Source organism: Sinocyclocheilus rhinocerous, unplaced genomic scaffold, assembly GCF_001515625.1.
Source record: "Sinocyclocheilus rhinocerous isolate Xijiao unplaced genomic scaffold, SAMN03320098_v1.1 scaffold214, whole genome shotgun sequence".
NCBI classification, from domain to species: Eukaryota; Metazoa; Chordata; class Actinopteri; order Cypriniformes; family Cyprinidae; genus Sinocyclocheilus; species Sinocyclocheilus rhinocerous.
Window position 1 is genome coordinate 31,188 of NW_015657514.1, and position 65,748 is coordinate 96,935.

Consider the following 65,748-nt stretch of genomic DNA (forward strand, 5'->3'; position numbering starts at 1 on the left):
CGCCATTTCAGACTGGGCAGCTCTGTTCACTTGAAGGAATTTCAGAGGCTGCTGGGACTCATGGCGTCTGCTTCAGCGGTATGTCATCTGGGCTTACTACACATGCACCCGCTGCAGTTATGGCTGAAATCTTGAGTCCCTTGGACGGCGTGAACTTTGGGCCATTTGTGCATCGCGGTCTCCCGCGACTGCATCGAAGCTCTGAGGCCATGGCGCAACCCAGATCTCTTCAGCCGGGGAGTTCCCCTGGGCTTGGTGACATCGTGCGTCGTGGTCACGACGGACGCATCGACTCGCGGATGGGGAGCAGTGTGCAAGGGCATGCCGGCTTCGGGGCTGTGGTCAGAACCTCAGAGCCGGTAGCACATAAACCGCTTATCATGGCTGCTTATACGAGCCAAGGTTTGGAATGCCCTTTGCACATTAGGGCCCACTCAACAAGGGCTATCGCCTCCTCCTGGTCGTGGTCAAGATGTAAGTCTATTCAAGATATATGCTTTGGAGCCGGCTGGTCTTCTCAGAATACCTTTGCCAGGTTTTACAAGCTGGACGTTCAGTCTTTAGCCTCCCAAGTGCTGTCGGTGAGTGACTGATTCACGTTCATGCTACCTCTATTCGTGTGTGTTATGCTGCCTTGCACAGTATTACTCTGCACGGCACTCTATGCTATTGTTGTTGTTGTCTGCCCTGTACTCAGTGCAGCTTCCTGTTATTCATGTCTGATTCACTTTGTGCTACCATTATCATGTTATGTGTTATGCTGCTTAAACACAGTTATCTCTGTGCAGCCCTTCCAGAACTGTTGTTTCTTCTGCCCTGTTCTCAGCGCAGCGTACGTTATTACTGACCAGATATGCAAATTGTATACCTGGGTTTTAGAGGCTCATTGACTTATCTCCACCTATCAGCTGCGAGCTCGCCTACAAGCGTCGCTATTGGTTATAGGAATTGTGTGTGTGTGTTCTATCTTCGCTGAGTATGTGACTTGTACAGGCTGCTCGTAGCCTCTCTCACGGCGGGATTGAATATTGTTCCCATAACGGAGAAATGTCTCCGTGATGTCTCGTGAAAGCTCGAGAGGGAACGTCTTCAATTACTATCGTAACCTCGGTTCCCTGAGAGCGGGAACGGTTCCCTCTTGAGCTTGTCAGTATTTGCATGCGATTTGCATACGTCCCGACAATTGGCCAGTCATTTGGACTGGCGTGAGCCAATAGGACTTCTGAAAGGTTGGAAGTGAAGGAGTTCCCATAACGGAGAAATGTGTCCGTGATGCCTCGTTCCCGCTCTCAGGGAACCGAGGTTACGATAGTAACCGGAGACGTTTCTTTTTGCCAGTCTATTCATATGACACATCTTTCCCATAGACTTTATCAAAACTACATCCCATGAAACACATTTCCATGTTTATTTCGCCTCAATAATATCTGACAAATTAGGTCATTTATGTGTTTTTAGATTTATTGCATAGAATTTTGGCAGTATTTAATTGTTTTTGTTTGCTTGTTTTAATTCTCTGTATGACTGACTGTGGTTACTTGTCTCTGTAGGTTTGAGTCAGCATTTGTTGAGTGGAGCAGTCCTCTCTCTAACTCCTCTCTCTGGGCAGAGTATCACATCAGCTACATCAACAGCTTTAGTGCCCTGAAGTAAGTCATTTACACAACACAATGCCCAAAAGTCATTTTCATTTAAACTTTTTTGGGAGGAGCAGAAATAATATATAGCCAGCTGCATTCTAGTTCCTTTATTTAATGAGCACCCATTTAGAAAGATTTTGTGTTTCCAAAGCCAGGAGGTCTTTAATAGAAGGAGAAAAGCTACATGGTAACATTCACATTTATATTGATGGAAGCATTTTCATTTGATATTCTAATCTTTTCATAATCATAATCATTCAGTTTAGGTGCCAGCTGTTTTTGAGCGAGTCGTTTTAAATACCATGAATAAAAAAACTAACATAACAATCAGTCACGTGATTTCTGGGAATATGTGCTACACACAGTAGAGGCAATAAGGCAGTTGGCAGGGGAAGTCCCTGACAGCGGGGAATGCCTGAAGGATGGAAACCATTGGATGTGTGTCTCCAAAACTTAAACCAAAGACCCTGGGAAATTCTAACTAAACATGAGGGGTATATGAAAAAAAATCATAAAATTAAGATGTTTTAGATGTGAATGCATTATTGATTATTTCTTAAATATTACAAAGCAGAAAACGCTGCATTACAGTACAGTTTTATTATGACAAATTCATCCTATTGTCTGCTTTGTTGTTAGGCAACCTGAAACCCTTAAGCTTATTAGCTGTAATCCAATCCATTTGCCAAATGTGAATCACTACCAAAGGTTTGGGGTCACTAAGATTATTTGTTAAGATTTTTAAATGAAATTAATACTTGTATTCCGGATCATAGTTTACACAGAAAACCCGCACAACTGTTTTCAACGCTGATAATAATAAGAAATGTTTTGTATGCATCAAGTCAGCATATTAGAATAATTTCTGAAGGATCATATGATACTGAAGACTGGAGTAATGATGCTGAAAATTCAACTTTGCCATCACAGGAAGAAATTATATTTTAAAATATATTAAAATATAAAGAAGTTATAATGAATTTTATTAATATTCAACAATATTACTGTTTTTTGATCAAGTAAATGCAGCTTTGGTGAGCATAGGAGACTTTTTTCAAAAAATCTCACAATCCCCAAAGTGTATAATGGTAGTGTTACACTATAGTGCATACACTAACAAATAATTATATCCAGGTGAATGCATTTGTATGTGTTTCATGTTAGAGAACTAAATGATTTTACTAGACTATTACAATACTATTGTGATTTCTGGGAGCATAAATCAATGTAACATTACTTAGATTACTTACAGAAAACATGTCAGTATACAGTCCTTTCAAGAATTCATCTTTGTATATAAAGATTAAGCAAAAAATATATGCAAACAAATATTGTTATTATACTTTTTATTTTACAACTGTACTGTACATAAAGTGGACATAAAGAGCAAAATACACACCGCAAACAGAAAAAAAAACACATTTTATAAACTATTTAGTTAAATTTTGTTTTTTCCTCCAGAGAGCACATGGAGAGCTATAAAGACACCTGCCCAATTCAGCTGGAGTTGGTTCAAAAAGAAATAGATAGACTGACCACCAGTTTGAGTCAAGCTGTGATGGAGAACTTCAAAACAGATGTCAAGGTGTGAGCTTCTGAAATGCACACTTTTCTCATTGTTAAACAATGGCAGTAGTTTAAGAGTCACACCAGACTCTGTGTCATGCAGATTATAACAGGCAAACAACGTTTATGTAGTATTTATTTTAATACAAAGCAATACTACATATCTGCAGGATTCCAGAAGTAAATAAATCACTGAATCACTAATAAATAATGTCTGTGAATATGCGACTGGAATTTAATAATTAACTGAATGTATACGTTTTATAGTGGAGTGAGTGAATATTAAGTATTAAATAGCTTCTGTTTGTAGCCCTTCCTCAGGAGACAGATGACAGGGAAATGGTTTTCATTTGATGAAGACTTTTTACAGCTGATCCACAGAACTAAGACTCTTTCTGAACAGAGCAAGTACATGACCCCAAAACATAAGCAGGTGAGAGTGCAAACAGTTGGTTGCATTAATATTCTCTAATGTAACCACTCTGCTACAGCTTGAGAGTGCCATAATTTTTTCTCTATTTCCAACGTTTATGTCTCTTTAGGCTTTTGTGAATGAAGCTCACTTTTTTGTGGTGAAAGAATATGTATCTCAGCTGATGAAGAATAACTACTCATGCAAAAACAGGAAGAATGAGACAGCTGCCAGTAAGATCACAAATCAGTGGGAGGAACTGAAGGAGATCTTCCAAGATATGGTACAGTCTCCATAATGCCACTCTGTACAGCTGTGCTTTTCATCAAAACATCCTAACATGTTCCTTACGTATCATTTTTTGTAGAACTCCTCCTTAGATTGGCTCCATCCAGTCGGGAACCAGCTGAGCAATATCATTGGGTGCAAAAAAAGTGATGTAAAAAGTAACCTACAGCCATTAGTTGAGAACTATCCAGATATCAGGTGAGAGTCATATTACTGGCTGTAGATTTACCATGTCTGTTAATGTAACATTGCTCATTTTACTTTAATTCAACCAATGTTTTACTCATTTCAGGAAGGGTCATCTCTCAGCTGTGCTGTACTTCCGAGGAATTATAAGAGGCAGGGAAAAGCATACTATACTACAGCAGCTGGCAGAGCTGAAACAGAGAACAGGGAATACTGGGAATAGAGAGCAGGCTTTCTTTAGTGAGATTCAAGCAGCGGTTAACACAGACTGCCTGGCTGGTACACCCTTCTCCTGTCTGTCCTTCATTGGACCGGACAGCTAATGCACTTCATTTTATTTGAAGTGGAAATAATCATTGCACTGTTTGAAAGCGACCATATGTCTAATGTATGAGCAATAAGGAATGTTTTTATTACTCTATGAATCCTTCATAGTTTTGAAACATTGTTGCCTTTTTTGGGGGAAATTGTTGAGGTAAAGAAGGGGCTAAAATGTTTTTAGTGTGTTGTGATCATATGTATGCCATTTGTTAATGTTAACTCATTAGTAAATAATGATACAATACCACTAGGCCTTAAAAAATGTGATATTTCTAGATGCCACATCCTAGTCAAGAAGCTTTCTCAAAAATGCATGCCAGTTTCAGGAATCTTCTACAAACTACTATAAGCTCACATTCAATGTTAAATTGATGTCTTTCTGATTGTCTTCACTCAGAAATTGCTTATTACTGCTGTAAGTAGTAAATAAGTAAAATATGTTGTAAATGTTGTGAACCCTATCAAAACATCTTCTCTACACCACCAGTAGTCTCTATAAACAACAAACAGCAGTGCACTTCCCAATATCTACATGCATTATTATTCTAAATTACTGATCAGTTTAGTATTTTTTCCTAAACATGTCTCTCTGTTTTTAACAATTATTATTTGAAAACGTTCATTTGGTTTTAAATTAATTTTCTGGATTTCAAACTTGGACTGTTTTTTTTTTTGGTTTTTTTGACCCTCTAGCGGTTGAAGCGTAAAACTTCATGCTACTTGCGGAGGAAGATTGTTGTTGTAATTATGTGAGTTGTGCTTCAGCTCCGCTCTAGTCTGCGCGGATGAATCTGATGGCTTGAGGCGCACCGCTGTGGCCATGCTTACAGGTGATAATCACTTTATTAGTGGATGGTCACTGACAACATCAAAGCTTCCCACATTCCAGTAAATAAATAAATACTTCTATTTTTTAAAGAAATATCAATATCTGAAACATATATTTAGTAGGAAAGCAGCTTATATACTTTTTGTTTTAAAAAGCAATGCTGACATTATTGCTATTCATATCAGGTAAGGTAAAACGGTGAACACTATTAAATGGCTAGTAGGCTAATTATAATATATGCAAATAGACTGATGAAGGTTATCTGGTTTAACTAGCCATTGTTAATAATAAAAACGTTGTTTTGTAAACCAGGTTTGTGTTTTATTAAGAGTACTGTCATTTTCCCTTTTGCTTGCAAACTCTTTCAGTTCAAGGTCTATGTGTTGCGGCTTCAAGCTAGTAGCAGCATAGTAGCCTGACCTTCTTTTCTTTATTAGCAGTTACGATGTTAATGTTGGTTAAAGGGTGAGTAGAATAATGTCACCTGGTTGTACCCAGTTTTTGAAAATGCTTATTATTGCATTCATGGAGCCAACATTTAGACACAGTTTACAGTTTAACATAATCTCCTAATTTGCCCAAAGCTTCATGGGTTGTAGGAAGGTGGACAGCGTTATCACTGTTCCAAAACCTTTGCCATATGGGTCCACAGAAGTTAATGTGAATCAGTTCACTTTAATTCCGAAGTCAGAAACTTTCCATCATATGTTTAGTCAAGTGTTATCTACTTCCTCCTCACTTCCTCTTTTCATTATTAATGATTTTCGCTGGTTAAGCATAACTTCATTTTTTAGCATGATGTCGGCTCAGGGCTGGCAAACTGAAGGTTGTTTATCAGATCCTCACAAGCCATGAGCTAAAGCCATCTTGCTTTTGTATCATCCTCCAGTTTAGAAGTAACTTATCCAAATGGAGGATTTTTGATGATAAAGCATCATGTAGCTTTTGATTTATATGTTTATTTTGTAATAAAACAACTTCACACCCCATCTGTGGTAGATTGAAAGCAGTTAGGGCATGATAATAATTTAGTTTTATCATCTTTTCAGCTGTTTACCCACAGTCTCATAAACATTATGAATATAATCTCTGCACTCCTAAAATAAACAGACCCAATAAGAGAGAGAAAAAATGGTCTGATGCCACATTGGTGAACCCATAAACAACTTAAAGAAGAAAAAAACAGACACTAATATTTTGATCTGAATGACCAAAAATGACTTGAGCAACTTTTTAACTCCATAGAGCCATAAAGTGACCCAAGAACATAACACAACATACAATAATACGTGACATCATTCTGCTATGCTGAAACAACAGAAATAACCAGATGATGAAATACATAAAAACACCAAGCGGTCATTGTGTGGCTGGTTAGCATGGTTCCCCCTGCTGGCAGATGTGGTAACTACACACTCTGAATATACAAAACATCTGCCTTAAAAAAGCAGCCATGTATTCTGATGAATCAGTCTGTAAAAACCATAAATGCGTCCACATTGTGGGTGTTTTCCCATATGGTTTGTAGGAATCATGCATGCCTTTGAGAAAAGGACAATTTTTGTGGTTAAATCTTTATTTCCTTATTTCACTTTCTCATACATTTCCTTGAATGTATTATATTTTTAAAATACAACACTATATAAAGACAAGTGTCAACTATATTATAATAAAGGGTTCTGAGAAAGTGTATGTCAGATTTGAGGAAGTTGTCACATGCATTTAATAAGTTTATACATTAATTAATTACAATTCTATGTTGGCCTAAACAATGTTTTCATATTTTTACTTATTCAGCCTTTTTCTTGAATCATTTTATGTTCCATGTTTTGTTTTTTTTAACTTAAATTTCATGTTTTTTTACTTATATTTGCATTTTGCTGAAGTTCTGTTTAATGGCAGATTCCTATTGTGACAACATGCCCCCCAGTCTTTCCATGGCTTACAGAAAAAAGGGCAAATGAAAGTGAAATATTTTACCTGGCTCAGGTGAAATGAGCAGGATGGTTGATAAAGGCTTCACAGTGTTTGAAGACACACACTGAATATATTTCAGGTAAGAGCTTCACTACCCTGCTTTCTACTTTATTTCTTTAATTAAATTCAGTGCGTAATAATGGAGACATTTGAATGGAAAACCCTAAATTAGGCCATTAGTGGATCATGATATTCATTTCAGCAATTACAGGTGAGATGATTTTGTGATACTCTTTTAAGGACTTTTACGTTTTATTACGCCTATTTCTTTTTCAGTTGTAAAATATGTGTATGATTTATTTTAACATAAAATTAACAAACATGTTGTGTAGATATATACAATAGCTTGCATATCTTGCATCATCTCTATAAATTTCTAAACGTTTGTGGAAAGAACTTCTGCTTTCAAAATTACTGGTTGTGTTTTGTTGGGTTATTGATTTCACAATATTTTCTTATAGTTTTAAGTTTCAAAATGAGCACTGAACAAAATGCACTTGAACAAAATCAGGCATTATAATGTACGCCTACATAAAAAAAAAATACTGTTCAAACATTATCTCAGTCCTCCGCAAGTCTTATGTGATGGGTGCTGCAGTTTTGTTTACTAAGAAAATGTAAACATTATTATTATTAAACAAATGAAAGCATTTTTTGAATACTGTTGTAATGCATAATATAATGAATCATTTTGTATTGTATGTTAACATAACAGATGATGATGTAACAGCATTTGAGTTGGCAACAGCTGAAGATGACAAATCACAAATAGTATTTTTATGGCTGTAGTTATAATTTTAGAAATTCAGGTTATGATTACTCCGAAACTATTTTTGTAGTAGGACGATAACAAGAAATCTCTCCAGAGATGAAGAGGGGAGATCAAAGAGCTCTTCCTCTGGAGGAGGATGTCCTAGATCCTGTAGTCACTTACAGGCAGAAGAACAGAGATCAGAGTTTACCCAGAAGCAGGTGACCAATACAAGTGACCAACACAATCCATACAGACGCACTGCATTCACCCAAACACCGCAGGGACCTGATCTTCCTTCCTGTCTTTGCAACCCACTGCCTTTTTTCAGGATGGCTGACTCATGACTCAGTACTGACTAAAGCAGGGTTTTCCTGTAATCCACTGATGTTTTCCTGGAATACTTCTAATGCTGAAAGACTGGATCTGTGCTGATTATCCAATGCTATCTCACAACCAGGTTTGGCCTGGATCTATTAAGTGTTTTGAAACAGATTATCTAATCTTTCAAGTTTTTTTTTTTTTTTTTGTAAATTGCTTGGAAATGCTTTTAAAACCTTTCCCAGATTCACTGGCATCAATAATCGTTCTTCTAAGGGGATTAAAAAGATAGACATGCTACACAAGAATTGATGTCAATAGTTATATTTAAAATAGGAACAAAGTGGGATTTCTCTTAATTACACCACTTTTATTTACAGGCCCAGCTTTCTTCTGTCCGAAAATGAAATTGCAAACACTTTCATGCAACACACAGACTCATTGGAAATACCCTACGTTTCTGCAAAACCTGAAATGTGACCCTGGACCACAAACCCAGTCATAAGGGTCACTTTTTTTGAAATTGAGATTTATGCAACATCTAAACGCTGAATAAATAAGCTTTCCATTGATGTATGGTTTGTTAGGATAGGACAATATTTGGCTGAGATGCAACTATGTGAAAATCTGGAATCTGAGGGTGCAAAAAAATTGCCTTTAAAGTTGTCCAAATGAAGTTCTTAACAATGCATATTACTAATCAAAAATTAAGTTTTGATATATTTAAGATAGTAAATTTACAAAATATCTTCATGGAACATAATCTTTACTTAATACCCTAATGATTTTTGGCATAAAAGAAAAATCGATAATGTTGACCCATGCAGTGTATTGTTGGCTATTGCTACAAATATACCCCAGCAACTTAAGACTGGTTTTGTGGTCCAGGGTCACAAATACGTTGCTCCGGGTATTTTGCTGCACTTTCAGGTGAAATTTCCACAAGAGGCACTATAAGCGATATAATCTGTCGAGAGAAAAACAAAGTGGCTGTCTTTGCAAAATGATATAGCCTTGCTTGTATCACCTTTCACGTCAGAGTGAAATGTCCAGTGACTGGTGAAATAGCACGTTCATTTTTTCTCACAGACGGGACTGTGGCAAGGTTTTTTTTAATACGTTCGCTGTTGTACGTATTGTGGCACTAAAAGGTTAATGCTTTATCACGTTTGAAATGAACGTACCACCTACATTAAACCCTACCCTAAACCTAACGGATAGTGTGAGCAAATGCAAACATGAGTTAAAAACTTATTTGCTAAAGCAACCATGCATTTCAGCATGCTTCTACGAGGCTTTGAGCTCTTTTAATGAGTGTTATGACTTGTGTTACCAGGTGAGCTGCCGAGCAAGTTTACAAGGCTGCATCAGGAAAGCCATACGTATGGAGCTGGTTATATGATGCAAATATCAAAATGCATTCATTTACAAATAATAAGGAACCATGTGAAAATAAGTATTTGTTTATTGCTAATTTGCTTTTATCATAATTTTAGGGAAAAGGACATTGTTTCAGTTGGAAACTGCGTATGATTTTGCAACTGAAAGAAACAGAGGATCATTTCTTTATTTATTTGCTTGTGATAATTAGATGCAATAGAAACAGCAGAGAAATGACAAGAAATCTTTGTGTCTGAAGCAGGACGTCGGAAGGGAGAGGGATTGACGAAGGCCACGAGCCAGATTAGAACTTGCATTGTTCCGGATGAGCATCAAGGCTCAACGAGTTGGAGCACGTGCACTTGAAACATGACGTTTCTGGTTAGGGTTCTGGTTAGAAAGCAGACATCAAACTGAATTTTTTTTGGAGTTGAAAAATGAGGATATGTGGAAAGAAAGGAGAAAACCAGAGAGTGAGGGACTCTACAGCTCTCACATTAATATAGACTGCTGGACGGAGAGATCAATGAACCCCTCGTTTCAATGGAAAAGGAAAGTCCCTTTATTTCCTTTCTTATATGGCTTTGGCCTCTAATGTGTCTACCAAATAAGTCCATAAATGTAGTACAGTTCAGTGTTGTTCTATTTTCATCAAACACTTAAATCAGTTTCTCTTTCTGTCCCTAACATTCCGTGAAGAGGTTTCATAGACATTTAAAAGCAAAACAAGTGTTTAGAAACCTCATTCAAACTTCAGTTGTCCTTGCTAAAATCTGACAGCATGGTTAATGAATCAAGTGGCCTTTAAATGAAAGGACAAACCAAGACACCAAACCAAAACCTACCCAGCAGAAGTTATCGAGGAATCTTTCATTTTTAACTTCCTCTTCTTCACAGTTTTTGACTATGCTCTGTAGCTTATCACTCAAATGAACATAAAACACCAGCCATGGAGTCACACCATATTTATATTCGTGCTATTTTCATTATACGTGAGTTTGGAGTAAGTCAAATAATTCAGTCGTCTCACGTGCATACAGAAAAATAAGCAGCTCACAGATTACAGTATTTACAGTGATACGATCTGATAATAGCAGACAGAGATCAAAGGGCATGCTTGTTAATTACGGGCAAAACAGTACACATTATTTAAATGGACTAAATGCTGTGATGCATTTTAATGTTATTTAACTTAAAGTTTAATTGGGGAATGTCTCTACATAGACACTAAAACATAAAAAGCATATGATTTAAAGGAATAAGATACTGTAAGGACTACAGGGAAAGCCCATCTAGGTCACAAGAGAGGAATCTAAATGTCAACTCATCATTAAAAGCTAAACACAGCCAGCGCAACAGTTGTTCATATGATTTAAATGGGTTGGTCTTCAAAGAAAACTACTTTATCTCAGGAAACTTTAATTACATGTGAGTGCATTAAAATGGTTTAAAATAGCACGAACAAATACAAACATAAAAAGATCAACAAAATGTTTTTTTTTACAAATATGGACAAAAGTACTGCAATACTGCATACTTTTCTTTCCCCGGTGTTACAAAGTCAATTTTAAGGAATTCTGCCAACATACTAGATATCACCCTCCATCTGTTTTCCCTTCAGTAAGATGTGTGATGTGATGTTGTTCAGGCCTTCTTTAACAACACAGACCCAGAGAGCACATGCACTTATTTTTGTGGGAGTATAAAAAAAATGAAGAAGAAGAAGAGGAATAGTGATGATGTGATTATTTCAGTTCAGAGGTAACAGCTTCACTGTGTAAGAGTGCATGCTGGGCAACAGATCTAACTAGTATTGACAAAAAGCATTTGCATGTATCATAAACATTTAAAAAAATAAAAAATAAACAAGCTGAAAAGTGCAGTTTCTACAGCACTGGCATAACTAAACCAAAGTTTCAAACGTTCAAACAGATTTCCTGAACAATCTCTCTGTCACTGGTCAGTGGCCTTTTCCTCCTGAGGGGACAGTAATTTATGTAAAAGTAAGGATTTACTTGACAAAAACAATTTTTTTTGAGGTAAGAGGGTAAAACTTGTTATTTCAGTTAATGGTAAATGACAGAACTGGTTTCATCTGAATCAACAGGTTTTTATTAATTTTATATACAAAATCCACAGTTTGTTAGCTAGTTTCTTTATGCATTAATCACTATATGCATGGCAAAAATAAATAAATAAATAAACACTTTTTATGTATTTATATATTTGTTTCCAATCTCTTTTGAATGAAAATATGTCCTACATGTTTAACATTTTTTATTAAAATGTTTCAGATTAAATGGGGGCGATTGGGTTGGTGGTGTTGGGGGATGGCATAACAATTTTGAACAGCTAAATTTGATTGACTCAAATTTATGCAAAAATTTAAAATGATCATAAATATTCAAAAATATATATATTCATGAGTCTGTCACCAGCATTCTGTGTATTGGCATTAATTTGCACAGTTTAGGAATAAGCTGTAGATGTCTACTTCATGTCTACTTCGATATAATCATAATTTATTAGCACTGGAATGTTATATCACAATACTTGAGACAGTCCAATACAGTCCAAAAAAAAAAAAAAAACACACACACAGACATTATGCTTAAGTTGATGTCTTGTGAAAGTTATTTTTTCCAGGCAGTTGCACAACCATCAGGTTTTAAATCATAATGATATAGTATTTTTTCCACCCATGTGGAAAAAGAGTGTGTTTTGAACTGTTCTTAAATTAAATAGCAGAATATCCATAGATTATCTTTTCCATAGAGTGAAAGGGAATGATGCCAACAAACTCCACATCCACTTTCACTTTACAATTCACATATATTGGGGGTGAATAAATAATAATAAAAAAAATGAATGACCAAATGTTGTACTTCTGAGTATTTGTGTACATAGCAACAGCTAAAGTAAGTAACACTAATGTGAGATGTGTCAAATTGACAGCTCTCACAAGACTGCTTCACATGCCTGAATTAAAATGTTGTGGCTTTACTAAATTTTGAGAAATCATGTTCCTTGTTTTGCTTCCCTTTTTCTTCATAAGCGAAGATGTGAAATACGCAATGTATGAAAAAAACCCCCAAATGCATTATATATTTCTAAAATGTATACACTACCTATTATTAACTGAAGTCTTTATAATATTTCATAAAAACTCAACATAAAGTTAAAGGCATGACTTTTTGTCATGAGTCATAATTAGTGCTTTTTGTATGCTCATCAATATCTGATTCAAAACATGACAGAAGTTCTGCAAAAATGAATGTGAATTGTCAGTGTGTAGCAGGAACCACAAACACATTGCAAGTTCACTCGTGGCCAGAGTCATTAAGTGTAGTCTGATTCAACAAACACTAGTATACAAAAAAAGACAAAAGTGTTGTGCGAGAGGCCATCTGGTGCTCAAAAGAAACTATGGGTGCTCCAGAAGGGGAGTAAAGTGCAAACAACTAAAGGTATTGCAAAAGTGTATCATCCCAAACAGGCCTTCTGGCAACCTGATGAAGGCCTGTTTGGGCTGATACGCATTTGAGTTTCTTAATATGTAGCTCTGCAAATAAATGTTTTTAAAATACTAAAATTGATGCGAGTGCCTGAATGTGGAATCTTGCCTCTTCTGTAGAACAGAACAATTAAAGTCATGAACACTAGAATACATTGTGTGCCTGTAACTATAACATCGTGTGCATAAAACTAAAGCTATTAAAAACATGTTTGTTAACTGAAATAAAGCTCAAATTAAATCTACATATCAGAAGAAAAACTCAAGCTAAGTGAAAATTAGAAACTGATTAAAAAACTGAAACAGGTTTGAGGTAAAGCACAACATTAATAACTATAAATAAAAATGGATATAAAAAGACATTTTAAAAAAGAAAAAGCACATGAACTAAAATTAAAATGATAAGTGAAAATATAAAAATAAATTCAAAAATATTAATAAAAACCTAAAAATGATATAAATAATACTAAAATAACACTGGTGTGTAGATCAGCTGGCATATTTTGTTTGTTCTTTTGCTTGCATGCATAGGCCAGGAAGCTGAAAAAAAAAAGGTAAAAGGGAATTTCAGCTCTTACCACTGACTTTGCATAGCACATGTTGAGGCTATAACACCTGTAAGCAAGACATGTGTTTGCGTATTTTTAACTCGATCTTCATCTCTGCGGTTAGCGCAGCTTGTTACTCAGTCGCTTATAAGCTGGGGCCTTTTTCCACTCTTTATTGAGTTACAATACCTATTTTCTGCAAGTAATCGTTGATTAAAATCATTATATCAGCAACTTTCATTATCCATTTTTCTTGTCTGAAGACTTGCATCTTGGACAGACCTATAAACTTGCTACCTTATCTTAGACCAGCTCCATCCTGTAAGACACCAGCTGAGGAAAGTTACTGAATGTAAAAACACTAAATCATAAGATATAACCGTTAGTATCTGCTTGAGGTCCAGACCTAAAGAAACGTCATTACAATTTTAATAGTTTTGAAGAACATATATTTATGTACATACCTACTTATATACCCAAGCTTAACATCTCCTTTAAGAATAAGCCATTTTTAAGTTCTCTGAAACACATTCAGGACAATCTGTTGTAATCAGAAATGATTGCAGAAAAGTTCATGCAATGCATAAAAGCTGTTTCTCTATCATACAAAAAGGTTTTGCAACACCCATATAATGTCTGATGCACGTGAGAATGAAACTTTTAGAAACACTCATAGTATTAGCACAAAAGCATCAGTAATGGACAGGTATTTGGACTTTTGTCAGAAAATAGCATAATCCTCCTGGTCAGTATCACTGCACTCACCCCAGTCCTCCCTGACACTGTTTCCCAATACTGCATAATGGACTGTTATTGTTTTTTTTAGCTGAGCCAGGTCAAAGTTAAGCAGTAAGTGATAAAGCTAGGTCAAGAATTTAATTAATTGTTTTTCCAGTCCCAAATTACTCATTCTTTTGGCTAAGGCAAGCAAATGGTGTCAAAAAGGAGTGTACTTTCCCATCATTGGGATTTTCCAAAAAAGCAGGGCTTCAGACTTCCAGTACCACTCGAGAAATTCCCAATAATTAGAGGGAATGGCAGGATCAGGACATCCTGTGGATTTCTCAGATATAGAAAGGGAAATGTGTGAATGTGTTCATGTTATGTTATGTGTTTAAGCATACTACCACAGGACAATGTTTTAGAGCTACATGAGAACACAGCGGACAGGAAGCATGTCCGCCATTAAATCTCTGTTGGATGAACACTATAAAAAGAGCAGTATAGTAGTACATTTACATTTAGCAGGCACTTTTATCCTTACAAATGAGGAACATCACAAGCAATTAATCATAATCAACTGTACTTTCAGTACTGCAATCTTGTTTCAGAAGTAAACTGGAATAAAAGTAAGAGAGAAAGTATATACTTTTTATAATATAGGCTAATATATTTAAAGGAAATGTGGTTGTAGGTTCCAATAGAAGTCCCTGAGTGAGACATCACATATGATATTTTATATGAAAAATCTTTGTTTCTTCTCATTTTTATCCTCACATAAAATATGTTACATTTTATGTTATGTTTATTGTCTATTTTTATTCAGAGATCACTGTGAACACTGATTCATCATGTATCTTTCATGTGGCTGTAAAAAAAGAAGAAGGTGTAAATAAAGCAGATTATTGGAGTATGTTTTACAAGAAAATACTATTTCAGTTTTCTTCTTCAAAAATGTCTAGTTTATTTCAGTGTGTTACTTGCTGTCTCTTTGTAATTAACTGTGAAATGTACTTGCAATTTCTGATTGAAAATCGTTTCTACACCAAATGTTTGGTGATTATCCTAAATGCTAAGGTAAAAATATGATTTTGGTAGTTCACGGAGCTTAGTGTTTACATTAGGCTTATTTAACTTATTTATTTAATGAAATTTAATTAACATTATTTATTTAATGAAATATAAGGTTATAACGGGCACCAATAATACCTGAGACAATGTCACAATGTCATTCATTCATTTATTTTATTTTATTTTTACAGTGATTTTGTGGCAACCACAGCCGACTGTTTTTTTTTTTTTTTTTCGTAAATGTAACAGGATATAGGCTACATATAGTAGGATAATCTCCATGTTACTTTGTTAGCCGCTTTAATAGTGCAAACTATCAATTAAATTATTCTAAACAATCGAGAACCTTAATCAAGAAGAAAGCAAGACGTTCATCTTTATTTATTGTCTCATGTCTGTTTATGTTTCTTACTGCTATATAAATAAACTTGCCTTGCCCTCTACACATCTCTGAGCCAATGATAGATGGAGAGGGTTGTATGGGATGAACTGTGATGTTGCCAGATATGCTCCGCCCCAACTACACGCTCGCGCTCTTGAAGCCTATAAAACTAGGTCCGTTATTTCCTCAAATCGTTTAATTCAAAGTGAATGAAAGAAGATCGAATTGAAATTCAGTTTTTTTTCGTCCTCAGAAGAAATGACAAAAAAGCTCAGAATGCTAAACATTTTTACACGGCATCCCAAAAAGAACAATATTCCAGGTAGGAAGACTTAATGCTTATTAGATCTCCTTGTAACATTTTAGATTTTGGAACACTATTCACTATTAAATAGTTGCTTATTTGCGTGCATATTACTAGCATATTGGCTGTTTATTAGCAAGTATAAAGCACATTAATGCATGACCATATTTTAACCCAATTCCTAAACATAACGACTACAGCAACTACTTTACTTACTATCAATAACAGCAAATTAGGAGTTTATTGAGGGGAAAGCTTAGTGAATAGTGAATATGTGTTCTCTAATCTATGAAATACTTTTAGGGGTGTTCAGCTGTGTCATTTCAACATTTTGTGTACTGAAAGACAAAGAATATATATATTATGGAATCAGCAGTAAATAATTTCACTGTAAATTGTAATTTCACTGTAAAAACACTTCAACCCACTTAAGAATCTTAAGTGTAATATTGTGTAAATGTATATTAACGTTGTTATAAACGTATTTATATTTAAGTAAAATCAGTCACTGTCAATATTGTTACTGATAATTTATTTGAATTTCATCACTGACAATGACAATGTTTTTACAGTCATATCCTAACTAGACTATACATGTAAGCTCCATGGAAATCTTACTTTTTTCGATATACATTGCATCATACTGTATATACACTCTTAAGAAAAATGGTTCTAAACAGTACCAGAAAAGGGTTCTTCGGCTTGTAACAATAGCAGAACCCTTTTGTATATATTATTTATTAATATTGTTTTTACCCCTCTATCTGCCTGGTCTTATAGCTACTGACAGTACATTCAGGGTACACATTTTTTACCAGTATGTGTGTTCCCTGGGAATCGAACCCACAACCTTTTGCGCTGCTAACGCAGTGCTCTACCACTGAACCACAGGAACATATAATAACTGTAATGTGCTCTTAACAGTTATTAGCTGAATAGATTAATGAATGACAATTGACACTGAACATGAATACATTCATAAATAAATAAAACACAAAATAAGAACAAAAAATAGATGTGATGAAGACCAAGTTTCAGTGAAACAATCACAATCCAATCAATATGATGCCTTTAAGTCCATCATTTTGGTGTGATTAAGTAGCGATTTTTCTCTAAAGATGATGAGGTTGTGGGATGTAATACATCTGAAATACACAATTGAGTTTAGAGTTACAGTGTGTCCATGTGTTTGTGTAAAAACAATTATGTTTATGAAGGCGGTTCTTCGGCTTGTAACAATAGCAGAACCCTTTTGTATATATTATTTATTAATATTGTTTTTACCCCTCTATCTGCCTGGTCTTATAGCTACTGACAGTACATTCAGGGTACACATTTTTTACCAGTATGTGTGTTCCCTGGGAATCGAACCCACGACCTTTTGCGCTGCTAACGCAGTGCTCTACCACTGAACCACAGGAACATATAATAACTGTAATGTGCTCTTAACAGTTATTAGCTGAATAGATTAATGAATGACAATTGACACTGAACATGAATACATTCATAAATAAATAAAACACAAAATAAGAACAAAAAATAGATGTGATGAAGACCAAGTTTCAGTGAAACAATCACAATCCAATCAATATGATGCCTTTAAGTCCATCATTTTGGTGTGATTAAGTAGCGATTTTTCTCTAAAGATGATGAGGTTGTGGGATGTAATACATCTGAAATACACAATTGAGTTTAGAGTTACAGTGTGTCCATGTGTTTGTATAAAAACAATTGTGTTTATGAAGTCCAAAAGCAAAAATGGACAGTTTGTGAGCCCTTCACAATCTTAAAAGAAAAAAGTGATATAAAGTCATGGGATAGTTTTAATATTTATTGTGACTGGGTATGTTTATACACAAAGCCAAGTAATAATTAAAAAAATCGAACAATATGAATTTAAAATTCATTGTCGCTTTTACCTACTTAGTGGAGAAGAGGAGAGAAGTTTCTACAGCTTAGCAGAGCTGCAAAAGAATGAAATCATTTACCCGTTGAGAGTGTGTTGACAGTCTGTAGTTGGATCAAGAATTCCAGAAAATCAGTAATGATGAGCTTTGACAGTTACAGATTTGAAAAACAAAAGGGCGGGAATAAAGAACCCTAAACTCTAGCACAAAGAACCATTTCAGCATGAAAGGGTTCTTCAGAATGCTGGTTCTAAATAAAACCATTACTGCATGTAAAGAACCTTTTTTTAGAGTGTATGAATGTTGTTTTTTTTAAATGATAAAATCAAACCTTGCTTGTGCACAGTAAGAAAAGCATATTTTTTCCCCTCTTCTCTACAGCGGTCCCCACTTTTAAGCAGAATCTCCAAGCATGCCGCTTTGTGGATGCAGGGAAACAGCTGATCACCCGAGAAGACCGTCTGTTTGAGTTGAAGCAGGATGGGATTGGATCCAAAATGAAGCTGGTGGAGGAAGAGGAAGATTCAGAGGCTAGACTAGCAAAAGACTACGAGGACTGGATGGAGTCGGTGATGCAGACGCTGGAAAACTCCCTCGACCTCCAGAGTCTTGAGGAGCAGGAGTTACTGAAAGGAGCAGTCCAAGCCATACTGCAGGAGGAGGAGCAGGACATGCGCTGGAAAGGGTTTCAAGAAAAGGAACGCCCATCATGGAGACCGAGGAGGTGTAAACAGAACCACGAGGCTCTGCTGGAGCGACTTGTTCAGAGGAGGATGGAAGAAGCGCAGTCAGACTCAAGTGTTGAGATACATTCTTCCTTGCAGCAATCGATCATTTGCAACGCGAAACGACTGAAAGAAGACTTACTGAAAGTTGTGACATGGGTGAGCAGCTGCTACCCAGAACAGGAGAATGTGTGCCAGTTTTATGCCACACTGTACCATAAGACCTTCAGTGCAAGACTGAGAGAAGTCGCAGAGTACACATTGTGCGACAAGGACTGCATACTTTTATTGCAGTGGGTGAACCAGGATTACCCCAAGTAAGAGAAGCTAATGATACTATACTGTTTTATTACATAGTATATACATGTAATGACCCTGCATGCACCATGTTCCTGTGAGTGTTATTTTATTTTACTCTGAGCAAAACAACAGGCTTAAGAAATTCTCTGAGAAAACTGCCTTTTTGCAGTTAGATTTAATTCGATTTCTCTTTGAACTACTTGGTTAAAAATAAGAATGGAAACTAATGAGATAATTATTGATAATTTGGTTCATAAATTGGTTATTAGATATTAAAATATTTTAAAAGGAAAGTTCACCCTAAACATTAATATTCTGTCTTCATTTATACACCATCATGTCATTCCAAATCTGTATTTTTTTCCGTCCATATAATGAAAGTGAGTGTGGCCTAGTATTCTTTTGGAAGAAAGTCAGTCAAAACAACAGATTTTGAATGACATGATGGTGTGTAAATGATGACAGCATTGTCATTTTTGGGTGAACTATTGCTTCAAATGCTGATTTTTCTTTCCTCTGGGTTGTGATACAGTTTTTCAGAGTAATATAATTTGTCTTTCTTTGTTTACAGTATTCTAAACAGTGGAAAGATAAAAGATGTGATCGATCACACAAAGCTTGATCCGCTGCTTCCTGAAGACATGATTGCACCACTGGAACAGCAGTTTTTGATCACAAAGGAGGTTTGATGCTTTATGATATCTTTAACACATCTCTGTTTTATGTCACTTTAAGCCTAGACACCATAGTTAAACAGGGTAAAGTGAGTTTTCAATAATAGATACTTCCCCAGCTAATTAATTGCATTAAGACATTACATTTGTTTTACAGTTTTCTATAATGTTATGCTTAGATATGCAAATAGAGCATTTTAATTGAAACATGCATACATTTGCATGAATGAAGCCATATATATATATATATATATATATACTGTAAAGCTTAGTGTAAGTACTAATGAAGTGGAGATTTCTGGCTCAGAGCAGAAAAGAGGCCTTTAAAGACTTAGATGCAAACTACAGATGCAAATAGATAAAGTGCAATACAATAAGCACTTAGAAGTGTATTATATACGTTTTCTTTCCTTAGTTTAAGAGAAGCAAAATAGTCAAAAATCTCAAAATTTTGAAAACACAACGTCTTGCCTTAGATGTGCTTCCAGCAAAAAGCTTGAGTTTTAATTTTCTCACATTGTTCACTAGACGGAGTTGAGCACATGCCTTCACAAAATTCTGGACAGAGAAGAAACAGCCTGGAAGGAAGGAGAACTTCCACAACTGAGAGACCAGGTGTACTGCTGTGATCAGGCCATTGATATCATCGAGGTAATTAAAAAGGGGAAAAGTAAACCATTCTTTACCTTAATCAAATAATGGATTTCTGGAGGAAAACTAATCCCCCCCCCCATACTTTTCTTAGTGCTTTCATAAACATGTAGTGTGTGCTCAGCACGTGCTAGGCAAAGAGGCAAAAGCACAGAGGATCATATGCCAGATGAGACATTTTCTGACAGAGTGAGTAACTCTAAGTTATTTAACTGATTCATTTCCCAAAATACCATCCTTTTTTATCATTCTTGCTTTAAGTCTGTACTTCTAAATATTTTACACAGATAATTATAATTAATTCAGTTCCATCCCACAGTTACAAAACATTTCATGACAAGGTCATGAGGAGCAGGCAGACCAACACTGAGGCCGTTTTGATGGTCAACCTCTCATGCCTCATACAGTGCAGGTGCATGTCCCTTTTATTCAGCTAAAACATCAAATCAAACCTTTCTGAATTTGTGTTGAAATTGTTTTTGTTTTTTTTCCCACAGGGACTATATTACAAAGAATGCACATCTGTTCCCTGAAGATATCAAAACTGATTGTCTCTCGTTATTGGCTACCATGACAGAAAGCAGCCACTGTTACTTTACTTCTAATATGCATAGGGAACTTAAGGTAAAAGCAACATTTTGCTACTTTCACTATTATGTAATGAAACAAAAAAACTAACAAAAACAAACGTATTTTTGACCAATGTTCTGTCAAACTTTTAGAATATGAATTTCAAGAGTGCTGTGAATGTTGATGTTCAACTTCTGCCATGGGAGTTATTTGACCTAAAATGTGCTTCATGTACTGTACATCTTTTTAATTGTTTTTATTCAGTAATACATAGTGTATGTATGCATGTATGCATATATATATATATATATATAGAGAGAGAGAGAGAGAGAGAGAGAGAGAGAGAGTATATATTTGATTATTAGTATTTTTATAATGTATAAACATATACAATTCCATTAAAAAGATTATTTTATGAATAGGAAGTTCAGAACAGCATTTATATGTAATAGGCATATTGGGAAAAATTATAAATGTCTTTACTTTCACTTTTGATTAATTTAATTCATCCTTGCTGAATAAAAATTATAATTTTTTTTTTTTTAATTCCAAACTTTTTTAATGGTAGTAAATATTAAAATATGTATATAGTTTATAAGTATCTACTGAACTTTCAAGAAATCATATTTTCACACCACTGACCCCAATAATGTATATGTATTTTAATATTTACAGTTTTCCACTAGCTTTATCAAAACACTCCTATTTAATTAAGGCTATAAATAAACCAGACCCTAATCTAGACCAGCACAATAGATTTTCATTGTTTTCAGAAACCCTCATTGAGGTTTGTCTTGGCAGTGAACACACTCATGTGAGCAGTTGGCTGCCATGTCCTAATTCTTCCACTGTATATAAAAAGCCAAACTATTACCTTTTATGAACTGCTTGTTTAGTTCATATGAGAGAATCAGCTAAACGGTTGCTTGAGCAGATCCAGATCATGACCAGATCCTGCATCTGAGTTCATATGCATTAAAATAAACAGGTCAATGCATGTGTTCCTGCAGGACTTGTACAGGAAGGTGGGTTCCAGCGAGTGGCTCAAGCACAGTGAAGGTGTATGTGAAGAGCTGCTGGCAAAGCTGGACAGACATATTCAGAAATTCATCAACTGGGACAAAATGTGTTGCCAGGTATAAACATATGTCAAACAAATAGATTGATTTGTTGAGTAATTAATTATTCCATTTCAGATTGATTGATTGATTGATTTAATGAATAGGAGCTACTGGGTGGGATGCATAAGGAGTTTCTAGCCGAATATGTACGGAAAATGATGAAGCAAAAGATCAAACTTTCAAATAAAGCACAGCAACAGATGGCAGCATCATCACTCTGCATAAACAGTGAATGCATACATACATACTTCACTGCAGCTGTAAGTACATATGTCCTACTTAAAGGTCATCGTTTTGTTCAAATACTGTCTTTTACCCCACTTTAATATGCAAAAATTACACAAATAATGTCTTAGGAAACCAATTTTATGATTACTTTTTAATAATAAGGCATTGTCTAATATTCAAATCCTCATTTATTCATTATCACAGGGATCAAATTTGGATTGGTTGAAAGACATTCTTCCCAATTTAGCGGGTCTGCTGCAACTACAGGATCCAGACAGCATAAAGTTAGAGTTGGTAACTCTGATGAAGCTTTACCCTGATCTCAGGTATGGTATTTTCTGCTGTGCAATTATTTATGCAAAACAACGACCACTGCAATTTTCTCATGTCTGTGTTCTTGTTACAGTGAGCGTCATATTTCTGCTTGGCTGAGACTCAAAGGAAATCTTTCTCCATCAGACCTCAAGATGATCCTGAAGAGCGTCACTTGCAGTCAGAATCAGTTCAGTGAAAAGCAGGACGCACTCCAGTTTAGCAGGAGCTTCTTTTCCACAGTGAGGATCAAATGAATTTTGCTTGATAACATTGCTTGTGTTCATTTACCTGCTTTTGTAAAATTGCTCCTGCTCAGGCATTTTGCAATCATTTTGTACATACTGAAATTCTTTGTGAATAAAATTGAAATCACCATTTTTACTTTTTGTGTTACTCCTTTGAAATTTGTCTGTTTTTTACTTTCCAGTTTAATGTGGATTATGAAAAATAAACCTCAAAGAATTTATGGTAACTGTGTCTTTTTATCAGCATCAAATAATTCCAGTACACACATTTTAAGTTTATTTGCCGCTTTGTGTGGTGATTACTGGATTATGGGAGTGCCCGTAACAGGCGTCTACAAACAGGATATGGTGTGATAGGTTCAAGTTACACTTCGGAAACACACCTGCTGTCACAATACATGTGTAGTTCCTGAAAGAGTCTGTTAAGGAAGATTCCCCGACAAGCTACATCCTCTACAGGAACACAGGATGTAGTTGTAGTGTTCATGTTTTTACCTCCTGCTTCCTATCCTTGAAAAATAACAGTCAATCAGCCATACAAACGAAAAAAATGATAAAACAAAAAAACACTTGTTATACATTTAAAGTTACTTGTTTTACAGTACCACTGACTCTTGTATGATAAAATATTCATACATAAAAGAAACACTGTGTTCTATTAAATAAGAATCAAATTAATTACAACCAATATAAATATTAATAATACAACAGTATTTTAAGTTCATAGCTGGACATTTTGTTACAATTTTGGGATACACTTTATTTTAAGGTGTCCTTGTTACAGTGTAATTATACATTTAAGTACTGAGTAATATTAATTAACTACATGTACTTACTATATGGTTAGGGTTAGGATTAGGTTTAGGGTTACTTGCATGCAATTATGCATAATTTATTGTTATTATAATAGTAAGTACATGTAACGTGTCACAAGGACACCTTAAAATAAAGTGTTACCCAATTTTGTAACAATGAAAACGGTAGCAGCCAAAATGAATAACTCTGTGAAAATTATACTGTCATAGAAAAAACATACCAAAAAGGTAATTAATGTTTCTCAAGTTGTCCAGATTTTCATGTAAAATCAAAAGGACATTAGATACAAACAAATACTGTATCTGATGAAAATATAAATATACCTGTATAAACAACTAACATTCATAACCGAATGTTACAAAACAGTCATGCCATTGAATTAAACTTGTAAACAAAGGTTTTACAATTCTGGCTGATGTTGTTATTCATATCAAAGACAACAGCAAAGTCCCTTCAGAGGCTGACAGGTGATGCGTCTAGGCTTCAGATCGAGGCCGATGTCCCGGCTCACATCCAACACTTCCCTCACCTGTCGCTCTGATAACACCCCCTTCCAGCGCAGCAGACCAGGTATATACTGCTCACTGCAAAACATTGAGAAGAAGACTTCACTGCACTGTCTGATGAAAACAAAATCACTCTTATAAACATGAATACTCTCATAAATACTACTATAACAAATATTTCCAGGCCTGTCATTATGTGTACAAAGTATATACTAATTTAAGTGTTATTGGCTAAGTTTACCTCTCCTGAGGGAAATCTCTGAACAAAGCACAACAGGTAATCTTCAGTGCTTCTACATCACTGTGAAGCAAAACTTCACTGAGTCTCTGAAGGAGATGGTTCCTCTGGTCATCACTGCCATTCTGTAATAGAGATACATTGGATACATTGTCTATGAAAATACTGCATTGCATTGATGCTGTGGCTAATGTTAAATGAGTCATACTCTTGGGAATTGATTGTCACTGACAAAGTTCTTTTTAATTCAGCATCTTAAAGGCACTGTATGGATAATTTAGTTGGTATTGCATTATTTACTTTAATAAGCAATGGTAGAAATCAGTTCCCTCTGCCCATGTTGTTTTTATTCATGTAACCGATGTAAATGGAAACCATGAAGGAACATACTTGAAGGAGCATATGTGTGTTTATGTATGTATGTATAAAACTGGGCCTTTTACCACCATTATGAGTGTAATTAAATTTACTATAATAAAATTTTAAGATAAGAACTTTTAAAGGCCAAAATGCATCAGGAAAATAGCCCTCAAATGTACAGTTTTAAAGATAAATCTTTAGTGTCATGTATAGTTCTATGACAAACCTTTAACATCCATAGAACCTTTCAAGGTTCTTTATAGTAGAAAAAGATTATTTAGATTATTAAAAAGTTCTTCACACACACATACTGTCACGATAAGGGGTTTTGTCTTTGTTCTCTCCGGACTCCATTCCCCATAAACCCCTGCCTAGGAACTCATTATTGCACCACACCTGTTTCCTATCAGTGACACTATAAAGGTTGCACTCATCCACACACACATTGCTGATTATTGTTTAGCCTGTACCGAGTCTACGTGTTTCCTTGCCTTACCTTCTTGTTTTTTGACCTTGGACTGTTTATTGGATTACTCTTTTGTCTCGCCCTGGATTGTACCTGTTTGCTGGTGTTTGACCCTGCCTGTTTTGACCACTCTTGTGAATAAAAGCAGCATTTGGATCCTCAACTCCGTTGTCACGCCTCCCACGTTACACATACACACACAAAAAAATGGTTCTTTTAAAACTTGTTCGCTGAAAGGTTCTTTGAGGTGCCAAAAATGGTTCTTCTGGCATCAGTATGAAAATCCCCTTTTGTAACCTTCATGAGTATAATTTTATTAAATGTTTCAGATTTATTTATTTTTTTACCAGTTCAGTGAATGTGTTGTGTAAACTGAGAATGTCCTCGCTTATCCTTTCTCCAACATTTCTCCATCTCCTCTCTAGCCGTCTGAACTTGCTCTTCGTCAGGCAATTCAGATACACGCGGGAAACACAGTCATAGGATACATTCACAAAGATCTGTCAGAAAGAAAGTGGGGCAGAGAAGCAGAGAATAAGTGAGAAAGTTTATGAAAAGCTACAATTCTGTTCTTGAAGAACTGATTTCAACTGGGTATTTGGGCACAGAACCAACCTCCTGAATCTCTTTTCCCACATCAGTCTGAGGCAGAGATGCACATTGCTTTTGGATTGCCTCTGTCAGCCCATGAATTTGCTCACCTCCTTTTTTAAAATAATGTCTTAAAAAGGCCTAGAAATGTACATTTACAAAGAAACCACAGTTAATTTCAGGTTTTTAGACCTATGGCAAAAATAAATGGACACAACTGCAAAACCCTGCCCTCTAGAGTGCGTAAACACAGTGTGTCTTTTTTTTTTTTTTTTACATCATAGTGGCTTTATTATATATCATGAACATTAAACAACAATTCTTCCATAATTATCCCTCTAATCACTCAATGACCTGTTATTGGCTGTTGATTCTGGAAAATGTGTCGTTTTGGTTCTCTTGGATCTAAGTGCAGCCTTCGACACCATTGATCACTCTATTTTGTCTTGAGCAGTATGTCGGCATTAGGCGAACAGTTTTAAACTGGTTTGTGTCTTATCTCAAGGGGAGAACGTTTTCTGTAGAAATTGAAAACTTCACTTCCTCCTCTGCTGCATGTACGTGCGGTGTGCCACAGGGATCCGTTTTAGGCCCTGTTTTGTTTTCCCTCTATCTTCTTCTATTAGCCAATATTTTTCGTAAGCATCAGATTTCATATCATTGTTATGTAGATGATATACAGCTTTATCTACCAGTTAAGTCTGACGAGAATACAGGTGCATCTCAATAAATTAGAATGTCGTGGAAAAGTTCATCTCCAGTCATTACTTGATTGTTTGAGTGAAGTTAAAAGTTGGATGGCGGATAACTTCCTTCAATTAAATAACTCTAAGACTGAAATGTTAGTTTTTGGACATCTGGGTTCTGCCAATATCTTCTCAAAAACCTTGGTTCCTATACCTAACACTGTAGGTATTGACGCAAGAAATTTGGGATTTATTTTTGACCCTGCACTTAAATTTGACGAACATTTAAACTCAGTTGTCAAATCAGCATTTTTTTCAGCTTAGGAGGATCGCCTAAATTAAATATTTTCTTTCATTCATGGATTTAGAGGACGTTATCCATGCATTCATTTCATCAAGACTGGACTATTGTAATTCACTATATTTAGGGGTCACTCAATCTTGTTTGTCTCACCTTCAGTTGGTCCAAAATGCTGCAGCCAGACTTTTAACAAGGACTAGGAAGAGGGAAAATATTACACCTGTTTTGGCTATAGTTTGCACTCGCTCCCCATTGAGTATAGAATCCAGTTTAAGGTATTACTGTTTGTTTATAAGTCCCTGACAGGCTTGGCACCAAACTACTCATCTGATCTTCTTTCCCATTATCAGATCGACAGGCCTTTAAGGTCATCAAACACTCTGTTGCTGTCTGTACCTAGGAAACGCTTAAAAGGGATCGTGCATTTTCGGTGGCAGCTGCTCAGTTGTGGAATAACTTGCCTTATTGCTTGAGATCGGCCACTTCTGTTCAGGTTTTTAAATCTTTACTTAAGACATATCTTTTTAAAAAGTCTTATGGACTGGAGTAACTGCTGTATACAGTTTTATTTTGTGTGAATTTAGTGTTGTGTACTTTTTGTGTTTTCTTGTATCCTTTTTGTTTTATTGTTATTAGTTTAATTCAATTTTCTGTGCAGCACTCTGTCGTTATTAAATGTGCTATATAAATAAATTAAACAAACTGAACTCTAGGTTTAAAAAGTATAGTTCATTGTTAGTTCATAATACGTATGGATTTACTACGTAACAAACTCAATCTTATTACAAAGGGTTACCACTTCATTGTTGAAAAATCTGATAGGCATGTATGTAAGCTAAGAAACATTAACCTCTATTAATGACTGAGACATTCCCTTTTTGGAATTTGGGAAAGTCCTCAACTTTCCTTCTGTACATAAACTGTTTATGATGTTACCTGTGCTACGTGTTTCATCATCTTCTGTACAATAGACAGAACGTGATCCTCCATCTCCTCTAACATGCAGATAATGTTTGAGAAGTCGTCACTGTTGTTTATATCCGGATTGTTGAGTTGAGGAGCAAAAAATCTACAGCAAAATAAATATATGCATAAAGCTGTTTTTTATGACAAAATGAACCTATGAATCTAATGCAGGATGAATCAGAACATTATGCACAGGGAAATGCCAGTTAATTATACACTGACAGGTTTTATAAATGTATACATTTATTAATCTTTAAAAATAGATATCACCTGAGTTGCCTACAGGTGCTGATGAGCCAAAACAGATGCACATAATTTTTCTTCAGGTGTTGCTCTTTTTTCAGGCGTTTTTTCTATGCATGCACATACCTAGAAAAAAAAAAATAGAATAGAAGAATTGAAGAAAAAGTTTGTATTAATTTTCATAATACTTTGGTATATTTTTATAAAGAAAAAAATAAACAAATATGCATAACAATAAATACATTGATAATGTGAAGACATTTTAGACACTTACTCCTGAACAAAACGATGAAGCTCTTTAAGGCAGAGCGTTTGTGCCGTACACATCAGCGTGTGACTAAATTCCTTAGAACTCTGAATAACAGCATTCAGACACTGTAAAGACATAACAACATAAAATAAGTGTGCAATACCTCAAACGTTAAAACCATTTAAAATCCTCTTTTTAATACCAAGAAAAATTAGCATTACACATTGTTTCCTTTACCTGAGTGACATCTAAGTGAACACTGATGAAAGTTTCTTCAACCATTGAGTCTCCATTATGTCTATGTTGCTCATCATAGTCCAGGATGTTCTGTAGAGTCGTGTGGATGTCATTCTGTGACAGTTAAAGTGGGACAGCGTTTTATGTCATTCCTAAATGTTTTGCTATTTCGGGTACTCTTTTTAGCCTATTACAATGATAATACTTTTAACAAATACAGATGGAGCATATCATGACCTGCAGATTTGGCAGAAGTTTCTCCGTTGCTTTCTGAAACCATCCCGTCAACAGCAGAGGGTCGTGCACTCTGAAGAAATGCTGCGAGTCTGAACTGTAACATAAATTAATTTGTCAATAGTTCTTGCTTCATTTGTTTATTACATGTACATTTACAGAAAAGTAAACAACAATCAATTTTATACCTGAAGAAAACATCTTTTCCCCACAGTAGAAGGCTGAAGATTTCATTCGCTGAAAGATCTTTTTTTAGGAGCAGGTCCAGGTTGGTAAAGAGGTGACGGCTGTAACTGTCCATCAGATGATCTAGTAGCCCAGCATCTTTTAGTGCAGGTGTTAATCGAAGCACCTCATCATATATCATGCTCTGTGTTCTCTTTAGAAAGTCCTGTATCTGCTCTAACTGAGATCCTCGTGGTCCCTCTGCTGGCAGCGTGGGAAAGTGGTTCTCCACAAACTGATCTATTTGCTGAAGGTACTCACAAAGCCAGTCTTGAGAGTAGCTGTTATTCAGTTTGCTCAACGTGCTCAACTCCTCAACTGCAGGGTCAAAGTCCTCAGGGGTTGATTGGTCACTCAGAATCTTTCTGAGAGTATGAAGCACTCTCTTGTTATGTGCTTCAACATCTAGAGCAATGAGATCAGGAACTCCAGACTGCTGTGAACTGTATTCAGATGCCTGTTCCCCTGATAAAAGGTTCACTGACAAATAAGAGTGTACATGATTAAGAAAAGGGGGGTAGAAAATGTACATGCCAAGTTCATAGAAATGTAATTTTTGCATTCATTTTGGTTTCATGTTTTGAGAACATGTAAGTGGAAAGTAACACATCTTGAATATTATTTTACAAATCATGAATTATTCATTCATGAATATAGTGTTTTGAGAAATTTTAAAAACTAAACCGAAAAGTTAACCCAAAATAAACAGACAAAAAATGAGTATCACATGACTCTACAGTTAACCACTAAACACAGATGTGATTCATCAAACCATGACACCAAACAAACTGCTGCAAAACTTTAAACAATATGCTTGCATTGTATACCAATGGAAAGATGTTGGCTTTTTCGACAAATGCAAAGATGATTACTTTCATAAATGTCTATTATAGAAAAATAACAAAAGAGTGTCTTACCATCTGTCTGCTCTATGTTTTTCATTAAAGGTTTGTCTTCATTCCCATTCTTTGTTTTCCGCCTGAACATGCTTGGCATTTTCTTTTCCTTAAACTTCATACTTGACTGACACAAATAAAAAGCTTACTTGTCCCACAGAATATATCAGAGTAAATGGTGAGTGCAGTGCAGTGTTCAAAGCAGGTACATTTATGGGAGTTATCCCTCATGAATGAGTATTCCAGCCAATGGGGTTGCAGCTTATGTTGATAGCTCGGTACTTTCCTCATACCTCACTGATTCCATGGCCTTGGAGCTAAAAGGCTGTCTGAAAGCTGTGACACCATGTAAGTGAAAACGAAAGTGAAACCTAGCCCTCTTGGTGTGCCATACAAATATTCACTGTACTGTGTTACAAACTAATATCATCATATTGTACAAAAGACCATGTACAGTAGCAAGAAGTTACATCGTATAACAGGGAAATGGAAAATGAAAGTGATAAAACAGCCCTTAGAAGTGCCAGTGGCAGTGGCTTGTGCTTATATTGAACCGACACACAAACATGGTAGATCAAGTGGCAGTACTGTGGTAAGACAGAATCCATCTATTTCCCATCACTATCAAGTTATGGCATGCTGACAAACCAGTAGATTACCTTGCAGTGCTTTAATGCTGCTTAAACCCTAAACTGTATCATATTTTCATACATAAGTATTAAAGGCTTCTAAATGATATCAAAACTTTACATAAAATCCTGTTGTACACAGTCTACTACATGTCTTCTGCCTGATTTTTATAAAGTAAACGTAGGGATAACTTTTATGTTATGTTGTTAGCAATATTTAAAGGGGTCATATGATGCGATTTCAAGTTTTCCTTTCTCTTTGGAGTGTTACAAGCTGATTGTGCATACATAAGATCCCTGAAGTTGCAAAGACTAAAGTCTCAAAACCAAAGAGATATTCTTTATCAAAGTTAAGACTCTGCCCCTAAAACGGCTCGTTCTAACACACCCCACATATCTACGCACTGGGTCAGCTGGCCAATCAGAGCGGACTGCGCTTGTCAAAGGAGGGGGCTTTGTAGAAAACGAAGCGTTTGAGAGAGGCGGGGCATAGAGGACCTACAATAATGTACAGTATTTGAAAAAGAATGTGTTTTTTGAACATTAAAGCATGTCAACATATTCTGTTACACCAAATACACAAAATAATGATCTTTAAAAAAGCATCATATGACCCCTTTAAGATGGGCACTTACTGAACTAAAGCAGCTTAGGTTCAATTGATTAAAAAAAGATCTATGGATATTATCCATAGATATATATATTTATTTTTTTTACAAAAATCATGTTAAAATGCATATCAAATATTACACATCAGGCTTTTGAGAAATGTTTATTTCCCAACAATCACTGTATTACATTGCATTATATAGACATATTGGAAGATACAGAGTGACAACTGATATTTATACAGTATGCATTTTATGTTAGTGGGCATATAACGTTTCAAAAAAACTGTTCCTTTTAAAAAAAATTGACTATTATTTCAAATGTCAGGCTTTACAGGGGAAATTGTTTCCAATTCCACCCGTATTTTCACTTTGATCAGGTCACCAAATATTTGGTGTAGACATGTGTGAAAAACAAAGATTTAGGACATAGTTAAATACACATCAGATTTGAATGCTTAAAGACATATATAACACAATGTTAGGAGAACATTCTCCATAACTTACTTTTACTAACTGACCTCAAGCAACTAACTAACCTTACAACAAAATAGTCCCTTCAGAGGATGACGGGTGAGATGTGTAGGATCTGGATTTGGGCAGGGTTCCTGAGTCACATCCAGCACTTCCCTCACCTGTCGCTCTGATAACACCCCCTTCCAGCGCAGCAGACCAGGTATATACTGCTTACTGCAAAACATTGAGAAGAAGACTTCACTGCATTGTCTGATGAAAACAAAATCACTCATTCTATGCTTGCATACTCACACAAAATGAAAACAGCTACTTTTAAACAACTGTAAATACATGTTTGCATTTGTAGTGAAGCATTAATTGTGATCAGCGTTTACCTTTCCTGAAGGAAATCTCTGAACAAATAACAACAGGTATCCTTCAGTGTGTCACACCCATGGACTGTTTTGTGTTTGTTTTCCTCCCCCACATATGACCTATAGTTTCTCCCTTGTGTTTCATTGTGCCCATATTTGGGTCTTCCTGTTCCTGCTACTAGTGTGTTCATTGATTTCAGATGTTTCTCGTTGGTTCCCTCGTTAGTCATGTATTTAAAAGAGTGTTCAGTTCCATGGTTTCTTTGTCCGGTGTCTAACGTCTACTCCATGTGCTACGTGTGCGCGTTCCCTATGTCCCCTGCTTTTTGGATTAATAAAGACTGTTATCATTGTGACTCTCCTACGTGCTCCTCGTTCCTCGCTCCAACACAGTAGCAGTACGTGACACAGTGCTTCTACATCCCTGCAAAGCAAAACTTCACTGAGTCTCTGAAGGAGATGGTTCCTTTGGTCATCACTGCCATTCTGTAATAGAGATACATTGGATACATTGTCTATGAAAATACTGCATTGCATTGATGCGGAGCGCCATTCTACAGGCAAAAATCACTTTACTAAAACCATGAGCTTTTTATTTATGTAATGAATGTAAAAACACACTGTTCTCTTATGTCAAAAGTCAAGGATTAAAATGACTTGCCATAACCACCATAGTCACTGAGAGGGACAAGAGATGTAACAGTAGCTGTGGACCAATATGAGCCTTAAACTATTAGCTACCACACAACCCATTCTGTACTGTACGTGGAGCAATTATGCTGAATAATGTTTGATCCTTACTTCCAAGGGTCAACTACATCAGGAAATTAAAGAGTCCTTAAAGAGCTATTTGAGAAATAATTTTTTTTTTTTTCACCAGATCAGAGAATGTTTCATGAAAATGCTGAACATCCTCTTGTATCTTTTCGTGGACCAATATGAGCCTTAAACTATTAGCTACCACACAACCCATTCTGTACTGTACGTGGAGCAATTATGCTGAATAATGTTTGATCCTTACTTCCAAGGGTCAACTGCATCAGGAAATTAAAGAGTCCTTAAAGAGCTATTTGAGAAATAATTTTTTTTTTTTCACCAGATCAGAGAATGTTTCATGAAAATGCTGAACATCCTCTTGTATCTTTTCCTCAGCATTTCCCCAACACTGCTCTAGGTTTCTGAAATTTGTCTTCATCAGGCATTCCAGGTACACTTTGGAAACACTGTCGTAAGCTATTTTCACAATGACCTGTCGAGAATTAAGAGATTGTTGGAGAGACTGAGGCTGAGATATGGAGCTTGAATCTTTTTGATTGGTTTTAAAGTCATACACTGTGCGTACCCTTTTGATCTCTGAGGCGGTCTCAGGAAGAGATGCACACTGCTTTTGGATTGCCTCCATTAGGATATCAATATGCCCGTTCCTTTTCTCAAAATAACCTTCTAAATTGGCCTACAAATGAACATTTAAAGAGAAACAGGTCTGTAAGTTTGATATTAAGTGTGTAAGGTTTCATTATCCTTGTTGTGTACATCAGTAGCCCGGAGAGATGGATTTCACAATTCTTAATTTCACGTGCACAGCAGTGGTCTTGTATTCTGAACAGATTGTCATAAAAACAGATGTTAAAGGAATCAAAACATACCTGTGCTAAGCTTTTCATGATCGTCCAAACAATGGATGAAGTATTATCTTCCAGTTTCTGTATCATGCATATTGTACTTGAGTCGATGTCACTTGTTTGTATTTGGACTGATTTGTGTAGCACAGCGTCTATAGTTAAAATAAATAACACTGATTTTATGATAAAACTTCAGAAAAAAAGGCATTAAAGGTAACCGTAACTATAGGTATGCATTTCTTTTATTCAGATAGTGAAAAGCCAATTTAAAGTGCACTAAAAATTTCACTCAAAAAAAGTTTTCAACCCAAAATTAATACTTAGCTACTTATTAGCACAATATATTTTTTTAAATAATACACTTACAGGATGCTGAATCTTGTAATAACAGTGACCTAGAAAAGCTATTTTATTCTACATGAGGGTTGTCCCTCATGGTTGACACAATATTTTAGCCCAGTTGATCCCAACCCGGGGGTCGTGACCACCACTAGGGGTCGTTAAAAACTTTTGAGGGGCCATCGAATTCATTACAGTTTGAGGGTTACAAATAGAAACAGTTGCAGTTTGAACAAACCACAATAAAATTCCAGACAGTTACCGTTTAATATTTTAATTATCATTAAAACCACATTTGATTACCGTGGTTTGAAAAAAAAAATCAAGGTGAACGCTGTAAAGTCAAGGTTTTACAGAGGGAAACTATATGAATATGAAGTATAAATGAATAAACAAAGTTCCAACACTAGGGATTGCTCTCGGGAGCTCAGATACCTCAGACAACATTGGGAAAAGGCCAATGAAATTGCTGTAGCTGGCCATGCCCCTGAGATACGGGTATAAATAGGCAGTTTTTCGGAGCTGAATGCAGCATCTCTCATTGAGCAGCATTTCATGCACCTCACCTTTGAGCAACATTTCGTTCACCTCTCCCTGGGTGCTTCTACAGCGATCTTTAAGAGCAAATTTCCTCCTAAAAGAGTGAATTCTGTAAAAGAACTTCATGGGTGGAACTGTGTGTGTTTACATCATGCCTTACTGCCCGTGCCCTTCTGGATACAGTTTCCGGATCTCTCTCCCAAAGCCTGGCACAATTGCTGCGTTCAGTGTTTGGGCCACGCTCACGCTGAAGCAGCTCTCATGGATGGTTCATATCCTGCTTGTGAGGACATGGCAATGAACACGGGACACCCCGACTGCTTCTCGGTCCGGTCCTTCTACTTTTGGGTATGAGGCAGCAGCGATGTCCTTCGGGGAGGAGCAAGGTGAGGTGAGAGAAGTTCCACCAGGTGAATCCCCACGGACCTCTCGTTCTTCTCACACCTGTCCTCCGGTTGAGCTTCTGGATAAGTTTGAGAGCTCATCTCAGGGCGAGTTCAAATTCTCATTCAGGGCTCACAATGAGGATGAGTTATAAATCGCAGCATCAGAGAACAGGCTTGAACCGTCAGAGACTGATGACTCCGCTGAACCAGCTCCATCGGGGGCTGAGTTTCAGTCTGAGGCTGACGCCTTGATGGCGGCCATGCTTGCCAAGAGCATTAGGCTTAAGTGGACTCCTCTATCCTGTCCCCAGAGTACACGGCTAGACGATTGGTTTCTGGGTGCTGAACGCGACACTAAGCCACGCACTGCCCAGTTCCTTTCTTCCTAGAAGTGCAAGAGGAACTGACAAAATCGTGGAAGGCCCCCTTTTTGGCTAGAACGTAATATACCAGCTCCTCTGTCCTCATCATCCCTGACAAGGGTCCTTTGATGGGGTACATGGAGGCTCCCCAGGTGGAGCGAGCGATTGCGGTGCATCTTCGCAGGGCCGTCTGAGACTCCTGTCCAGGGCCTGTAAGATTTCGTCGCCCCTTTTGGCGAAGAATTATACTTCTTTTGGACAAGCTGCATCTGCCCTGCACGCCATGGCCATCCTGCAGGCTCACCAGGCCAAGGCCAAGATCTGCACGAGGGTGGTCCCAACCTGGAGGTTTTGCAGGAATTGCACTCGGCGACTGACTATGCCCTCCGGGCTGCGAAGGTCATGGTGCAGGCTCAGGGCAGGGTGATGTCCGCGCTTGTGGTCCAGGAGTGTCACCTGTGGCTCAACCTGGCAGAGATGCAGGTTGCTGAGAAAGTACGCTTTCTTGACACCCCTATTTCCCAGGTTGGTCTCTTTTGCAACACCATAGAAGAATTTGCCCAGCAGTTCTCCACAGTAAAGAAGCAGGCCGAGGCCATTAAAAACCTCCTGCCCCCAGAGCAGCAGCCTCCATCTGTTCGTCACTGGGGACGGCACCCTGTGAGGACTGGTGAGGCCCCACAATAGGCCAGGCCAGCAGTCAAGCCTGAACCACGGCACGCCACTCGCAGAAAAGTGCCTTCTGGGATGCATTTTGGTGAACCCCTGTTCCCTCATCCGTCGGTCGCTCGTTTGACAGACCTAGCGGACAAGGCACTATGTGCCCCAAAGGACGTTTTACCTCCTTAGCACGATTTGGTTATCAGATTACTAAGAGGCACCCAGAAGGTTAAATCCTCAGAGACTGCACCTCATCCCCTCTTGGGATCTCTCAGTGGTCCCTCAGACTCTACAGAGAGATTTGTTTGAGCCCCTTCAGTAAGTTGAACTTAGTGCCCTTTCTATGAAGACGGCCTTCCGGACTGCGCTCCCTTCTATCAAGAGGGTGGGGATCTTCAAGCCCTCTCCGTTAGCAAATCGTGCCTAGAATTCAGGCTGGGATATGTGCCCAAGGTTCCCACCACTCCTTTTAGAGATCAGGTGGTAACCCCAAAGGAGGGGGACCCTGACCTGTCTCTGTTGTGCCCAGTGCATTTATTAGACTGTCTGAACAGCTCTTTGTCTGCTTTGGAGGACAGCAGAAGGAAATGCTGTCACCAAACAGAGGATCTCCCACTGGCTCACTCGACCTGTGGTGTTGCTGCTTCGTCAGCTCTAACGAATGGGACCTCTCTAGCATCTGTGGAGCTGGAGGATGGGCTAGGCCGAAAGGCCAATTCACACACTGCACAGACAAAAACCATCAAACACTAACAAAAAAGTTGGCCACTGGATTTTGAATTTTATTAAAAATAACTGTCATATTCACACTGCCCCAACAGACACCAACAAACGCTGACTGAACATGTTCAGTCAGGTGAAAAGAAACTCCAACCAACGTCAACAGACGCAGACAGGGATAACAAAATGGTCCAACAAAACCCAACAAACTTGTTTCTTGCTGTTGGTCTGTGCGGCGTGAATTGGCCTTAATAAATTCGCCAGATTCTACAATTGGATGGAACCAGTCTCATCCAGAGTTCTGAACACTAGTTCTTAACTCAGGTGTCTGGTAGGTGTAGAGCTTGCACACAGCGCCTCCCCCTGTCTCAGGTGGCATATGCGCTCATTGAGACCAGTTCAGTTCCTTCTTATGAACCCTGGACTACCTTTCCATCACTTTAGCACTTTTTTTCACATGTCTAAGTTCAGTGGAGGAACTCACTGTTAAAATCCATTATGAGGAAGTATCCTCGTGTGAACTCTCGTAATGGGTTTGTGCTCCTTATGTAGTGCCCCCCTTGGGGTCCCCATATATGTATCACTCCACTGACTTGTCCTTATGATTCAGTGTCTCCCCTAGACAGACACCCGATCGATCACTAGGTTCTGTGTTTGGCAGTTCTCCCCTTATGCGGTGCCTACCACAGAATCTTCTCTATGTGGTACTTCCTTCAGTAAGTCCATAGGCTGCTCTTCACATGTTACCTCCCCTTTGGGTAGGATGGGACCTCTGTAGTGTTCTTTCCCATGGGGGAAACAGACGCTTTCCCAGCGTTAACTACCAGGATTTTCAGTCTTATTCCTGTTGCTTAACATAATGAGAAAAGGCTCCGGCTGAGGTGTCTTCTGCCCTTTGGTGGCTTTTCCGTAATGTTGGAGAATGAGGTCATAAGATAAGGTTAATGTGAAAATAATGAAAATAAGGTTATGTGCATTCTAAAAATTTCAATATTTTGGATGGAAAGGTATCTGCAATCATTATTTTGATTCATATCCCTATTCTTAAAAATGATTTAAAGTCAGAAATGTGACTTTAAAAAAAAATTTCATCAAAACTTCATTTTAAAATGTTGTAGTCACTCAATTTTTTTTTTCATTTAAAATCCGGCCATCATTGTTAATGTCATTGTTTCAATATTTCTGCTGCTGTTGCATTAATTAAAAACGTAACAACTGATTTTTTTTTTTTTTTTTTTAGCCATGTATTAGTTCATTATTAGTAAATACCTGAGTTGCATACAAGTGTTGATTATCCGAAACAGATACACAGAGTTTTTCTCTGTAAATATTAGTATTTTTAGACGTTTGTTCTCAGCATCCACATATCTAAGAAAACACATATTTACATTAAGTACAGGATTACAAGCCTCCCCACTCCAACAACCATACACTAAAAAGATCATAACTGGAAACTCATAAAATGAGAACCGCTAGAGAACCGTGTGTGAACTTTAGGTAAAGGTATAATACAAGATAGATAAACCTACTTCTGAACAAAACCATGCAGCTCTCCACTACAGAGTATTTGTACTGCATGCATCAAAGTCAGACCAGCCTTCTGAGCATCTAAAATAGCACAATCCAGGCACTGTGAAAACAAAACGTAAAATCAGTTAGCAATGTATCATATTAAAAATAACACCTTTTTACATGAGAAAATAAAAATAGCTTAATCTATAGCTAATAGCTAAGTCTAGCATCACTTTCTCTCTCTCTTTCCAAGAGTTACCTGAGTGACATCTGAGTGAACTCTGATGAAAATTTCTTCATTTTCTACATCCATTGAGTCCTCATTATGTCCATGTTCCTCATCGTAGTGCAGAATGTTCTGTAGATACGTAGAGATGTCGTTCTGTGACAGTAAAGTGGGGCAGAGATACATGTGTGTTACACCTCTCATTTTAGGTCCTTTCATGCATTACTGCTACATGAGTCAGTAATGAGAGTCAAAGAAAAACAGACAGTCATACCCACCTTATTTTGCAATGAAAACTTTTCTGTGAATGTGAGACTTTTCATTAATGTATATAAAACTGCACTGTAAAGTGCAGTAATTGTCAAACTGTTTGCACTACAAACCAGTGCATTTATTATTATGATAATAAATTAAAATTAGATAATAACAAATACCAGTTTACAATATCAAGTAGCAGAATGGACTGTTCTTGTACAGCTAAAATAACTAGAAGTGGTTAGCGAAGGGTTACACTCTCAGTTTTGAGTCTGGACTGAAACAGAAGCACATATTCACTACTGTTAAAAAGTTTGAGGTTGGATGGAGGTTGGATTTTAAATGTTTTTGAAAGGAGTCTCATGCTCATAAAAATCATTTATTTGATCAAAAATAGAAACAGCAACATTATGAAATATTATTAGAATTAAAAAATACTATTTTAATATACATTTAAAATATAATTTATTTCTGTGATGGCAAAGCTGAATCTTCAGCACCTATAATTTTATTAAGCAGTGTACATTTCAAAGTTAACTTCTTTGTTGTATGTACATGCTTATTACATGTACAACAAATGTGCAGTACATACCTGAAGAAAACATATTTTCCCCACATAAAAAGGCAGAAGATCTCTTTTACAGACAGATCTCTGTTTAGCAGCAGGTCCAGGTTGGTAAAGATGTGACGGCTATAACTGTCCATCAGATGATCTAGCAGCCCAGCATCTTTCAGTGCAGGTGTTAATCGACACACCTCATTGCATATCATGCTCTGTGTTCTCTTTAGAAAGTCCTGTATCTGCTTCACCTGAGGTCTCTCTGCTGGCAGCGTGGTTCTCCACAAACTGATCTATTTCCTGAAGGTACTTATGGTGCCATTCTTGAGTGAAGTTTATTTTCAGCATTGCAGCTGCAGTGACAGCATCCTCGGGGGATTGTTTACTCAGAATCGTTCTGAGAATATAAAGCCCTGTCTCACCACTCACTTCAACACCTGAACTAGATGGCATCCCAGAGTCGACTGTGCTTTCCTGTTCTCCTGCTGAATGCATGTGAATTTCTGTGCATGAATTGCTTTTGAAATTTTAAACTCAAATGAATTGTATTACTCAATTACTCAGTTAACATAATGGTACCACTTTTCAGTAAGGTTCTATGTGTTAACATTAGTTAGCTGCATTAGATAACATTAACAATGACAAATACTTCTAAAGTATTTATTCACCTAATTTCAACATTTACTAATACATTGTTAAAATAAAAAATGTTATATGTTATTTCATAGAACTGAGCTAACATGAACTAAAGAACAGTTGTATTGTTATTAACTAACACTAACAAAGATTAATAAATACTGTGACAAATGTATTGCTCATTGTTAGCTCATGCTAGTTAATGCATTAATGTTAACAAATATTGTAAAGTGTTACAAAAATAACAACTTTCTTAAAATAAAATATTGTCTTACCATTGGAGGTCTCTGTGTAGTGTGTTTGCATGACTTTCAGGATACCGCTCATCTTTATTCTTGGCTGTTTTTAATTTACTCCAAAACTTTGGCATTTATGTAAGTGTAATATCACTTTATAATAAGGGCATTTAGATTTTGCAGCCTGTCTGATTTAGATCTATGAAAATGTAAGCTTTTGTACAGGTGCATTAAATGGTGAAATTGAACTCAACCATGACGTTTTTGTTCTTCTCTTATGCACAGGATATGACTGTGGTTCATTTGAAGTATCGGAAATAGTTGCAGCAGGTTTGAGAAGAAAGGTTGAGCAGTGTTCCATATTAAATAATAAATGCAACATTTATGGTAAATCAGAGGCTAGATATTGATTTCCCAGTACTTTAATTCATAAATTATTCTCTATTGGGTTCAGTCACTATTATTATTTTCCATCCATTCATTCTCTATACCTTATCCTCTGCTTATCACTGTAAGGTCACAGGAGGACTGGAACCTTTTATTACCATCATTATTATTGTTATTAATATTATAGCAGCATGATTTGCTAAGACACAAAAAAAGTCAACATGAAAACGTGATCTGTAAAGAATACAATAAGTCAGTCACCAAATACCATATCCAATACAGGTAATTCAAAAAGGTTCAAAATAAACAGGACAGACAATCACTAATAAATGCTTATAATTGCAGTAGGAACAAGTACATATCCAACAGTCATGTTTGGGTACTTTTTAAATCAACATTATTAACATTTCGGTCACTTACAAATGTGAATCATCAAGATTTTAGGGTATGTATAAGAGAAAGTGTATATCCTGGTCCTGAGGACCCCCTGCTCTGCCCATTTTGTATGTCTTCCTTATCTGACACACTGGCTGCATCCAAAAGCTGAAAAATGCTGCCTTCAGAGGATGCATTCCAAGGTAGGAAGGCATTGAGGCACATCTGAATCCAATGTCAGCTTCACTTCCTGTCTCCTGAGATACCTTCATCTGGTCGATTTTGGAAGGCAGCAGATGCCTTTGGTATCCCACAATCCTGTGCGTTCCATTCCGTTAAGCTAAAAAATAAAGATGGCATCTGAAAGTTGTGTTTGGTGGACCAACTTTTTCCACTTTTGATGTTACTTCTAGCGAGAAATCAGTGTTATAGTAAGTAAATATTATAGCTTAGTTATCACCAAATCTTGCTCAGTTTTGTTGTAGATCATTAAACCGTTACGTTGCCTCAGAAGCATGTCCGAAATCAGTTTTGTGAGGTGCCTTCATGCACAAACACTGCCTTCCGAGTCATTGTCTGATAAAGCAGTGAGGCAACAAGTCAGCACACAATTAGGGGTTAGGTGCCTTGCTCGAGTTGTGGGTATTAATTGTTCATTCACTCCCCCCACCTACATTTCCTGCCAGTATTGACAATCGAACCTGCAACCTTCAGGTTAAAGGTCTGACTCTCTAACCATTACTGGAGAGCCCTGCCACACCATTACTGGAGATGCTGCAGAACCAGGTTCGATGCATGGACGGAGTTTGACATTGACATTAATTGTCCAACAGTTCCACAGGTTCAAGCCAATCCCAAAATTTTGTATAACATACTAACACAAGTTTAAATCAAACACAGTGAAATTTCTTTATCACAGGGATCAAATATGGACTGGTTGAAAGAAATTCTCAAATTAGCGGGTCTGCTGAAAACTAGAGCTGGCACGTCTGATGATGCTTTACCCTGATCTCAGGTTCTGCTGTGCAATTATTCAGGTAAAAAAAACGACTGCTGCACTTTTCTCCTGTCTGTGTTCTTGTTACAGTGAGCGTCATATTTCTGCTTGGCTGAGACTCAAGGGAAATCTTTTTCCATCAGACCACAGAAATATCCTGAAGAGCGTCACTTGCAGCCAGAATCAGTTCAGTAAAACGCAGGACTCACTCCAGTTTAGCAGGAGCTTCTTTTCCACAGTGAGGATCAAATTAATTTTGCTTGATAACATAGCTTGTGTATATTTGCTTGCTTTTTTAGATTTGCTCGTGCTCAGGCCTTTTGCAATCTATGGTAAATTTATGGTAACTGTGTCTTGTAATCAGCATCAAATAATTCCAGTACACACATCTTTATAGTTATTTGCTGCTTTGTGTGGCAATTACTGGATTATGGGAGTGCCTGTAACAGACATCTTAAGTTACACTCCTGAAAGAGTCTGTTAATGAAGATTTCCCGACAAGCTGTATCCTCTACAGGAACACAGGATGTAGTTGTAGTGTTCATGTTTTTACCTCCTGCTTCCTATCCTTGAAAAATAACAGTCAATCAGCCATACAGACGCACAACGCAGATTCATTTCAAATGAAATGCATTCCAACAGATCAGAGACAACCAAACATCAATACTCTGTTAAAAAGATAAAGTAAAATAAAAAATAAAAATCATATTAATTTATGTCTTTATTGAGGCATCAAAGACACTTGTTATACACTTAAAGTCACTACCACTGACTCTTGTATGATTCATATATAAAGCCTGTTGTTTCGATTGCCTGATTCCTCTAGACTCTAGAGGATGGATGGTGGTGACAGCACAGAAAACACCACGTCTCCAGCCTCAGAATTATTTCGCAATAACCCAAACAAACACGGTATATTTCACAGAAGAAATTAGTCCTTATTTAAAGGGCCAAACAAAAGAAAGAGAGGGGTATCCGTTTCAGAAGGGGATATTGCTAAAACACCAAAATCAACTAACTCCTCACGAACCAACTATAACTAAACTAAAAACACAGAAAACAAAAGTACAGCAAAATAAGTTAACTCCCTAACTAACATAAAGAGGGGAAAAAGCCAAATTCAAAACAAATGACACCTACTTCCCTACGAACCCCACAAAAACAAATGAATCATTAAACTTGTGAACCAAAAAAAAAACGTAGGTAACACTTACTTCTCCCATTTCCCTTAATCATGGAGTGCAATCAGAGAAACAAAGGAAGAAACTCTACTTCAGTAAATTCAACACAAATGAGGTAAAGATACACAAAGCCACCCACTGGTTATAAGATAAAGTAATGAATCACTAGTCACAAACAAAAAAACACATTTTGAATTGTCAAAAAAATGAATTCTGCACAGGGCATTGGCAATGATGTTTGTCAATTCTTTTCTGGTGCCGGATATCAAGATTATCAAGATTATATTCCCGCATAATTAAAGACCAACACATGTACCATAACTGATTAGGGTTAGACATGTGGGTCAAGAATACCAAGGGATTATGATCTGTATACACCAAAATGGAGCTATCACTTCACACAAAAGATACCTATTTTCAAATGAGAATTAAAAAAATTACAAAAAATATAAATGAATATAAATATAAATGTAGTCTGAGTGACGAATGGAGCTCAAACATAAGTTCAGGCAGACCATGGCGTGACAGCCAGCATCAGCTGATACTCAGTTGATTGTAACTCCTCCCACTACAATTAAATAAGATATATAAAGTCATCCAAACTCACACTTGCCTTGGTCTGTCGCACAGACATGCACTTACTCTACAGGCGCATGATCACTTAGCGTCTTGTCTATGGAAATCATCTATCAGCTAATCATTTAATCTTGTCCAGTCTCATTTACAGACTTGTATCAATTCTGGATGGAATTTTATATCTGGTAATTGCATTAGCCTTCGGGGTTTCACACCTCAGTGAGGTTTGCTTGTGGACAGCTCAGAATCTGAACTCTTGAGAGTAAAGCCTGTCGCCAAAATAATGTTCAGGACCTCTACGATAATCTTAATCAAACAGAGTGGTCCTGACTGAACTGTTAATTAATATAACAATAATTTAGGTTCATAGCTGGACATGTTGTTACAATCCTCTTTTGTAACAATCTAAAAGGTAGAAGTCAAAATGAATAACTCTGTGAAAATTATATTATCATATACAAGATTAAAAGGGTAAAAAAGAGTAAAAGGGTAATAATTTTTTCTCCAGTGGTCTGATAGAAACATTATTTCCTATTTTCAAGTAACATCAAAAGGTCATCAGGTAAAAGCAAATATTGTAATATCTGATGAAAATATTAATGTACCAGTATAACGTTCAAAAAATGAATGTCACAAAACAGTCATGTCATCGAATTAAACTTGTAAACAAAGATTTTACAATTCTGGCTGATGGTGTTATTCATATCAAAGAAAACAAAAAAGTCCCTTCAGAGGCTGACAGGTGACGCGTCTAGTCTTCAGATCGAGGCCGATGTCCCGGCTCACATCCAGCACTTCCCTCACCTGTCGCTCTGATAACACCCCCTTCCAGCGCAGCAGACCAGGTACATACTGCTCACTGCAAAACATTGAGAAGAAGACTTCACTGCACTGTCTGATGAACACAAAATAATAAAACATATATTTCCAGACCTGTAATTATGTGTACAAAGTATAAGTGTTATTGGCTAAGTTTACCTCTCCTGAGGGAAATCTCTGAACAAAGCACAACAGGTAATCTTCAGTGCTTCTACATCACGGTGAAGCAAAACTTCACTGAGTCTCTGAAGGAGATGGTTCTTCTGGTCATCACTGCCATTCTGTAAAACAGATACATAATAGTTCTTCACACTTAGAAAAAAAAACAGTGCTTTTAAAATTTATTCACTGAAAGTGGTTCTTCTATGGCATCGGTGTGAGCATCCCCTTTTGTAAAGTTTTTTTTAAGAGTGTAATTTAATTAAATGTTACAGAGTTCTTCTTACCAGTTCAGTGAATGTGTTGTGAAAATTGAGAGCGTACTCTCTCATCCTTTGTCCGACATTTCCCCATCTCTTCTCTAGCCGTCTGAACTTACTCTTCATCAGGCAATCCAGATACACGCGTGAAACACAGTCATCGGATACATTCACAAAGATCTGTCAGAAAGAAAGTGGGGCAGATGAGCAGAGAATCAGTATAAAATGTTGTGTTTTTTTTTTTTTTTGAGTTAGACTGGGTATTTGAGCACAGAACCAACCTCCTGAATCTCTTTTCCCACATCAGTCTGAGGCAGAGATGCACATTGCTTTTGGATAGCATCTGTCAGCCCTTGGATTTGCTCACCTTCTTCTTTGAAATAATGTCTTAAAAACGCCTAGAAATGTACATTTACAAAGAAACTATAGTTATTTTCATGTTTTTCCTGAATTTGGTCTATTGCAAAAAAAAAATGAACACAACCACAAAATCCTGCCCTCTAGAATGCATAAAAACAACGCTTTAGGTATCATGAAAAATAAACAACCATTTTTTCCATAATTAACACTCCAGGTATTGTTCATTGTTAGTTCATAATGCATTAACTGCATTAAAGTAAACAAACCGTACCTTATTACAAAGGGTTATCACTTCATTGTTGAAAAACGTCTCAGGTTACTTATGTAACCATGGTTCCCTGAGTAGGGAACGAGACACTGCGTCCTCTAGGGGTCGCTATGGGGAAACCTAGAGGACGCAGTTCGAAGTTCCCATGAAAGGGAACCTGATAGGCATGTATGTAAGCTAACAAATATTAACCTCTATTGATGACTGAGACATTCTCTTTGTGGAATTTGGGAAATCCCTCAACTTTCCTTCTGTACATAAACAGTTTATGATGAAATGATGTTACCTGTGCTACGTGTTTCATCATCTTCTGTACAATAGACAGAATGTGATCCTCCATCTCCTCTAACATGCAGATAATGTTTGAGAAGTCGTCACTGTTTTTTATATCCGGATTGTGGAGTTGAGGAGCAAAAAATCTACAGCAAAATAAATATATGCATAAAACTGTTATGACAAAACTATAGTTTTAGATTTGTGGTTGCCTGTGTATGTACCTAATGCAGGATAAATCATTAGAACATTATGGATAGAGAAATGCCAGTTAATAATACTCTGACACGTTTGATAAATGTATAATTATATTAATCATTAAAAATAGAAATCACCTGAGTTGCCTACAGGTGCTGATGAGCCGTAACAGATGCACAGAATTTTTCTTCAGGTGTTGCTCTTTTTCCAGGCGTTCTTTCGCTACATGCACATACCTAGAAAAAATATATAGAAAATTAAGTAAAAGTTCATCTTAATGTTCATAATATTTTTGTATATTTTTATGAAGAAAATAATAAAGAAATTACATAACAATAAATAGATAGATAATGTGAAGACATTTTAGACACTTACTCCTGAACAAAACGATGAAGCTCTTTAAGGCAGAGCGTTTGTGCCGTACACATCAGCGTGTGACTAAATTCCTTAGAACTCTGAATAACAGCATTCAGACACTGTAAAGACATAACAACATAAAATAAGTGTGCAATACCTCAAACGTTAAAACCATTTAAAATCCTCTTTTTAATACCAAGAAAAATTAGCATTACACATTGTTTCCTTTACCTGAGTGACATCTAAGTGAACACTGATGAAAGTTTCTTCAACCATTGAGTCTCCATTATGTCTATGTTGCTCATCATAGTCCAGGATGTTCTGTAGAGTCGTGTGGATGTCATTCTGTGACAGTTAAAGTGGGACAGAGACATTTTATGTCCTTCCTAAATGTTTTGCTAATTTTGGATGCTCTTTTTTAGCCTATTACAATGATAATACTTTTAACAAATACAGATGGAGCATATCATGACCTGCAGATTTGGCAGAAGGTTCTCCGTTGCTTTCTGAAACCATCCCGTCAACAGCAGAGGGTCGTGCACTCTGAAGAAATGCTGCGAGTCTGAACTGTAACATAAATTAATTTGTCAATAGTTCATGCTTCATTTGTTTATTATACGTACATTTACAGAAAAGTAAACAACAATCAATTTTATACCTGAAGAAAACATCTTTTCCCCACAGTAGAAGGCAGAAGATCTCTTTTACAGACAGATCTCTGTTTAGCAGCAGGTCCAGGTTGGTAAAGATGTGACGGCTGTAACTGTCCTTCAGATGATCTAGCAGCCCAGCATCTTTCAGTGCAGGTGTTAATCGAAGCACCTCATCATATATCATGCTCTGTGTTCTCTTTAGAAAGTCCTGTATCTGCTCTAACTGAGATCCTCGTGGTCCCTCTGCTGGCAGCGTGGGAAAGTGGTTCTCCACAAACTGATCTATTTCCTGAAGGTACTCACAAAGCCAGTCTTGAGAGTAGTTGTTCTTCAGTTTGCTCAACGTTTTCAACTCCTCAACTGCAGGGTCAAAGTCCTCAGGGGTTGATTGGTCACTCAGAATCTTTCTGAGAGTATGAAGCACTCTCTTGTTATGTGCTTCAACATCTAGAGCAATGAGATCAGGAACTCCAGACTGCTGTGAACTGTATTCAGATGCCTGTTCCCCTGATAAAAGGTTCACTGACAAATAAGAGTGTACATGATTAAGAAAAAAAAAGGTGGGGGGCACTTTGATAGATGTGAATGTACACATCTTCAACATTAAACATTATTTCAAAAATCTTTAATTATTTATTCATAAATATCATGTTTTGGGAAAATTGAATTCTAATGTATTTTTTAATAAATTACTAAACCACTAATGTAATTCATCAAACCATGCCACCAAACAAAATGTTGAAAAACTTTAAACAATATGCTTGCATTGTATACCGATGGAAAGATGTTGGCTTTTCCAACAAAAGCAAAGACACTTACTTTCATAAATGAGTGAGATCAATGACTAGAGAAATAACATGAGAGTGTCTTACCATCTGTCTGCTCTATTTTTTTCATTAAAGGTTTCTCTTCATTCCCATTCTTCGTTTTCCTCCTGATCAAAAAGCTTGGCTTTTTCGTTTTCATAAACTCCATACTTGACTGACACAAATAAAAAGCTTCCTTGTCACACAGAATACATCAGAGTAAATAATGAGCTTGCAGGAAAAGCAGATATACTACTGGAAGTTTACCTCATGAATAAAGATTCCAGCCAATGGGTTTGCAGCTTACCAACCGTTTAAGGCCTGAAGGCTATGACAGCATTTAAGAGAAGACTGAAGGGAAGCCTAGCCCTTGGGTGTGCCATACAAATATTTTAGGAACAGCACATTTTACTATTCAAGACGTTCCATCGTATAACAGGGAAAGGGAAAATGAAAGTGAGAAACAGCCCTTAGAAGTGCCAGTGGCAGTGGCTTATGCTTATATTGAACCGACACACTAACATAGTAGATCAAGTGGCAGTACTGTGGTAAGACAGAATCCATCTATTTCCCATCACTATGAAGTTATGGCCAGTAGATTACCTTGCAGTGCTTTAATGTTGCTTAAACCCTACTGCCTAAAGACTACTCTATCATATGTGACACAGAAATTTCAAAGGCTTCTAAATCAATATAATCAAAACTTTGCCTAAAAACCTGTTTTACACAATCTAGTACGTCTTCTACGGTCTGATTGATAGTTTATACCTTTTTTAGATGATTGAAAAAATGTCCACCTTCAGGTTGTGGTTCACATGGCTTTTTGTAATGAAATCTTTACTGATTTTTATAAATTAGACATAAAAATTACTTTTTATATTGTTAGTAATATTTCAAGATGAACACATACTGGACCAAAGCAACTTAGGTTTATTTGATTATCCATATATTGTTTTTTTTTGTTTGTTTTTTTTTAGAAAAATCATGTTAAAATGTGAGTATCACATATGGATCCATCAGGCTTTTGAGGAATATTTATTAGTTCATCTCTCAATCATCATTGTATTGCATTATGTTTTGCCCCACAAGAAAAACTACAGAGCTTTGATCATAAACTAAGCATTTAAATATCATCTTATTAAGAATATGATTGGGAGATATAAGGTTTATTTGATTATCCATATATTGTTTTTTTTGTGTGTTTTTTTTAGAAAAATCATGTTAAAATGTGAGTATCACATATGGATCCATCAGGCTTTTGAGGAATATTTATTAGTTCATGTCTCAATCATCATTGTATTGCATTATGTTTTGCCCCACAAGAAAAACTACAGAGCTTTGATCATAAACTAAGCATTTAAATATCATCTTATTAAGAATATGATTGGGAGATATAGAGTGACAACTGGTTTATATGCATTTTATGCAAGTAGGTACATAAAGTTTCAATAAACAGTTCCACTTCAAAAAAAATTGAATTGTTCTGACTATTTCAAATTTCAGGCTTTACAGGAATTATTGTTTCCAATTCCACCTTTATTTTCGATTGGTCAGATCACCAAAAACGCATCTTAATATCAGGAGGAGAAAGTAACAGCGTGAACATAATAAGTGGGCTACATGAATTAATGGTTGGACACATTTTAAAAAGTATTTTTTATTTCAGACAGACTGGGAAAATAAAGTTACTGGAGTAGCTCTGCAGCTTTGATGCCTGCATTCAGTGTAGACAGTTGTGAAATAAAACATTTAGGACCTTGTTAAAAAAATTAACTTTTACCAACTGAACTACATAAAAGAGGATTAAACAATTAAATAACACAAAATCTTTGTATATTTTCACTTATTTTGTAAGCAATATGATCATAGTGCAAATATCAAATATAAGCGAACCTATATATATATATATATATATATACTATTTACAACAAAAAAGTCCCTTCAGAGGACAAGGGGTGACACGTGTAGGAACTGGATACAGGCCAGATTCCTGGCTCATATCCCGGGTCACATCCAGCACTTCCCTCAGCTGTCGCTCTGATAACACACCCTTCCAGCGCAGCAGACCAGGTACATACTGCTTACTGCAAAACATTGAGAAGAAGACTTCACTGCACTGTCTGATGTAAACAAAATCACTCATTCTCTGTTTGAATACTCTCACTCCATTTTAAACAACTGTAAATACATGTTTGCATTTGTAGTGAAGTGTTAATTGTGATCTGAGTTCACCTTTCCTGAGGGAAATCTCTGAACAAATAGCAACAGGTAATCTTCAGTGCTTCTACATCACTGCAAAGTAAAACTTCACTCATTCTCTGAAGGAGCTGGTTCTGCTGGGCAACACTGACATTCTGCAAGCAAAAATCACTTTACTCAATCCAGCTTTTTACCCATTCTGTACCGTACGTGGAACAATTATGCTGAATGTTATTTGACCCTTATTTCCAAGAGTCAAGTGCATCAAGAAATCAGCCCTTACAAACAAGAGTTATTTGAGAAATAAAAAAGTTTTTTTTTTTTCACCAGTTCAGAGAATGTTTGGTGAAAATGTTGAACATCCTCTTGTATCTTTTCCTCAGCATTTCCCCAACACTGCTCTAGGTTTCTAAACTTTGTCTTCATCAGGCATTCCAGGTACACTTTGGAAACACCGTCGTAAGCTATTTTCACAACGACCTGTCGAGAATAAAGAGATTGTTAGAGAGACTGAGGCTGAGATATGGAGCTTGAATCTTTTTGATTAGTTTTAAGGTCATACACTGCGCGTACCGTTTTGATCTCTGAGGCGGTCTCAGGCAGAGATGCACACTGCTTTTGGATTGCCTCCATTAGGATATCAATATGCCCGTTCCTTTTCTTGAAATAACTTTCTAAATTGGCCTACAAATGAACATTTAAAGAGAAACAGGACTGTAAGTTTGATATAAAATGTGTTAGGAAAAGTTTCAGTATCCCTGTTGTTTATCAGTAGCCCAGAGAGGTAGTCTGATATGAATGGATGCTGCCAAAATAATCCTAATAAGATTTTATGGATTTCACAGTTCTGTGGACTTAATTTCGAGTGCACAACAGTGGACTTTTCTCCTGAACAAATGATCATGAACACAGATGTAAAAAAAATAAATAAATAAAAACATACCTGTGCTAAGCAGTTCATGATCTTTTGTACAATGGATGAAGCTTTATCTTCCTGTTTTTGTAGCATGCATATAGTGCTTGAGTCATGATCGCTGTTGCTAACATCTGGAGTGATTTGTGCAGCATAGCATCTATAGTTAAAATAAATAATACTGGTTTTATGATAAAACTGCAGAAAAGGGGCAGTTAAAGGTTAACTGTAATGAAAAGCCAATTTAGGGAACATCCAATTAAAGGTGCAATAAAAAGTGCACTCAAAAAATAAATATTACTTTTACTAGCACAAATTACTTTATTAATAACACAAATATTTTTAAAAAATAATACACTCACAAGATATAATGACACTAATTATAACAATGACGCAAGGTTTGTATCTCATGGTAGACACAATATTTTAGCCAAATATGGAAGTCAAATATTAGTCACTTTAACTTAATATCCCCACAATTATACTGCCACTTTGAAAAAAATGAAGGGTGACAAACATATCTTCACCTATTCTTCAGTTAGTGTTTAAAGGGATAGTTCACCCAAAAATGAAGGAATGCACATGCATGTGTCGTGGTACTCCCGTGAACACGCAGCTGAGACTGACGCGGAAGAGAAGAAACAATTAAATAAAGTTCAAATAGTTCATTTTTTTGCTTTGTTTTCTTTGCGCACAAAAAGTAATTATCGTAATGTCATAACATTACGGCTGAGCCACTGATATCACATGGACTATTTTAGTCGTTAAATATCTTCATTTGTGTTCCGAAAATGAACGAAGGTCTTACGGGTTTGGAACGACACGAGGGTGAGTAATTAATGACAGAATTTCATTTTTTGGGTGAACTATCCATTTAATTATACACTGTTACAGGTTCTGAGCCATATATTAGTTCATTATTTAATCATCGTTAGTAAATACCTGAGTTGCATGCAGGTGTTGATTATCCGAAACAGATACACAGAGTTGTTCTCTGTAACTGTTCGCTTTTTAAGACGTTTATTCTCAGCATCCACATACCTAAGAAAACACATATTTATAGCTATTAAGTACAGGATTACAAACCTCCCCACTACAACAACCATACACTAAAAAGATCATAACTGGATGCTCATTAAATGAGAATAACTTTATTGTGGGGGTGTTAAACTCAGTTACTGGAGGGCCACAGCCCTGCAGAGTTTATGGTGCGTTCAAGTCATGTCAGATAGATCGTATTTATGAGTTGAATGCACATGAATGCCACCACAAAGTCGTTACTACGAGTGGGAAACTCAAAATTTGGGGGCGTGTCAGTGAAAAAAACATTCAGATTTAATGGACGCAGCCAAAGACTATAGATATGCAGCATCTGTATTGACGGTAAATTTGGTGAAATGAAATTTGTCATACAATTTGTCAACTCATAAGTACAAACGTCCCAGGAGGACTTGAATGCAGCATTAGTTCCAACCCTGCTCCAACACACAAACAATGCCGTTTTCAAATAAGCCTGAAGGACTTGATTAGCTGGATCAGGTGTGTATAATTAGGGTTGAAGCTAAACTCCGCAGGGCTGTGGCCCTCCAGCAACTGAGTTTGACACCCCTGCTGCTTCAGTGTGTGAACTTTAAAGATGTAAAACAAGATAGAGAAACCTACTTCTGAACAAAATCATGCAGCTCTTCACTACAGAGTATTTGTACTGCATGCATCAAAGTCAGACCAACCGTTTCAGCTTCTAAAATAGCACAATTCAGGCACTGTGAAAACAAAACATGAAACAGATTAGCAATATATCATATTCAAATCCCCTCTGATACCTTTTTACATGAGTAAACAAAAATAAGTCTTGCTTCACTTTCTCTCTCTCTCTCAGAGCTACCTGAATGACATCTATGTGCACTTTGAGGAAAGTTTCTTCATCCATTGAGTCCTCATTTTGTCCATGATCCTCATCGTAGCGCAGGATGTTCTGTAGATTCGTGGAGATGTCATTCTGTTTGGGGCAGAGATTCATGTTTTGGGTCCTTTCATGCATTATTGCTACATGAGTCAGTAAAGTCAAAGAATTAAATTAAAATGAAGACCATCCAGCTTATTTTGCAACGTGGTATTGAGTTATTTTCTGTGAATGTGCACATTGTGCACTATTGTTCCATAGAACAATAACAAAGTGCAGTAAATAGTAAAACTATTTGCGCTACGACCGATGTGTTTATGATTACTATAATAGCCTACTTGCTGATACTTAATGATATGAAAAGAAATAGCAGTTAGCAATATAAAGCAGCATATCTGACTGTTTTTGTACAGCTAAATAACTGGAAGCGAATTACACCGGAAGCCTCACACATTTAAGTTACAAATGGCCTGGACAAATGATTACGCGCCTGCTCTTACGTTAAAAATAAAGTGGATACTGTGAAGTCTTACCTGAAGTACTTGCAGTAGTTTCTGCTTTGCTCTCTCAAACCCTCCTGTCAACAGCAGAGGATCGTCCACTCTCAGTTTTGATTCGGAACTGAAACAGAAATGAGCACATATACTGTTCAGAAATTTGAGGTTGGTAAGATTTTTAATGTTTATGAAAGAATTCTCTAATGCTCACCAAGGCTGCTTATTTGACCAAAAATGAAACCATTATATTGTGAAAATTTTTCAATTTTAAGAGATTTAAAAATGATTAGAAAAAATTATAGAGGAAAGGAGGTGACATGTGGCCAAGCATGGTGTCCCAAACTTGGAATTTGTGCTCTGCGTTTCACCCATCCAAGTGGACACACACACAGCAAACAAGTGAACAAACACACACCCAGAGCAGTGGGCAGCCATTTTTGTTGCGGCGCCCGGGGAGCAGTTGTACATTCACTCCCTCACCTACAATCCCTGCCGGTACCGAGACTCAAACCTGCAACCTTTGGGTTACAAGTCTGACTCTCTTACCATTAGGCCACAACTGAGTTATCTATTACAAATAAAATTAAAATTTTACTTATATATAGGCCTATAGGTCTATCCTAGATAGATTCCTTCAGAAATCATTCTAATATGCTGATTTGCTGCTCAAGAAATATTTCTTATTGTTATCATAGTTAACAAATGTTGTGCTGCTTAATATTTTTTAGTGATTCTGTGATTCTTTGATAAACAAAGTTAGAAAAAAACAGCATTTATTTGAAATTGAATTAATGTCTTTAGTGTAATTTTTGGTCAGTTTAGTGCAGGGGTGGGCAAACTTGGCCCTTCCAGGCCACTTTCCTTCAGAGTTTAGCTCCAACTCTAATCAAACACACCTGAGCCAGCTAATCATTGTCTTCAAGACTACTAGAAAGCTACAGGCAGGTGAGTTTTATCAGGGTTGGATCAAATCTCTGCAGGAAAGTGGCCTGGAAGGGCCAAGTTTGCCCATCACTGGTTTAGTGCATCCTTGCTCATCATCATCATCTTCCAAAAACAAAAAAACAATCATCCCAAACGTTTGAACGGTAATGTTCATTTCAAAATTAACTTGTTTGTGTGTTGTATGCATACGAATATTACATTTTCAACAAACGTGCAGTACATACCTGAAGAAAACATATTTTCCCCACAGTAGAAGGCAGAAGATCTCTTTTACAAACAGATCTCTGTTTAGCAGCAGGTCCAGGTTGGTAAAGATGTGACGGCTATAACTGTCCATCAGATGATCTAGCAGCCCAGCATCTTTCAGTGCAGGTGTTAATCGACACACCTCATTGCATATCATAGTCTGTGCGCTCTTTAGAAAGTCCTGTATCTGCTCTAACTGAGATTCTTGAGGTCTCTCTGCTGGCAGCGTGGGAAAGTGGTTCTCCACAAACTGATCTATTTCCTGAAGGTACTTATTTTGCCATTCTTGAGAGAAGCTGATTTTTGGCATTGCAGCTGCAGTGACAGCGTCCTCAGGGTTTGATTGTTTGCTCAGAATCGTTCTGAGAATATGAAGCCCTGTCTCACCACTCACTTCAACACCTGAACAAGATGGCATCCCAGAGTCGACTGTGCTTTCCTGTTCTCCTGCTGAATGCATGTGCATGAATTACTTTTTAAATTTTAAACTCAAATGTGAAACAATACTTTATTTGTATTTTTTTGCTGATAAGATTTAAATTTTACCCCCCAAAAATGTCTTATTTTACTCAATTATTGAAACATAACGCTAACACATAAGGTTCCATTTGTTAACATTATCAACTACATTAGTTAACATAAACTAACAACAAAAAGTTGTATCTGTTAATATTATTTCATGGACCTGAGCTAACATGAACTAACTAATGAATTGTAATCCATTTTGTTATTAACTAATGTTAACAAAGATTCATAAATATTGTACAAATGCATTGTTCATTGTTAGTTCATGTTAGCTAACACTAACGTTTACAATGGGACCTTACTGTAAAGTGCTACCAAAATGACAAATTATTGTCTTACCATATGTGGTCTCTGTGTGCTGTATTGGTATGTCTTTCACTAGACGATACTGCTCATCTGTATTCCTGGCTGTTTTTTTCTTCCTCCAAAACTTATACTTTTTAAACATTTTTGTAAGGGCTTTTAGATTCTGCAATCTGTTTGATTTAGATCTATGAAAAAATCAGCTGTTATACTAGTGCACTATAGTAAATGTGAAAATTCAACCGTGATGCTGTTGTTCTTATATATGCACAGGATATGTTTGTGGTTTATTTGAAGTGTCGGAAGCAGTTGCAGCAAGTTTAAGCAATTGTCTCATATGAAATAAAAATGCCACAATAACAGTGCTGTGAAAATGTATTTGATTTCGTCTGGTTATATCATACTAAATAGTTTTAGATTTTAAAGCAAAATACAACATAAAACAAAGGCCACCTGAGTAATTGCATACAGTTTTTATTTTATCAACACCTATCATCCATGTAAAAAACTAATTGCCACCTTTAGCCGCAATATCTGCAACCGAATGCTTCAGATAACTGGAGATCAGTCTTTCACAGCAGTGTGGTACTGGAATTTTGGCCCACTTTTCTTTGCAGCACTACTTTAGTTCAGCTACATTGGAGGGTTTGAGCATCAACTGCACGTTAAAGGTCCTGCCACAGCATCTCAATTGAGTTTGAGTGAGGACTTTTACAAGAACACTCCAAAACTTTAATTTTTCTTTTCTTCTTTCTTTCTTTCTTTCTTTCTTTCTTTTTTTTTTTGAGCCATTCAGAGGTGGACTTGCTGCATAATCCAGATGCTTCATCTTACGGATAGGATGTGTTAGGGATGTCACAGTGTGGACATTTTCACACCAATAAAGTTGCGACAGAACCGGTACTGGAGTAACACCCATTATGGGGGTTTTGGATGCTTTCACTTTTGCTTTCGAATTCTTGATCTTGGTGTCATGTTTTACAAGAAAAGATAATTTCCTGTTGAGGTTTGTTGAGGTTGATCTTTACACCTTTCACTTTCTAAGACTAAAATGAATGCTTCAAAGATGGATTCATTATTATTCTTAATGAAAAGCACAACAACAATAAAACAGTACAATGACAAACTAGCTTATATAATGTTTATTAACAAAAACGAATAAGACTATAGGCTATCAACTAATCATTTACAGAAAGTTTAGCAAACACTGTGGAACAGGGCTGGACTGGGGCTAAAATTTTGCCTGGGAGTAAATTAATTAATAATGATAGATATTATTGAAAATACTGCAATTTTTGTCACATAGAAATGCACTTGACAGTAAAGCACTGATTTTAAGCTAGTAAATTTACTGCCATTAAATTCTCTGTTCTGTGAAAGAAATTTTGAAGATTGTTGGTAACCAAACCATTCTGGTTACCATTGACTGCTATTATAACAAAAAATATATATATTATAGGTGACCGGCAAGTCCCGGTGCTCCCTAGGCCTTCGTAGCATAGCCTAACTTCAGGTAAACAGCACAGAAAACAGGCTTTTCAAAATGAAAACAAAAAGAACATGAAAACTAAATTGGCAGTCAGTGACAGTGCTTGCATGTTTTTGCCAAGAAAACTGACTCCTGCTGCACTGTTCTGCGGCTCTGCAGCACACGCTGTATGGAGCAGAGCAAAGCAGATGTTGTCCAACTGAACTCAATTGTTTTTATTCCCAGTTGAAAAACAAGTGCACTTCCAATATTGTACTTAAAGTGCTCTATTTTCACACACTAATTTTGTACTTAATATACTAAACATTATTCTTTAGTACTTCTTAAGATAATCTTAAGAACATCTTAAAGTCGGCATGAAACAGAAGTTGTGATTGTCTTTTTTTCTCTACTGTGACTTATATCCGAGTGAAACGGCATCTGAATGAGAGGGCGGGACTTGATTTCGTCCTTCGGGAATTGATTGGATCGTTGGAAGCTGGGGCGTTGCTAAATGGAGGCAGATCTGAATGCTAGTTTGCAGTTAGTGGTCATGGATTTCTGTGAGTCTCCACTGGATTCACAGCCGACACCCAAGCATGAATTGTGCTTTTAACATACTATCTCTGTATTAAAAATGATTAAAAATGTGTACACTTGAACCCATCTTTCATACGCTAGTGGGTTCAAGTGTACAACAAGTGGTTTAAAAAATGTAAGCATTTATTTCAATTGTCTCTGTACATTATATACACAATCACAAAGTATCCTTTTCACTACACAAAATAAGTTTTTCATCTATATGTTACATTCACATAAAACATTTTGGTTCTTTTTCCAGGCATTCAGTTAACTGGAATAAAAGTATATTTGCTCCCCTTGGCAATAACTTTTCAACCGCTTTTTAAAGGGGTCCCTCCCTTTTAAAATTGTTCATGATCATTTCACTTACTTAGGATTGGTTATTCCCTTAGATCCAAAAGATATATTGAAACTTAATTTTATGGCTGCAATAAAGAGCCTTAAATCCACCATTGAAAAATGGAGGCTTTTGCCTTTGTAGTGGACAGCACATTCCAGGGCCCACTTTAGTGGACAAAGGTTTGCTACATTTTGACTGGATTTTGGTGGACTAACATAAGCAAACTGTCAAGCACCTCTCAAGCCAGACACCTCTTAGAGGGCAAGAAGAAGACCTTCGGTACAAAGCCCGGGAAGGACAGGACTTCCTATTGTTCAAAATGCAGTTTCTGCCCTTCACCCACATTGAGACTGATTCCTAAGGTTTGGCCTGTGACCGTAATAAAAATTTATAAATAAATAATAAAATAATAAAAATTCCTTAGAGGGATAGTTCACCCAGAAATTAAAATGCTGTCATTAATTACAATGACCTTCGTTCAACTTCAGAACACAAATTAAGATATTTTTGATCGCACACGCAGCCTCGACTTGAGTGGAAAATGAAATCGTCTGCGGTTGTGCGTGCACTTGTTTGCACATGAGCAAAGGTGTTTTTAGGTGACTAACTTGCAGACGCCAGACCACTGATTCGTCAAACCTGATTTTCCTGCAGTCTGTGTTCTTCTGACTTCTGACTATGTTGTAGTAAGTAACGAATATGTTTCGGGGAAATGTATCGGAGTAAAAGTATACATTTTAATTAGGAAATGTAGTGGACCAAAAGTAAAAGTTGGTTGAAATATAAAAACTCAAGTAAAATACAGATACTCAAAAAAAATACTTAAGTTCTGTAACAAAGTATTATTATTTCATTACATTACACTTCTGACCTTAAGTGACATGTGATACAAAAATCATAACGTCATCGGTGACGTAAGTACCCATCACTACACTATTTCGCCTCCATAGGTTGGTGGAAGCAAATTCACTACACCTTTATCATTAATTGGCCATGTTAATGCTATAAAGATGGTGGTCCTCCCAAGGTTTTTATACCTGTTTCAGAATCTACCCATTTATCTTACTAAATCATTTTTTAAAAACTAGATTCTATTATTTTCCCTTTTATTTGGAGTTTTAAGACTCATTGTATCTCTAAGGCACACTTAGAAAAATCTAAAGAGATGAGGGGGGGGCAGTCTTTCAACACTATTATTGGGCAGCAAACGTAAGGGCTTTGATGTATTGGAGTATTGATTCGCCCTGTTTCAATGAGACTGCAGTAGACTCTCCTAGCTGGATTCACATGGAATCTCATTCTGTAAACAAGAGCTCTCTCCCTGCTTTATTCCTTTCCAATTTAAATGTTCCTTTAAAGAGCATTAAGGATATTGAAACAAATTAAGAATATTTTGGGTATCACACAGCCTTATCTATATTCTCCCATTTGTAAGAATCATAATTTTACACCCGCTCTGAGCGATAGAATCTTTCAGTTGTGGAATAACAAGGATCTTTCTACATTTAATGAACTATAAACAGATGGTAGCTTTGCCTCTTTTGATCACCTTCTTAGTAGATATGGTCTTTCTCACTCTCGTTTCTATCGCTACATGCAGCAAACTTATGTTCAGCAAGCTTTTACATGATCCAGCAGGAAGAACACTGTTTCACAACACTGTTGGGACGTTGTGTAAAATGCAATAAAATCAAGAATCTGTGGTTTGTTAATTCTCTTTAACTTTTATATAATTGACAAAAGTACAAAGAAAAGATTTCCAAAGTTTTCACTGACCAACGTAAATGTATTTTGTAAATATGAACAAATTCAGGGAATACAGAGGAATCTCAGTACATGTTGGGCAAGGCAGGAAAGGTGAATATGCATGACCTTTGAGCCCTCAGATGCCATTGCATAAGAAACCATCATGCTGTGGTGTTAAATATAGCCACATGTGCTCAGGAGTACTTCTGAAAACTGCTGTCAATTAACACAGTCTGCCGCTGCATCAAGAAATGCAACTTGAATCTCTGTTACTCTAGGAGAAAGCTATACATCAATTCCATGCAGTGATGCCGCCGGGTTCTCTGGGCCAGGGCTCATCTCAGGTAGTCAAAAAGACAGTGGAAATGTGTGCTGTGGTAAGATGAGTCCACATTTCAATGTGTTCCTGAGAAAAATGATGTTGAGTTCTCAGTCCCAAAGACCAAAGGGACCATCCAGACTTTAATCAGCGACAGAAGCAAAAGCAAACGTCTGTCATGGTATGGGGGTACAGCAGAGCAAACAGCATGGGTGACTGTCATATGTGCAAAGGTACCATTGACATAGAGGCCTATTGGAATTGTACAGAGAAATATACTGCCATGAAGATGTCTTTCACGAGAAGTCCATGGTTATTAGATCAAGACAATGCCAGCTCTCATTCTGCATGTTCTACAACAGCATGGTTTCGTAGACTCAGAGTGAATGTGCTCGACTGGCCTGCCTGCAGTCCAGATCTGTCTGAAAATGTATGACCAATCATAAAAAGGAGAATCAGACAACGACAATCACAGACTGCTGACCATCTGAAGTCTTGTATCAAGCGAGATTCGACAAATATTTTGCACGCAAAACTTTAACAAATAGTATCCTCAATTCCCAAACAATGAAACATTGTAATTAAAAGGAAAGTTGATGTGACACAGTGTTAAATGTGCCTCTGTCCCAACTTTTTTGGAGCGTGTTGCAGCCATCAAAATCTAAAATTGTCTATATTTACAAAATAAAATTAAGTTGGTCAGTGAAAACACTGGAAATTTTTCCTTTGTACTTTAGTCAATTAAATAAAAGTTAAAGAGAATAATCAGATAACCTATTCTTGATTTTATGGCATTTCACAAAACATCCCAACTTTTCTGGAATTGGGGTTGTAAGCTTTCCAAGGTCTGGGGTCCCTTCACTGTAAAAAACACTGTCACGGTGTTTCTTCACTGTTGTTGTTATAAAACTAATTAAAAAAAATATTGAGAACAGTTACTGCTGACAGCTGATATAAAAAAATTTAATTAATTATAATTAATTTGTAATTATTTATATACATTTCCCTTTTGAGCTAATTTACTACATAGTTCATCTGTCAATCTGTCACACCCATGGACGTTTTGTTTTCATCCCCCATGTGCTCAGTGTGATCCAGTTTTCCCAGTGTTTGATTTGATTAGTTAGTTCACCTGTGTTTTGTTTATCATCCTCACTTGTCTGCCCCTTGTTAGCTACCCTGTTTGTTTGCCATCGTCCGGTATTGTATTTGTGTTGCTGTGCTGCCTGCCTGCCTCCTTCCTTCCTTCCTTGTATTACCCTCTGTTTGGAAGTATTAAAGATTACTGAACTATATCTTCTTCATCTTCGTTGTGCATGTTTATAGACCATGTCCTGCGACACAATCATCGTTGTATTGCATAATGTTTTGCCCCACAAGAAAAACTACAGAACTTTGAATATAAACTAAGCATTTAAATATCATCTTATTAAGAATATCATTGGGAGATATAAAGTGACAACTGATTTTGATGTTCCTGTGGCTCAGTGGTAGAGCATTGCATTAGCAGCGCAAAAGGATGTGGGTTCAATTCCCAGGGAACACACATACTGGTAAAAAATTTATAGCCTGAATGCACTGTAAGTTGCTTTGGATAGAAGCGTCTGTTAAATGCATAAATAATTAATTATAATTATTGTTTAATATTATTATTTATTAATTATTATTATTATAACTGATTTATATGCATATTATGTAAGTAGGTATATAAACTTCCAATAAACAGTTCCACTTCAAAAAAAAAAAATCGGATTATTTCAAATTGTAGGCTTTTTACAGGGTTAATTGTTTCCACTTCCACCTATTTTGACTTTGATTGGATCACCAAAAAAAAAAAGAATCTTAATATCAGGAGGAGAAAGTAACAGCGTGAACATGGCTACATGAACTCATGGTTGGACACATTTTAAAAATATTTTATTATTTCAGACAGACTGGGAAAATAAAGTCACTGGAGTAGATGCTTTGATGCCTGCATTCAGTGTAATCAGGTGTGAAAGACAAGAATTAGGACCTTGTTAAAGAATATACATAAGATTTGAATACTACAAGGCAGAAATAGCACAATGTTTGGAGAACATTCTTCATCTCTATATCTTACTTCTACCAACTGAACTACATAAAAGAGGATTAAACAAATAAAACAAAAACATTATTTTGTAAACAACATGACCATAGAACAAACATCTTTGCTTGAAAATATAAGCTAATCTTCGTCTTCAGCATCAGTAACGGTTCTGGTAAATGTCCTGCAAGTTGGCTTGGAATATTTTTGACCCATTTCTCATCAAGTCAATCATCTTGATAGGCTTGCATTTATTTCTGTTTGGTTCAGAGGCAGTTAACCACCACTGTGCTTCTGCAGTTTCCATTATTAAAGGCAGTCTTTGATTTTCATGTGACTATAGGATGCAAGCTATTTACAACAAAAAAGTCCCTTCAGAGGACAACAGGTGACATATGTATCACTTGGATACAGGCCGAGGTCCCGGCTCACATCCAGCACTTCCCTCAGCTGTCGCTCTGATAACACCCGCTTCCAGCGCAGCAGACCAGGTACATACTGTTCACTGCAAAACATTGAGAAGAAGACTTCACTGCACTGTCTGATGTAAACAAAATCACACATTCTATGCTTGCATACGCACACAGTGAAAACAGCTACTTTTAAACAACTGTAAATACATGTTTGCATTTGTAGCCAAGCAATAATTGTTAATCTGGGTTTACCTTTCCTGAGGGAAATCTCTGAACAAATAACAACAGGTAATCTTCAGTGCTTCTACATCACTGCAAAGCAAAACTTCACTCATTCTCTGAAGGAGCTGGTTCTGCTGGTCAGCACTGACATTCTGGAGGCAAAAATCACTTTACTCAATCCATGAGCATTTTATTTGTGTAATGAATAAAAAAAACACACTGTTCTCTTATGTCAAAAGTCAAGGATTAAAATGACTTGCCATAACCACTATAGTCATAGAGAGAGACAAGAGATGTGACAGTAGCTGTGGACCAATATGAGCCTTAAACTATTAGATACCACACAACCCATTCTGTACTGTACGTGGAGCAATTATGCTGAATATTTTTTTATCATTATTTCCAAGGGTCAACTGCATCAGGAAATAAGCCCTTAAAAACAAGAGTTATTTGATAAAAATAAATAATATTCACCAGTTCAGAGAATGTTTCATGAAAATGTTGAACATCCTCTTGTATCTTTTCCTCAGCATTTCCCCAACACTGCTCTAGGTTTCTAAACTTTGTCTTCATCAGGCATTCCAGGTACACTTTGGAAACACCGTCGTAAGCTATTTTCACAACGACCTGTCGAGAATAAAGAGATTGTTGGAGAGATTGAGGGTGAGATATGGAGCTTGAATCTTTTTGATTAGTTTTAAGGTCATACACTGCGCGTACCGTTTTGATCTCTGAGGCGGTCTCAGGCAGAGATGCACACTGCTTTTGGATTGCCTCCATTAGGATATCAATATGCCCGTTCCTTTTCTCAAAATAACCTTCTAAATTGGCCTACAAATGAACATTTAAAGAGAAACAGGACTGTAAGTTTGATATAAAATGTGTTAGGAAAGGTTTCAGTATCCTTTATCAGTAGCCCAGCGAGATAGTCTGATATTAATGGATGCTGCCAAAATAATTCTAATAACATCTTATGGATTTCACAATTCTGTGTACTCAAATACATTATTTAACTTTTCTCCTGAACAGATGATCATAAGCACAGATGTAAAAAAAAAATATATATATATCAACACATACCTGTGCTAAGCATTTCAGGATCTTTTGTACAATTGATGAAGCTTTATCTTCCAGTTTCTGTAGCATGCTTATAGTGCTTGAGTAATGATCACTGTTGTTAACATCTGGAGTGATTTGTGTAGCAAAGCATCTATGGTTAAAATAAATAAAATAAATGGTTTTATGATTAAACTGCAGAAAAGGGGCAGTTAAGGTTAACTGTAAAGCCAATTTAGGGAACAGCCGATTAAAAGGGCACTAAAAAGTTAACTCAAAAAATAAATATTACTTAGCACATTTTTTAAAATAATACATTCATATACAATAATACATAAAGTATTAGCCACTTTATCTTAAAGGTGACGTCATTAAAATCTGACTTTTTCCATGTTTAAGTGCTATAATTGGGTCCTCTGTGCATCTACCAACCCAGGAAACGTGAAAAAGATTAACCTAGTACATTTTTTTTGGTAAGCCTTTCTCTGCAATCTTGTGAAAAAACATGCACGTCAGTCTAGCGTGAGTTTAAGCACTCTCAAAAACTCCCCTTATAATCAGTAAATCTGTCTATACAATGTTTGATGAATAAATCTCTTACTTACATCATACATGCGTACATCTGGACTTTATTGTTTCGGCTTCCGGCTTCGCTACTGTTTGGACGCTCTTGCTTACTGCTCCGCGCTTTGCTCCCTGTTTATGTACTTTTCCCAGATTTTTCTAAGATTTTAACTTCAGCAGGTCAGCACAGTGCTTAAACAACCCATTTTTGGCAGAAACACTAAAACTAAAAACTTTTCGGGACTGGAATAATACTACGGAAAAGAAGACTCTCCCACTGCCAGCAGCTTACATTCCGGAGACGGGAAAACACAGCTGCCTACATTCGAACAGACGAGAAAGAAAATGCCTCTTGTGGAATCTACTTGCTGCATAAACTGCCACAGACTTCTACATAACATGGATCGTATCAGCCAACAGCTAACATTGCTACTAACAGGCACTCAAGGTTGAGCAGACAGCGGCATTCAGCTCAGAGCACAGCCGAGTACAGAACTCTGATAGTGGGCGACTCCATTATCAGAAACATCAGCAGGACTACAACTACATAATGTTTTCCTCAAGCAACCATTTCTGATGTGAACAGGGAACTTCGGAACATTCTAATGAAGCACAAGACTGCAAATCGAATCATCATCCATGTAGAGAAGAATGATATTCGGAAAGAGCAGTCAGAACTCCTTAAAAAGGATTTCAGTGAACTCCTTGAAACACTACGAAGACTTAAAGTTCAGTCGTTCATCAGTGGACCACTGATGAACGACTGCAAGGGGAACTAACATGTTTTCACGGTTGCTTGGGCTAAATACATGGCTACAAAGAACCTGCAATATAAAAGGAGTGAACTTCATCGACAACTTCAATCTTTTCTGGGGCCATAGACAACTGTTTAAACCGGATGGCCTCCCCCAAACAAACTTGGTGCAAGAGTGTTAAAGGATAATATCTACTTCTCCCTCCATCATCCTTCAGTAGTGTGTGCCAATCCACTCAACTGGACCACTGATGAACGACTGCAAGGGGAACTAACATGTTTTCACGGCTTCTTGGGCTGAATACGTGGCTACAAAGAACCTGCAATATAAAAGGAGTGAACTTCATCGACAACTTCAATCTTTTCTGGGGCCATAGACAACTGTTTAAACTGGACGCCTCCACCCAAACAAACTTGGTGCAAGAGTGTTAAAGGATAATATCTACTTCTCCCTCCATCATCCTTCAGTAGTGTGTGCCAATCCACTCAGCCTGAATAGCACACACACACCTGCACAAAGTATGAGTGACCACAGGACTTCATATAAGCTTCAGAGTCGTCATGTGGTTGACACATCCCACAAGGACACTGATAATGTCACGCAGCCGCAATAACCACTGCTCATGGACATCATCCCGGCTGAGCCCTGCCCACAGAGCTTTTCACAGATGGACTGTGACGTACTACAACAGCTCCAAGAAAAACAGCCAGGGAAGCCAGGACAACATATTACAGCCACCTGAAACACCAGAGCCACAGCCCCGCTCACCAGACTCATTATCCCTCTCTCCAGCATCTCCACTTCTAAGCTTCTCAGAGAAAATGGAGGACCTGGTGTATGCTGGGACCAAACTCTCCCACTCTTTCGCTGCAAGCCCCCAGATACCAACTAAAAAACGGTGGGCCCCACAACCACCAAAGCCTGTGGGCCCAGCTCG

The 65,748-nt window shown here is 36.8% G+C and overlaps 4 protein-coding genes and 1 pseudogene across 4 annotated transcripts in view; 2 read left to right on the forward strand and 3 right to left on the reverse strand.

Annotated features, from left to right (window-relative positions):
• Nucleotides 1-5,488, forward strand: part of LOC107721230 (exocyst complex component 3-like protein 4) — a 9,094-nt gene extending 3,606 nt beyond the window's left edge. The window contains exons 2-7 of the mRNA XM_016529154.1: nt 1,551-1,649; nt 3,102-3,225; nt 3,517-3,639; nt 3,749-3,901; nt 3,986-4,104; nt 4,199-5,488. Coding sequence (XP_016384640.1) covers nt 3,109-3,225; nt 3,517-3,639; nt 3,749-3,901; nt 3,986-4,104; nt 4,199-4,415 — 729 coding nt within the window. The 5' untranslated portion in view covers nt 1,551-1,649; nt 3,102-3,108 and the 3' untranslated portion in view covers nt 4,416-5,488. The remainder of the gene's footprint in view (nt 1-1,550; nt 1,650-3,101; nt 3,226-3,516; nt 3,640-3,748; nt 3,902-3,985; nt 4,105-4,198) is intronic.
• Nucleotides 5,489-16,119: 10,631 nt separating this feature from the next.
• On the forward strand, nt 16,120-23,069 carry LOC107721214 (tumor necrosis factor alpha-induced protein 2-like). Its single transcript, XM_016529109.1, has 11 exons — nt 16,120-16,228; nt 18,499-19,159; nt 19,714-19,825; nt 20,345-20,467; nt 20,562-20,656; nt 20,787-20,879; nt 20,965-21,091; nt 22,048-22,173; nt 22,263-22,418; nt 22,591-22,712; nt 22,793-23,069. The coding sequence occupies exons 1-11, from the start codon at nt 16,165-16,167 to the stop codon at nt 22,953-22,955; spliced, it is 1,842 nt and encodes a 613-aa protein (XP_016384595.1). The 5' UTR covers nt 16,120-16,164; the 3' UTR covers nt 22,956-23,069.
• A 1,123-nt stretch (nt 23,070-24,192) lies between these two features.
• LOC107721210 (uncharacterized) lies at nt 24,193-30,082 on the reverse strand (annotated as a pseudogene).
• Nucleotides 30,083-44,213: 14,131 nt separating this feature from the next.
• Nucleotides 44,214-47,919, reverse strand: LOC107721211 (uncharacterized). Its single transcript, XM_016529106.1, has 11 exons — nt 47,817-47,919; nt 46,950-47,451; nt 46,765-46,858; nt 46,523-46,636; nt 46,310-46,410; nt 46,072-46,170; nt 45,750-45,882; nt 45,117-45,233; nt 44,863-45,015; nt 44,576-44,697; nt 44,214-44,456 (listed from the first exon to the last, which is right to left on the reverse strand). Exons 1-11 carry the CDS (start codon nt 47,917-47,919, stop codon nt 44,303-44,305), a joined length of 1,692 nt encoding a protein of 563 aa, XP_016384592.1. The 3' UTR covers nt 44,214-44,302.
• Nucleotides 47,920-50,057: 2,138 nt separating this feature from the next.
• On the reverse strand, nt 50,058-55,540 carry LOC107721212 (uncharacterized). The gene is made up of 10 exons (XM_016529107.1): nt 55,318-55,540; nt 54,432-54,900; nt 53,299-53,386; nt 52,748-52,861; nt 52,525-52,625; nt 51,805-51,903; nt 50,893-51,022; nt 50,523-50,633; nt 50,310-50,429; nt 50,058-50,096 (listed from the first exon to the last, which is right to left on the reverse strand). The coding sequence occupies exons 1-10, from the start codon at nt 55,424-55,426 to the stop codon at nt 50,058-50,060; spliced, it is 1,380 nt and encodes a 459-aa protein (XP_016384593.1). The 5' UTR covers nt 55,427-55,540.
• Between the last annotated feature and the right edge of the window lie 10,208 nt (nt 55,541-65,748).

Coding starts and splice junctions, on each gene's coding strand:
- LOC107721214 (XM_016529109.1), top strand. CDS start 16,165: ATGACAAAAAAGCTCAGAATGCTAAACATTTTTACACGGCATCCCAAA. Junction 21,092..22,047: donor ATATGCATAGGGAACTTAAG/GTAAAAGCAACA, acceptor GTGTTCCTGCAG/GACTTGTACAGGAAGGTGGG. Junction 22,174..22,262: donor GGGACAAAATGTGTTGCCAG/GTATAAACATAT, acceptor TTTAATGAATAG/GAGCTACTGGGTGGGATGCA.
- LOC107721211 (XM_016529106.1), bottom strand. CDS start 47,919: ATGGAGTTTATGAAAACGAAAAAGCCAAGCTTTTTGATCAGGAGGAAA. Junction 46,859..46,949: donor GGAAAAGATGTTTTCTTCAG/GTATAAAATTGA, acceptor TTTATGTTACAG/TTCAGACTCGCAGCATTTCT. Junction 44,457..44,575: donor AGAGATTTCCCTCAGGAGAG/GTAAACTTAGCC, acceptor AATGTTTTGCAG/TGAGCAGTATGTACCTGGTC.
- LOC107721212 (XM_016529107.1), bottom strand. CDS start 55,426: ATGTTTAAAAAGTATAAGTTTTGGAGGAAGAAAAAAACAGCCAGGAAT. Junction 52,626..52,747: donor TGCACATAGATGTCATTCAG/GTAGCTCTGAGA, acceptor TTGTTTTCACAG/TGCCTGAATTGTGCTATTTT. Junction 51,023..51,804: donor AACACCTGCATGCAACTCAG/GTATTTACTAAC, acceptor TTTTAACTATAG/ATGCTATGCTGCACAAATCA.